Source organism: Macrobrachium nipponense, chromosome 31 (assembly GCF_015104395.2).
Source record: "Macrobrachium nipponense isolate FS-2020 chromosome 31, ASM1510439v2, whole genome shotgun sequence".
In the NCBI taxonomy this organism is placed as follows: domain Eukaryota; kingdom Metazoa; phylum Arthropoda; class Malacostraca; order Decapoda; family Palaemonidae; genus Macrobrachium; species Macrobrachium nipponense.
This window is the reverse complement of record NC_061093.1, coordinates 22,488,455-22,560,543: the sequence shown is the minus strand read 5'-3', so window position 1 is coordinate 22,560,543 and position 72,089 is coordinate 22,488,455. Positions and strand designations below refer to the sequence as shown.

The following is a 72,089-nucleotide window of genomic DNA, read 5'->3' as shown; positions in this document are numbered from 1 at the left end:
TCTCTCTCTCTCTCTCTCTCTCTATATCTCTCTCTCTCTCTATCCTCCTCTCTCTCTCTCTCTTCTCACATCCTCTTCTCCTCTCTCTCTCCTCTCTCGCTCTCTCTCTCTCTCTCCTCTATCCTTCATGAAAATATTTTTCCAGATTTGTTTTTTATGTAGGGGTAGTGAATATTCCTTGATATATTGCGTTATTGTTACTGTTAACAAATTGATGATGTTACTATTACAGTTAGAAGGAATCTGCACTGAAGAAACTTCAGAACCTGCGACAGATCCTGATTGGGGCCGGTGGGATCCAAGGTAAGATAATAATTTTCCGTACCTAACCAATTATAATGAATATTGTAAAGTAGTACTAAGTTGTAGTTTAAATTAGTTAGCTATTGAGCACATAACAAGTTAGTAGTAAAATATCATGATGTCTTGAGAAGAAATGTTGGTCTGGTCAGTAATTGAGAAGGATCTGCCAACAAAAGCCAGATGCCATTTACACTTGAACCCTTTGAAAAACCATGTCACAGGGTATGGGCTAGCAACTCCACCTGATGAATATTAACCGTAAATGGAATGGTAATATCTTGCAACACCCTTTCTAAGGGGACTACTATAGATATGTTAGCTTATATATATTGTATTGCATATCCTATCTATTCTGAATTATTTATGTAATGTTATAACAGTAGTGAACATAATGTTTGTTTGTGATGTCATTTTCAGGTTGATGAAAGGGGTTTATGTCAACCAAGACTATAAGCTTTACTTCAATAACCTCTGAGCCAGGTATGTTTAATTTCTGCTTCATTTTCTGCTAATTAACTTTAGGGGATATATGGACGTTCAGTATACTCTGTATATTTTTGTTTTGTGAAATAAATTGTAGAAAGAACAGATTTTTTAGAATTTTATATTTCAAGTTACTTCCTCAAGATCTCAAGAACTTCTTGTTGTTCTTACACAATATACAAACCAGAGGTCCTTTACACTAAAATTACTTAAAAGCGAAGCCTGGACACGGGCACTGAAATCTTAAAACAAGGCGGTTTGGTAGTTCACTTCCTGTCCAGTCATTGGTAGTCTCTCCCCATTAAACGTTAACATTTCAATTCTGCTTTCGGTCGTCGATGTGGATAGACGTGTACATCACCACTCTCTGCCTGACATTTCAGCTGATTTCTTGTTTTTTGCTGTGATATATGTGTATGTTGTGTTCTGTCTGTCTGTGTATTCAGCCTAACGGAAACCCAAGAATCACATTCACTAAAGATCCTGCCCCCAGTAGGTGGTGGGCCTGGAGTGCAGGGTAAGAAGAGTGGCAAAATCCATGTTGCCCTTGATGTTGATCCTCATGCCCTCTGTAGCATTCAGCATTTATTTAGTGAGGAATTGAAATATAATGGATTAGTGATAGTTTTTCTGATTTAGCATCTGATTTTGATATTTCTAGTGAGTTATGTCAGATGGTAGTTCTAGTATTCTTTGCTGCAATACTCGACTCACTAAAGATATTTATGATGTGAGGAATGTAAGGGGTGGGATGAAAAAACTTGGAAAACTTTAGCTTCTAACCTTTCAAAGTTAGAGAGAGACTGTAAAAGGAAAACAGCATCTAGAGCTGTAGTAAAATCATTAGCTAGTCAAGGCAGCATTCTTTTTACTAGCAAAATGAATTTTTCTATTGTCTCTTCTGTTAATTGCTTTCTCCCATTTCCAGCCTCCTCATAATCCACCTGCTTCCGTCTCCTAGCTCCCATGCTTCCGAGCCGGATCGCCTCCCCAGCTTTGAATCTAAGTTTGACCAAAAATTCAGTCTGCAAGCCCTTGTGTAATACCTGGGACAGTCCCAAGCGCTTTCTACAGTTAGATCCTTTTTCTGCTATGTCAGAAGTTGCTGTTAAACGTGCTTTGTCTTGGGAGCGCCCACTGCCTTTTGTCAGGAAGTCATACCAACAGTGATCCCATGGTAATAGAAGAGTGCCTTGTGGCTTACAAATGCTCTTTAGTGTATGAGCGCCCTCCAGTGTCGGATCACCCTATTGTGATGTTAACCCAGGAGTACAGCAGTGCTGGGGATTAGTGGAGTGCCTGTTGGTGCCCAGGTACCTGCCCAGTGGTGGGGAAGTGCCCAATAGTGTTGGAGCACCCAGTGGATGGTGAGCAGCCAGTTTTTTCTGGGTGCCAGGTAGTGTAGAGTCCCAGCATCCCCCAGGCATCCACCCCAGTCAGGACTTCCATTGGATTGTAGAGAGCAGGTTTCTGTCATACCAACTATGTCTGGTATGGCCAATCCTAACCCACCTTCAGATTCTTTTCTTTTGGCTGATAAGAATCAAGATCCGATGGTGGCACCGCATCAGAAACACTGGATAATATCGTAGGACCTCTCAAGAAGACTTTGTCTTCTTCAGCAGCTCCACCTGTGGATCCTTCTCTTTCCCCAGTTTCTTCAGATGAGGATTTTGATCATGAAGAAATCGACTGCTTATTCTTCTTTGCTTAGCTGTCTTTCATGTAGCTTCCCAGATTTCTTCGGTCCAACAACTCCTGCTTCTCCGGCTTCCTTGTTTATGATGAGTGACCAGCCAGTTTGGGTGAATATGCTTCTGAAGAGGGCGCTTTCATTGTCTTCTAGAAGGCTCTTGGTGAAGTGGACAACTGTCTCGAAGAAGAGAAGGCAAGGAAAGGCTTCCTTCAGTATTTCACCTTCTCACTTGTCTTCTAGAAGATGCAGATGATATGAGACAGGAGAACCTCCTCCCTTGGGAGTGGCTGCCTCCTCCCCAGGGACTTCTGTCTTATTGACCCTGCTCGAAGATTGGCTTTCTCTTCGGCAAAAACAATGTTTTCTGCTATGGAGATGGATCATTTGCTGTAAAGTCTTTTAAAAGTATTTGAAGTTTTAAGTTTTATGGATTGGTTCATAGGAACTTTAGCCAGGAAGATTCATGACTACTCCAGTTTATCAGAGGATATAGCAACAGATTGGCGCAATATTCTGTCTTGTTCAGACAAAGCCGTAAGAGACAGATTGCTCGAGATTGCCTCATTATGTGCTACGGGCGTTCTTAGGAAAGGGAATTGTGGGTTTCCTTTCACAAGTTGGCCCTTTTGTTTTCGCCTCTCACCTGCATAAGAAATCCATGTAGGATCTTTTGGCTCAATCGACCAGACGCCCCAAGGATTAGGCCCCTTCTTCCTCCAAGTCGTCTTCTCTCCCCGCAACCTCCATGTTTTTGGGATGTGAGACAGAGGTCCAAGTCGAGATCAAGAGGAACAGTTTGTTTCATATCAAGAGCAAATCAAGAAATCTTCAAGTAACCTGCAGCCAAAAAGTAACGTCCCAGTCCTTCATGTGCTCTTGGGGGCCGGATCCATCTTTTTTGGAAAAGATGGAGATGGGAGCAGAGCACCTGTAGGGAAAAGCTACCGTTAACGCAAACACTCCATTAGAATTAATGGGTTACTCCATAAGATCAGAGAAGTTTTCAGTCCTCTCGGAGGAGGTTGCTTCCTTGCTCAGTGAAAAAACCTCGAATCAGAAGGCTTCTACAATTGCCTGCTCACTACTCCAAAAGCTGCAGGGGGATGGAGACCAGCCTTGGATGTGAGTGCCCTAAATCAGTTTGTGAACAATTCAAAATTTCATATAGAAACGAATCAGTCAAGGGACTGGATGGTCTCTCCAACATGAGAGAGACATACTTCCACATTCTGATACATCAGGAGTTGAGGAAGTACCTCAGGTTTATGTTGAAGAAAGAGGTTTTTTCACTCCAGGGTTCTGTGCTTCGGATCACTACAGCCCCCCAAGTATTTACAAGAGTGCTGCCTCTTTGAAGGAGCTTCTCAATCTGAGTGGAGTATCCAAGACTCCTTTCCATGATTCCAAGTCTGCCTAGATAACCCCACCTTAGAGGTTCCATCAGGGGTTATTGGCTCTGGTCATGAGAGGCTTCAACTATCGTCAACTTGTCTGAGAGAACTTGTTTTTTTTTTTATAGAGAGAGAGAGAGAGAGAGAGAGAGAGAGAGAGAGCGAGAGAGAGAGAGGAGAGAGAAGGAGAGAGAGAGAGAGAGAGAGAGAGAATGCCATCGCTAGATGTAGACAGAAGTCTACAGACAGGGTCTACCAGGCAAAGTGGTCTGTATTTAGATTTTGGTGTAAAAGACGCAACATCTTGTCCTCTAAAACAACTTTAGCACAAGTGTGGATTTTTGCTATATTGAAGATAATCAAAAGGCCTTGAATCATCAATATTAAGGGTTATAGGGTGACGCTTGGGTCAGTGTTTAGACATAGAGGTGTAAAAACGTTTCTGAAGTTCGTGGTATCTCTGACTTGATCAAGTCATTCAACACTAGTAAAGTTATTAAGGAAGATTCATGCCCTTGGAACTTAGATGTAGTGGTTAAGTGGCTAGAAGTGTGGCTTTGAACCCATGCTCTCATCTTTGGTGAGCAACATTACTAGAAAAAAATTTTTTTTAGTGGCCATGGCTTTGGTTAAGAGAGTTAGTGAAATACACACAATGGATAAAACGATTGGGGGGTTTTTCTAAATTAGATGCAGTTTGCTTGTTTAGTCTTAACTCTCTCTAGCTAAAAATGAAAACCCGACCACACACCCCTGGTCTCATTCATTTTCCATTAAAAGTTTCAACAGAGATGCTTGGGCCAGAGGATGAGAGAGAGGTCTATGCCCAGTGAGAGCGTTCAGATCTTATCTTAAAGAACAGACCAGATAAGAGGCCTGACAAGTAACTTATGGTGCTTTGTAAAAATCCTTTGAGACCTTCATCCAAGAACCCACTTTTGTTCTTTGTGAGGGATTTAATAGTAGAGGCTCACTCTCAGATTTGGAAGGATGTCTTACCAATATTGAAAGTCTGAGCTCACAACATCATTATTTACATGATATAGAGACTGTTGTCTCTATATCATGTTGTCCATTGCTGGTGAGGTGTTTGGTAAGAAAGCGTTCCTTCCTAAATTTTTCTCTTTGCCTTGTTTAAGGGTGTTGAGTCATTGGGTATCCTAGAGGGTACAATGTAATAGGAATGCCACCAGTTCTCAGTGTTAGCGGGGGTGTTGATACATTTTTGTCTAATTTAATGTTAGCGTAGGTGAAAAGGTTTTATCTGGTTTTGTGTTTGTACTGCACCCAGGGCTGGGGCAATCGTGTATGTTTTGTTGACAATCGGTTTGTTCCATCGTCATAAGAATATTTTGTATCCTTCATTAGTGTTTGGAGTACTACTCCTTCGCTGCATTGTACCCACTACAGTAGAGGTGATCCTGGCTACACCACCATGCTGCTACTATGTTGAGATGGGTGCCAATTTTTATTTTCAGTTCTGTACACATTACATAAATTATTGTAATGGTTTGGGATACTTTTTGTCCATGAATCCCTCCTCTAGTCCATGTGGATTCAGTTAAGTAAATTACTAAGTGGGTAAAGTTACTTATGTAAAAATGAAATTTTTTATAATAAAATGAGATTTTATATCTACTTACTTATCCAGTAATTACGAACAAAGCCAGCCTGCCTCCCCTCACATGGACTAGGGCTTAGGGCATAAACAAAACATTGGTCTCTGGGCTGTAGTTGTTTCCTCTCTTACCCTGAAAGTGGGAGGGGTCTATTCACCTATGTAAACAAAAGACTATCGCTGCCGCTAGCTTTCAGAATTTAAGCTGCCATTGAGTAGACACTCTTAGCTACTTACTGGGTAAGTATATATAAAAAATCTCATTTTATTATAAAAATATCATGTTCATTCATTGGCAACATATGATATACTTAAAGTAACAGAAACACATGCTACTAGGACCAAGTCAAAGTGATGGTCAGTCTCTTATCCGGTACATCTGAGAGAATTGCATTCCTCCAGTTCTAGGGAGTCTGTTTTTATACATATTTTTTACCCTTTATGAACATGTTAATGTGATGGAGGTGCAGAAAAGACAACCATGATTTAAACATATAACCAATGGCCAAACCCAGAGTAAAGAACTGAACAAAAGCTCATGTTGGTGACTCAGCAATCATTTATTTACTAATTAGTATGATTATTGTTATCGAAACTTCAGAACTTTCGCAAGTCTAAGGAGTGCAGAACTTGTAAACCTAAAAGAAGGCTGAGGCATACTAGCTATATTTATTCTTTTGGAAATAAAATGAAAGGCATATTGCACTTACCAAATCCTTGGAAATGAGAGATAGAATACTAGTTTGAGGAAGGATAATTGGTAGTCATTTAAAAATCAGTATTCTTCTGTATCCAAACTGAAGGGAACATAGACTCTATTCATCACATATACAAAATAATCACAGTATATAGGATGTAGTCAAACTTAGAAAAAGATTACAAATTATTTGGTAGCACTGGCATAAGGACAGACTCACTTTCCTCCACTTCTAATTCCCAAATTTTGTCTGTAATGGCTCATAATTGCAAGAGGGACCACTTATTGAGTAGTAACTTGTACTTTTCATAGTATATTTCAGAGAGGCTGTAGGATGTGAATATCTTTGGAAAGCCAACAGTTACTGTTGAGCGTACAGCAACTGGTTTGTTTTAAAATGCATCAATGTATCTGTATACACATTTTTCTGGTCATAGAAGTTGGAAACTTTAATGTGTTATGGTTCTAGTCTGTCTAGAATGAATAATTTTATAGCTTAATTCTGATTTTTGTATGTGTAAAGATTTCATGTGCTAGCTTGACTCACTTTATGTTTAATATTAGTTCTGAATCGTTGATTATGAAATATATGGAACCATGACATAAAAAGTTTCCCCTTCTATTTCAGAATGCAGCCCACAACAACAACAGAGCAGAAATCCCCCATCAAAAAACAAGGAAGGAATGTCGTCATCACAGCCCTTAGTTGAAAAAACATTAGAAGTTCCTTGTGAAGATGGACCACTCACAATTAGTCTCACTACAGGGCAAGATCTAAATGGGTGGAGAAATGTAGTGAAAAGGAAACCTCTATTTTCCTTGCCTTTAAGAAGAGCAAGGAGAAAAGCCAAAATAAGGCGAAGTTCAGATGAAAACAGAAAAAAAATGGTTGGCTAAGAACGGAGGTCTCTTTTTGGGTCAGACTCAGGTGGCCGTCCAGTAACTAGAGCCTTAGAGCGGTTGAAGAGCAAGGCAGCATCTGCAGAAGCACAGTCTTTAGAAAAACTTCATGTCAATTGTGATCCCCCCTTCCCTACAGAGGAAGATGCTGCCAAGAGTAACAGGGACAAGGAAAATATTTTGTCCCCCAAACCTACACCAGATGAAAATAAAAAGTTACCTTCCAACCATAAAAGTACCACAGACAATGGTAAAGAGTCTCATACTTGGGAAGTGAATGATAAAAGGACTGATGATGATAAGTTTCAGGAATCATCTGAGGAATTGAAGTTCCCAGCCATTAATCCTTTGTCTCTTTTCACACTGCCTCCTGTAAAAGAGAGGGAGAAGCAAACGCGAACAACATTAACCCTTGAAGAAAAGGTAAAAGTTATTGATGCTTTCTTAGATGGAAAATCCCAGCGTCAGATTGCTCATTTATATGGAATTGGGAAAACTCAGGTAAGTGGTATAATTAAGAGAAGGGAAGAAATTCTTACAATTTATCGTGATAGCCTTTTAAGGGTGAAAAATTGACAATGAAGAGGCAACGCAAGAGCGAGTATGCTCTACTCAATCAACATTTAATCCAGTGGTATCGACACATGACTGTTGTTGCTGGGGTGAAAATCACTACTGGTATGCTTAGGGCTAAAGCTCTACAGATTGCTCCTGAATTAGGCTACCATGATTTTAAAGCTTCTAATGGTTGGCTGGCAACTTTCAAAGCAAAATAATATCTCAAGTTTTCCAAGCAGAGAAAAAATGAGTCCTATGATGAACAGGGTAATTATGAGCATGATTCCAATCATAGAGATGATGATGAGTCCTTTTTCGAGGATGCTGAAGCAGATAATTCTTCAAGTCATCTTCCCCTGATAAAACAGTACCAAGGAACTGGTAATATTACAGGTGTACCTACCAGTCATGATGGTACAGATTCAGATCTTACAGGTAACAAAAGCTCTCAGAATGAAGAATCTTCATCGGCTAACCAAACTGATCAGACAGGGTCTCTGATTCACCCCGGACTTTCTGGGGCTGGGGCATCCAAGGCACCACAGATGGTAAATACTTCTTTGGGGGCCAACTTAACTGCAGCTTATAACCTATCTCGTGATTTGACGAGAGATCTTTCTTTCGGGGAGATACTGCAAGTGTAGGAGACCTGTCATCAACAACTATGAATGCTAGTCCACCCTTAACCACCCTGTTTCAGCTTTAAATGTCAGTCGAGCTGTCATTGAAAATCCTTTAAGTAAGCCCTCAGATGCAGCTTTAGCAACATATAAGTCCGAAGAACCTCTAGGTTATGGTTACGATCACCAGAAATCGTATGAATGATGCAAGCACTCGAGGAGCAGAGTATAATTACACTCCTTATGGATTTCCTGGAAGTTACTATAGCTACCATTTCCTTGGGCAATATTGAGGTGTAATTTTGGTTTGGAAATGTTTAATATGTAATATGAGTGTTTTGTTTGAGTCAGTATTGAAATCTGTATGAAAATCAGGTTCTTATGGCAAGAAAGATATTCTGATTATATTGGATTTAGTATAGAATGTCTTATATAGTGTAGAATTTGCCTTTCTTTTATTAGAAATGTGTGATGTCAAGTTTGTTTATACCAGTCATTGTATAAATTGTTGCAATAATATTTACAACAGGATGAAGAAATCTAGTGTAATTTTTGTGATATACTGTATTTAGCCATTTTGTTTTGCAGAGCGCACACTTTCTTTAGATTTTTTGCATAAGTTGATGCGACTGGGATGATCAGGACTTTAATTATTTAGGTTTTTAAATTGTTTGAAATTGATAAGAAAAACGCCTGAATTCATCTTAATATTTCATCTTTTTTAATAGTTTCTTTGCAGAATTGTGCCATATTGTTCTAATTAGTATTATTAGGTATGCAATTAATTTTTATGGTGTATTATTGGTCTTTGGAGTGTATAGGAGTAGAATAGACGCTGGAAAAATTTAGGTACTGTATGGGAAGATGAGAATTGTTCATGATGCAGTACTATTGTATTTTTTGTAAATTCTTTTTTGCCCATTCAAAAATTGATTTTATCTGTGTAAAACTAGACATTTCATAGGCCTAAAGTCAAAAAGATTTATTAATATTTTCTTTTCATAAATTTCTAATTTGAACGTAAGGAAATATTGTAGTAGTGAGATGAAAACTTTTTATGACGGGTAATTCCTGCTGCTTCCAAAAGCCCTAAAAGTTTTTTTTTTTTTTTTTTTGATAGGTGAATAAATTTTGTTGAAAATTTCCTTGTGTTAATTTCATCTTTGCTAAGTTGCAAAGATGTCTTTCAAAATCTGATGACTGCTCTTTGTTGCTTCACTCTTGCAAAAATCTGTTTGCAAAATGGTTGTCACTCTTTAAGAATGTTTGTTGGAAAACCTTTTCAGGAAATGTTTATCATTATTTTCAACTTGTTGAAAAAAAATGCCGGAAGTGATTGTCATTATTATTCAACTTTTGATGATAATGTTTAATGTAATGAGTTAGTGATATGGATTTGATTTAAAATTCATATTAGGGCTGAGCTGTTATTCTCTTAGGAGTAAAGACTTGATATTTATATGGGTAATGAACACATTTAATTAAATGGGAGACTTCTTTTTTGTATACTGATTTGGTTATTACCATTTGGTGCACCAGATTAAAATTGGTCCCTTACATCCCTGTTTTAAATTTAAAATGATTTTTTTTTGTGAAGTAATTTGCCTTCATTTAAGAAATCTTAAGGTGAAATTTGTTATTTATTTGAATAGGTTAAATAGACTTTTTAAGTATTTTAAAAATGCTTAAATTATGGAAATTGCTAAGGGAACATATTTCCTAAAGAGGGTTTATGTTGATGACTGCTAGAATATTCTTTGAATCACAATTTTTGGGATAAAACATATTCTATATATAATAAAGGAAAGCTTACTCTGGTATTAATTTCATAATACTCAAAAGGTTTTTTGTACCTAATCTACTTGCTTTTAATTTATATATTCTCAAGACTTATTGTGTTCTTTATACTATTTGTGTCATTCAGTGTTTTGAGCAGCTTGCATATGTGTATATTCATTAAAGTTTAATTTTATTTGTCTGTGATAATGTTTAATATTAAGTTGATAACATGTTATGTTTTACCCCCAGTATTTAGAATGAGCAGTAGGCTTCTTAGAGTGGTGTGCTCTGTTATATAATATACATGTATATTTTGTAGATACAATTGAATGTGAACGTTGTTGTCAATAAATTATGTTTTTGAAGCACGAATATTGAACCTTTTCATTTTCTTCAAAGAGGGAATGCATAAAAATAGAAGATAGAGGAAAGTCTGGAAATGAAAATTCTGGAAATGAAAATTAAATAGTATAACCAAGGCATAAAATTGTGTTAGTTACATAAGCTAAAGAGCCTTTTGCTACCTGTGTAAGCATGTGTAGTAATCAGCAACATAGGAAGGATTAAAGTAATAAAAAAAAAACTGAATGGCTGCAGGTATTGGACTGAAAATCATTTCATGAGTACTCAACCTTTCCCAGCCCATGCAGTCATAGTGTAGTTTAGTTTAATTATAGGGCAATCAGTTTAGAAGGAGAATTGTTCAGGATAATTACGAATGTAATAGAAAAGAATAAGTTTAGTCACGGTGTGATAGTCAAGGGAAACAGATATAATTTAGTGTACAAGAGTATAGATACAAAGGAAAGAAATAAGCACTAAAATTGAAAGAAATAAGCACATGGATACCCTGTCTTACTTTTAACTTTTATTATAAAAAGTACTTACCAAGTAATTACTTAGCTAACAATTAGCCTCGACGACATCCTAGAATTAAAAAATTTGTGTGCAAGTGATTGTTGCAATCCATGGGTGACAGGTCCTGCCCAGGGGTCCAGAGGAGTGAAAAGCAAAGCCGCCTTCTGCGAGGCCGTAACTCCATTCGACACAAAAGAACACCAATGGTCCCTCTTCTTCAGCAGGCCGAAGGTGGAAAGAGATGCAAGCTCCACTGCGCTGTCACGGACAGCCTTATCCGTGTATGAAAGCACACTGAAAGTCTTTTGATAAAGAGTTAACTTCTCTGTGGAGTTCTCAATCTTCTTGGCGCGAGAGCCCACTGTCCAGTGTCGAGGAAGCTGAACACCTCAAACACCCTTGAACAGGCTCTTAACGAGGTGATTCAGCTCACCGATGAAAAGAATACGTTGGCTGAGGCGGAAGGCTGCACGGCGCGATGAATCAATGAGACTAGAGAAGTCCCCTTGAGAGAAGGCAGCAACTCCCAAGGAGGGTCTTTCTCCTGGGTGTTGTAAAGCCTATGGTACCTCTTGATAAGGTGAGAGGGAGGATGAGCGAATGTTGCCTTCCCTTGTTCCGTTTGACTTCCACGGCTGCAGATATTCAGTCCGTGTTGCCTTTTACATTCAAGGGTGAACAAGGAGTAGCAGCCATTTTTTGAGGAGGGAGGGAGGACAACTGATTGACCAGTATTTTGAGAAAAGAATGTGCATGAAATTGTATACAGTTCTATGTGGTAAAATTGATTTCATCAGGAATGATGAAGCAGTAAAAGCTGAAATAGGATATATCATAGCAAAATTGTTGTTTATCATAAGATATTGTTTTCTCATTACATGCGTGTAAACGTGATGAATTTTAGATATAGTACCCTCTTTTCACTCTCCTAAGCACTGAATGGCCAAAAGTGTCTTTAGCACTCACCTTTGTAGCCATAAATTTGCTGAAAGAATTAAAACTCTTTCCTTCTCTTCACCTTAGTATTAAATTTTAGGTAAGGCTAGGATTACTTTAAGATAGATGGTATTAACATTTTGATAGCAGAAGACGTCTCATGTGCCAACTGCATTCCTTTGATTGGACTTAACATGATTTTGTATTGCAGTAAGCTCTTTCTTAGCTGCATATTGTACACCAAGAAATGAAATACTGTGGTAACCGTATTTTATAAGTACAGTTTATTTTGTCACATAACCCAAACATTTTAGGAATATTGGCTGACCACAGTGGAGTGTTTCTTTCCAGTAGCTGTGGTAGCATCTGTATTAATCTTACTCCTTACTCATTTTTGCTAATCTGGTTATTGTAAAACAAGTGTATTTTGAAAATATTTTCATTGATTTTGATATTGTTTGATAAATAGTTTCTTAAGATTTCTTATGCAGAGATTGTATGCCATATAAGTTTAACAAGTATACATACTGGTACATTATCCTCAGGTCCTTCAACAGAAGGTTGTTCCAGTAAAGAAACTTCAGCAGTTGGTGTTGGAAGGTATGGTTGCCCACAAAGTATTTCAGCTCGTGAGGTGTCATCAGATTATGAAACATCATCTCCCTTCTGTATGCAGCAACTCAGTCTACCAGCATCAAAGAAACACAAAGAAACTGGGTTATCAAATGTTCAGTTTATGCTTAATAGATCTTATATCTGTTCTTGCAGAGGTCCTTGCTAAAGTAAATATAAGAAATCAGTCATGCACAGGAACTGACAAAAATATGTATCAGATCGAGAGAAATGTTTGTAAAGAGACGCTAAAATTAGAGCTGCCTCAAACTGGTAACCAATCCATAGAAAGTGATTGCCCTTCCAGTAATGCATTTATGAGTTCTTATAGTACAAATCTTGGTTCCAGTTTACATATACAAGAGTCATTTGGGATTGAAAGTCTTTGTACTTTAAAGGATCCTCATGATAATGATCAAGGTATTACATGTTACTTCTCTGTCACAAAGTTTTTGCAATGAAAGTTCCTTTGTGGGAGGTATGCAGGAAGCAGATATAGATAAGAGCCACTTGGAAAGATGTGATCTCTTACCAGAGACTAAGAAGTCTGTCGATAATTCACAGTCCTTGTGTCATTCAAAGATACCAGATTTTGGATTACGGTTAGAAGAGACATGTACTGATATTGATGTAAATGTCGATAGCTCCCATGATGGTTCCCATGTTTGCATTACTGAGGAACAGCAATCTTTTGGTACAGTTTCAAGGAAAGAAATTACATTTTCAGATGCAGAATTTGATCATAATGCCTCAATAAATGCCCCTTCTTCACTGGTGTCTTCTCAACATTTGGGAAAAGCTGGAGAATACTTAACTTTGAAACCTGTAGATGCCATTACAGAGATAGTAGACAGGGATCCTTTAGAAATTGCAGTGCCCTATGCAGAGAGCTCTGTTGCATCAAGTAGTGAAGGAGAGGATACAAAACTTACTTCATTGGTCAGTGTCACTCACAAAGAACGCTTGTTGGTGAAATATTCTGTTCCTGAGGAAGCAGCAGGATGTCCTCTGGAGAAGAGACTTGTCAAGCCAAAAAGTAATGTAAGTATCTTTTTGCCTGTTATATCATTTACATGTATTTAGCATATCTCTAAAATTACAAATATAACTATATAAATACCGGTAATTACAAGGAAGGTTATTTAAAGGCTAATTGATACTAGCTCCCTCAGTGTTTTTTTAAACTTTACATTCCTCGTAAAGTGTTTTTTCCCTCTCAAGAACCAAGCTTTGCTAATCTTAACTGCTGAATAATATTTGTCTTTTCCTAACTAGGACTTGATAACTCACTGTAATGTTAGATAGACCTTCCAATTTGAAGTACTGTACTTGTGAAATGGCTACTTTACCATAGCATTGTTTACAGGTAGCAGAATTGAGCTGCTCATGTAAGAGAGATACCGATTTTGTCAGCCATAATATTTTGAGTATATTTTTTCCTTCATAATGCAGTAATTGTTGGTATGTAGGGTTCTTTCACTCTCAAGTATCTTCATCTTTTGTTAGGCTCGTCAGTTGTTCATGATGTGGAATGAACATGTAAAATAGTGTAGAAACCATTGATATTTCAATGCCCTTTTCACCATTCTTGCTCCTTATTTGCCATCAAATCTTCATTGTTAGGCATCTCTTTACTTTTTGTTGAGTTCTTTCTTGTGCATTTTCTGTTAAATTTTCATTTTTGTTTGAGTTATACGAAATGTGATATCTTTTTATTATTCATACACTAACTACTTTTCTCCATTGAATTCACAGAATATGCAATTTTTTTTTACCTTTTCTTGAAATTTCCTGTATCTTATATGGATTTTTGATTGGAGAATTGACTTGTAAGTGTTTTTAAAAAGTTTTTCTCAAGTTGCTGTCCAAGTATTTTACAGTGAATTTGCTGTCTGTCTTTTTTTCGCTGTTTTCGTTTTTTAGGTGAAGCGCCCCTTGAATCCATATTTACTCTTTCAAAATGAGATGAAAAAGAAAGTTATTGATGATTATCCAGGAGAACATTATCAAGCAACATTGAAAAGACTTGGCATCATGTGGAAGACTTTGTCTCCGTCAGAAGTAAGTGTAGTTTTCCACTTTGGGTTCCAATTCTCTCTCTCTCTCTCTCTCTCTCTTTTTTTTTTTTTTTGCTTCAAGAGACATGTTTAAAAAAAGTCACATTATGCTAATTAATGAATGTCAGAGAAACTGCATTTGCTTTTAAGTATATATACTGTAATAGTATGTTGTTTATCCTATATTAGTTTCCTTATTTTGGTATTTTCTAACATTTCTTTAGGGGGTTTGACCAAAGCACAGTTGGGAGCATGGACCAGTTGCTATAATATGGTTAATGATAAGGTGATATTTGAGATGATTTTATAAAATGATTGGGAAGGGGAGATTAGTGTGTGACAAAATCACCCGCGTTCTGATGGTGCTCCCAAAATGGTGGGCCAGCCGGCGGCACCCACATATGTTTTTCTGAGGGGCTGAAGGCGACTATGGAAAACATCTTATTAGTATAAGTTACAAAAACGTAAATTGGAGTACTACTCAACTTGGGTGTAGTAGGAAGTTCTCCAGCCGACATCGCGAAGAAAGCGTAAAATTGCGAGAGCTGCGACAAACGCGTGGGTCACACAGAATCGCTATACAGGAATGAAGGACCGAGCGTGGGTATTAGTAGTAGTAGCGAGAGGAAGGTAAGGTGGGTGACGCTTGTAACGGCCTCCCACCGTGGAGGGATTTTGAAGAGGAAATCTTCTAATGGCAGAGAGACCTGTGAGTAGTGGCTTCCACTTCGCCCCAATACTTATACCGACACCCCTTGGGGTGCTCGCGCTGAGGTAGTAACTTCAGCATACCATGCTAGCTTTTCTCTAGTATATTTAGGATCTATTATACTTGGAAATATGAGCTACAGGGATTTTCACCAGGCGACACAGGTCCTCCCCCAGAAATAGATTTTTCCTTCGTCAAAATCCCTTTTAAAGGCATTTGCCTGTTGTATTTGTTGCTTTTCTAGAAAGTGGTTTGTAATATGTATTTTGTGGTCATTATTTTTAATTAGTACCCAAATGTATTATTTCAGATTTCATGTCTCAAAATCGTTCGTGTTCATTTGAGGTGACACTCACTCATACCTTATGAAGTTGTTTCACATTCTGGTATATCATCTTATTCCTTCTGGAACTGTTACCTTTTGTTGAATGAACACGTTTTATATTTGGATACATTAGCTTATTCATTAAAAAATTGTAGTGCACTCTGGTGCAAGGTTTTTTTCTCTTAAAGATATAATGTATTGATAGCCTTGCTTTGATCAAAGTACTTTTCAGGAACATCTATTGAAAAAATCTTGCTGGGACATTTAACTGTACATGTATCTCATTGATCAATTTACCATTTTGGAGATCTTTGTTAATTCCTTTATCTTCTTATTCTTAAGTTCTTCAAATCTGTGTTTGAATAAGGCCTTGTGTTTTAGTTTGTCATGTATCTCTTCCTACTTAGATGTCTAATAACTGTAATATTACTGGGCTTCAATTTTCACCTCATTTAAGAACACATACTTTGGCAATTCGTTTGAGAGCCCATGAATGTGACTTATTAAACTTATTAAAATTACTTTGTGAGATTTTCACTTTAAGTTTCTAATTATCATTAGAATATATTTTTTCAGATGTAATGTAGGGGATATTTATCATCAATTATAACAATAATTTTCATTCATATTTCATTACAATATTTGTATTGATATACCCTGCAATAAAAGGAAATATGTTTTACTTCCTATGGTGATGCCATCTTTGCTGCTCAAATTATTTTTACCTTAATTCTAACCTCTACCTGTGTTAACCTTGTTAAGGATCATGAATGAATTGCTTAACACATGAAGAGTTTTTACAGTCTTTCTGTTTTAAGCGGTCAGGTTAAACTACTTAATGACAATATGTATTGTAATGATGAAAGTTGCTATGCATAGATAATGACCAACCACATTATTGGTCTATGTAAGTCCAGCACATACAATGCATTTTTTTTCAAATTAGAGCTATCTGCTTTAGTGGTGTTCAGACTCAGTATTAAGGGAAAGAAAAAGGCTTGTTAGTACAGAATGTACTACTGTAATATATTTTTTCTGCCGACAATAGGGATTATGTTTTGTTTTTTATCATACTTTAGTATCCATTCTTGTTTACTTGCAGAAACTAAAATGGCAAACGAAGGCAGAAAACTTGAAGAAAGAACACCAACGCCAGAATCCTAATTACCATTACAACCCTTTTGAAGCATTTAAGAAACGCCAACAGTACCTGAAAGCTCGAATGGAACGTAGCCGCATGTATCGTGTTTCGTCTGAGAGCAGTGTTGAAGATAATCCTGCTATGATGTTGTCTCCAAAATTTTATGGAGCTGTGAAAAAAGATGCGTAAACGGTGACATTTTGTTAGTGCAATACTTTATACAAATTGGGTACCACTTGCATTTGTTTAACCTGCATGTGTCTCTCAAATTGTTTTAAAATAAAAATGTAACTAACCACAGAATAGATACTACTATGGAATTCAGAAAATTTGATGTATTATTTTATACAGCTGATATTTTCATAGTCAAAGTAACTATAGAATTAAGATATAATTATTGTAAATTCAGTATCATTTTTCATATTTTGTTTGATTTTTCAATTATTGATAAACCTTGTATTTCAAATGTTTATCTCTTGATTATATGTTCATCTTATATATTTACTTTCCAGTTTTTATCATTTTCATAAGTTTCCTTCTTACTTGTTATCAAAGAGGAAAATATTTTTTCATATTCAATCTCAAATGACTAAGGGATATAACAAAAAATGTAAATGGAACCAAGTTAGTCAGAAAAAGAACATTACATAATACTGTTTAAAATCTCTATAGTACTTAACTAATGCTGCCTTTCGTCTGTGGAATGAGAATTCTTTAATATCTAAAGATCAACTGGGGAAGAGAGTGAGGAGGAGTAGTGTGTTGTAGTGGAACAGTAATTCTTTGAAGTAGAGCATTCTGTTTCCTGAGGGCCACAATCATGTTTAAGAATATCCATACCATTGTATGGTTCATATTTAGTTTTATCATCAGCATTTTTACGTCCTTCTTTTAGGTAATATAATAGCAGATATAGTGTGTTTCCACACACACACACACAAATATACTTTATTATATATTACAGAAGGAATGCATTATGAAGCACGGTTGTAATAGCAGTCCTTTAATTAGTCTAATAAAATTTATTGAGAAGCCAGTAAGACACAAGAGTAGTAATATCCTAAATAGAGTGGAAAGACAGGGTTGATCCCTAGTGAGATAGTGCTGTCAGTGTACCTTGTGCAATGCACTGCAGTCATTGCTTATGGTTCTTTGTAGCATCCCTTTGGCACCTAGTTGCAGCCCTTTCATTCCTTTCACTGTACATCCATTCATATTCTCTTTTCTTCCATCTTGCTTTCCACCCTGTAATAAAACAATTGTATCAGTGTAAACTGCAAGGTTTTTCTTCTCTTGCACCTTTGAAACCATTTTACTCTCAATATCCCTTTCAGCACTGCATGACTTGGGCCGGCCTAAATTGATATAGGTTTCAAAGAGATGGTTGAACTACTGGTCTAATGTAAATTCCTGTGATTGCATGGCTACATAAAAATTTATTTAGTAAATACACATTTTATCATGAGAACGACGTTTCCTATGTGAGTATGTTCTTTTTTTCTACTTCATTTAGTATCAGATCTACCGTTGTTAAGGGTCATAGCATAAATACCCATAGTCTTACTACAATATATGTACAGTATCTTTACTGTTACTAGTTAGCTATTATGTATTCTGTTTCCTTTATCACCAATGCCTTTTATTTATCCAGCTGTTTGTGTTTCTGTAGTGTAGAGTTTATAGTTGTCAATAGTTCTTGGAAATATGGTAAAAAAGAAAATTTATCATTTTTTGTACATTCTTTGTGGTCAGCCTTGTGCTGGCACGGGCTCTTGCTTTTCACAGCCCGTAAATTCCTCGTTGCCGCTGCTTATATATGAGTTTTGAATTGAAAATACGGGTTTTGTGGCGAAAAAGATGGACTTATAGTGGACTGTATATGCTTAACGTTGTTACTTGGTCAAAAACCGCTAAAAGCCTTACCTGCGTAACAAACTCACAGAACTCCCTTTGCGGTTTCTAAATTACTGGGGAGATATCTCTCAACCCAATTCACTATTAACAAGGATAACACACTAATATCATTAATGAGTAGTAACACAATTAAGTATTTTCACTTACTGAAGCAGTCCTTGTAGACATGAACTCAGATCATAAATAGCTATACGAGATACGACGAGAGTACGCGCCTCCTCCTTCTCCTCTCTCTTCCTCTCTCTCCTCTCTCTCTCTCTCTCTCTCTCTCTTCTCTCTCATCTTCTCTCTCTATCTCTCTCTCTCTACTCTCTCTCTCTCTCTCTCTCTCAAAATGTTGCGAGAGTGCATCAGGGTTGAGTTTCAGAAAATAGAGGACCGCTGTGTTTATCGCTACTAAAAGTATTTGTATAACCTTAAAGTATGAACACAATAAAGGTTTATCAGATCAATTAATATTCACCATCCACAAAACTGAAACACAGGAAGAATGAAATAAAATCGAGGGATATTGAAACGCATTTGATATTTTACATTTAAAATTAATTTAATAGCTAACTAAAAGTTAAACAATATCAAAGAGTAATAACATAAGTGACACATGAAATTAATCACTCAATGGGAATTATAAACTTAAATGGCACTCAAATGAAACAAATTACGACAAAATTAAAAAGAATCGCGGCAATCGCCTTTTTCTAAATACACACAACATTCTCTACACAACACTAGATAACAGGTCACCTCAAATGTTGAGCCAAGAAGCTGTTCGTTCTGTCCTGCTCCTGCATTCGGGTTTTGTTGAAAAAGAGGACAAGTTACACAATTACCACGAATGCAGAACTGACTTACAAGGTTTTCATGAACATAAAAAACTTTACAATAATGATCAAGTTCGTTGTCAAAAATAAATTCCAAATATAATAATGTGCAACTTCAACATATTATTAAATGTAGTGAGCTAATTGGCAGTGTGTGTCAATACAACTTTTGGGCGATATCACGTCCATACAGTGTTACTACGCACATATGCATAAGGAGCGATCAGAGGGACCAAACTACTACCCTTCCTTTCCCTTCCCGATATCTTGACCTCTCCTAATGGCTTCTCTGGCGAGGAGGGGACATACAAGATCCAATAACACCTTCAACTCTTACCATATGTAATATGCGCAATACACTCACCCAAGGTATATAGAATGGCCAGGTAGAGTAATTTGTGGGGGGGTTGCGGCTTATCCCCCCAAAGAGCCGCGCCACCTGGAGGCCAGGTCACGGCGAGAAAGTCACTCAGCTATCGTTTCATTTAAATGTATATCACAGGTCACTTCAATCATCTCTGTATCGATTTATTTTACATTCTTCGAATACAACCATAGTTTTGATTTTTTATTATATCTAAATTATCATTTAAATAATGCCAAACAACTGCGCCGTGTTTGGCTGTTATTCAAATAGTAGAAAAAAGGAGGTATCCTTTTACCGATTCCCTCGTGATGAGGAAACAAGACGGAAATGGATTCATCGTTGTAAGAGAAAGGACAACTTTAACCCTACTACTCATCGCATATGCAGTAAACTTTTTGAAGAAAATGCATAATAAAAGAGACCTGCAGCAGGAACTTCTTGGATCGCGAGCCCCAGCAATGAAAGTCAGACGTATGAATGTGAGGAAAGCAGTGCAGCTTCTTTCGGAAACAACATCTAAAGCTTTAGATTTTATGAAGTCAGGGACTTTTGAAGAGCATGTCCTGGGAAAATACAAGGGACTTTATAAAACCTTGCCGAGTCCTGGTTTGATGTGTTCAATTCAAGGGTACCTTATGACAGAAAAAAATCTAGACATGCTTATGGGATGCAACTGACGGAACAGAATAAAATCCTTGACAATATGAAGTGTACTGCTGAGACAATGCGAGTTTGCAAAAGTAGTAAGATCTATCATGACACTTATTGTGTCATGATATGTTGAAAAGTAAATATGATGTATCATACATAATTACCTCCAAACTTAACCAAGATGGACTGGAAAACATGTTTGGCTGTCTTAGACAAATGGGTGCAACTTATGATCATCCTACGCCAGCTGAAGTCAAACACAGAATAAGGTCATATTTACTTGGCAAAATAAACTCTATAACTGGAAAAAATTGTAACTTGATGAAGGAGTGCGATTCTTCAAATATGTCGGAAGGAATGTTCAGTCAAGAGAAAAGTGAAAATAATGATTCAAATGAAACGGATCTTGAAAGAGACCTTATGATTTCTGCAATGGTGTTTGCCTCTACTGAAAATGAGAAGATGCCAGAAGAAGACTCAGAAAACTTTGAAAATGAATTTCATGAAAGAACTTTAGAGAATGTTGCAGACGAAGAGGGCCTTCGATATGTTGGAGGTTATGTGACATCTAAATTTCCAGATTATCAGTTCTTAGGATGAAAACTGAAAATAGTGAAAGGTACCTGGATTAGTGCAGTTAGAGCGGCATGATGATAAATTAACGGAACCAAGTGCTGAGTTTTTTGAAAAAATAAAGGTAATGGAAAAGATGTGTCAAACATACAATGGAGAAAATACACTGAGACCAGGCAATGCGACTTGGCACGCCATATTGAAAATTGTGTATCCTTGCCTTTTAAAGTAATATTGTTTTTTGTCAGATGTCGGATGTTTTTTTAGGATGAGAGCTCTGAATGCCCAAATTTTATCAAAGAATGCCCAAATTTATCAAGTAGGCAAAAAAGGAAAAAAAAAGATGCATAAAATTAAAAGTAAATCATGCCATGAAAATGTAATAATTGCTGTTTTTTACTTTATTACTAAGTATTTTTCATTTCCAATTACGAAGCCAGATACAATATGTGTTATCTATGTCTATCTATGTTAGTTTATTAAATAATATATTGTAAAATTGTAAATAAGCCTTTGTAAATAAATGTCAGGTCAAATGCTAATTGAATATTTTTCTAAGTCCTGTAAAGCATATTAATTTAAGGTTTCTATTATATATTAGAGAGCCATACATTATCAATCCACGATTTTGTATGTGTAGTACAGTGACCTATATGAATTCAAAAGAACATCAAACGTATACAAGATAACAGAGTGAAAAGGACATCTGACACTTACAGGCCTGATCCCTTCGACCAAGGTATTTAAGTTTCCAAAGGTTGTACTTGCCTTGACCGCTCCCACCCTGGCCTCCAGGCCTGTCACGGAAATACCCCACAACTACCCCCGCGACCAAAGTGACTGTACCTCTCTCCCTTATTCTATATACCTTGCACTCACCAAGAGCAATTTTATATATATAAAGACAATTTAATTATCATAACTAAAACAGTAATTATACTTCGTTACTAAAACGTCTACTGACGTTTATGTAAAAAAAAAAAAAAAAAAAAAAAAAAAAAAAAAAAAAAAAAAAAAAAAAAAAAAAAAAAACTTCGTCTTGTGTAAATTAATAATCTTTTCGGTGCTAACCGCACCACAGATACTACGTACTAGAACACAGCAAAATCAGATAAAATAATGTTAAGAGTAAGATTGTGGTTTTTCACCCTTATTAGTCATGCAATATAGACCTACATATCTTTACAAAATATGGGCATGCGAATCCATTTGGTTTTCACATGCATACAAATACAGTGACAGTTCCTGTCTGTCGATTACCTGACAGACGGCAATACACAGTGAAAAGCAGTCAATAATTTCTTATGAGACACTTATAACTATAATAAGAGACAGATAACACGGAAACAAGTGAATACACAAAAACATTAGAAAATAAAATCGTTGTGAGAGGAATTCCTCACAGATTGTAATGGAGAAGGCCGTGCAAAGATATCCTAATGAATTGATAATGTTTTGGCTAAACTATATAGAAAGTGGTGTATATAATGCAGCATAGGTGAGCTGATCTGAGAAAATTACCGAGATAACGAGAAATTTGCCGTATGTTGCGTATGCAATCACTTTATCCTCCGAGTATCTGATACAATATTACTAAAGACGCGTGGTTTCGTGTTTAAAGCAGGGCGTTTAGTACTGTACCAGCCCCTTTTGGATTAAAGTAAGAATATAGACAAAAGATGGTGAATTTGCCATTTATCTCGGTAGATTTCTCAAATTATCTCGCCTGTATTGCAATTATATACTCAATTTTCTACATTGTATAGCCGAAACATTATAATAAAAACGATACGAGCGGCCGCCTCCTTTACATTTACTACTAAAATTCCGGTTACTTTGACACTATCATAATAAATATTTTAAAGGAAGGGGAAACCAACTGGGAAATTTTACTGGTTAAAGAAAATGGATGTTAACTTTAGTCACTGCTAAAATTATTTCTCGTTTTCTAAAAGAAAAAAATGTTTAATAGAAAGAGGGGGTTGTGGGCCGTGGCGAGTGACGAGTCAGACTCCTACGGAGTAGGGACACTCCAAGACGCAAGACCTGTGCAGTGCGAGACTCCGAGGAGTGCTGAGGTCTGAGTGTGGTCAGAGTCAGACTCAGACTCAGTCCAGTTGGTGATGGACCGTCACCGCTACCGAATTTGACGTGTTGTTAAACCGTGTGAGGCAGTGCTGTTGCATGCTGTCGCCTTGACGTGGATTCTTTCTTGTTCCTACTATTCAACAGATAGATTAGCCTTCTGTTGAAGTCAATAGCACAGCTGTCGAACATAAGGAAATGCTGAGATAAAGGGTAAGAATGGTGTAATGTTGTTTTAGCTTGAATAGATTAACTGGAAGACTGTTCAAGATTTTAGGAAGTGGCCCATGGTTACGTCTAAGTTGCGAATATCCTAATTATAGTGTATGCCAAGTTGTAACCTAATGAGTTGCAGACATACAAAGACGTGATGATGTAAAAAAGATAAAAAAAAATTAAGGAAATTTCTGGAATCCCTCCATCCGTAAGCAGACACATGCATGGGATCTTGGCTGTTCACAAGTCAATTAAATAACGCAAGTTATTAGACTAACAAAAATCCCCCCCCCCCCCCCCCCCCACCACGTTCTCCTCCAAAAAAATGTGATGTGACCCATTTCATTGGGGAGACGTTGAAACTGTGTGATGATACTTGTAGTTATTTAGTAAAAAAAGACGAAAAATTTTGTAAATCAACTTAATAATAAAATTGGATAAAACACTTGATACATTAAGAAAGTGCAAAATCTCACCCGAAATTCAATCAGATTTGGAAAAAAAAAAAAAAAAAAAAAAAAAAAAAAACGGTTTAGTATGAGATAAGTCGGCAGTTCATTGCGAAAGGCTGACAAGGGAAAATGCCATTCGTCGAATGCGCAACGTTCAACTTCGCTCCCTCCTGGAAGTGGGCATGACGCATGACTGTTTTTAAAACGATCATCCACGGGCCTCGATTCGTACTGGGGGTTAGCCTTGGGAGGTGAGTAGTGGTTCTCAGTGGGATGGTGTTTCTCGACAGAAAGCGGATCGTCCTTTTTTTGTCGGAAAAAAGCAACATTGTGGAATGGAAGATATAGAGATTAGGTCAAATCCAGACTCTCCTATCATTCAGACTGGATGATATTGTATACTACATATACACATTCTAACACCATAATCATAGCAAAGAACATTTAAGGCTCGCAAGGGGTAGTGCCGTCAGGGTAATTCACGTTGTGCACTGTAGGCATCACTTCAGGTTCTTTGCAGCGTCTTCTCGTCCCGTAGCTGCAACCCCCTTTTTATTCCTTTTACTATAACCTCCATCATATTCTCTTTCTTCCATCTTGCTTTCCATCCTCTTCTAACGGTTGTTTCATTATTGTTTTCAGCGCTGAAGACCTCATAGGTCCAAGCGCCTGTCATTGGTCCAAATTTAATATTCCTCTTTCATTTTCAGAAGCGTTAAGTAAGTGAAGTATTGCAGGGTGGTAGATATACAAATTTCAGGCAAAACTGCAAAACTTAATGTAAGATGGTTAACATAAGGTGACGTAAGGGCCCTTTCACACTATGCGATTCTAGTCGCACCAAGATGCGATTGCAGTACCGGATCTTTATAAATGGGACACAAAATTTCGCAAATCGTAAATTTGTCCGACTGCCGCGCAAAGTACCCAATTTTATGGTGACTAGATGGACAGGAAGAGAAAATTATTGTCTTATTTATACCATTTGAGAAAAAAAAAGAGAGAAAATCTAGAATTCACTGGGTACATCCTTTGAATACACAAAGGCACTTGTATGGTGTAGTTGGCACACTTTTCGAGGAGCTAAAGAGAGATGATGATAAATTTTTCAATTACTTCAGAATGTCTAAAACAACCTATGAGGAACTCTTGTCACGTCTACATGACAGTTGCTAAAAGAAAGTACGACATCAGAGATGCTATTTCGCCAGCACAACAACTAGCAGTTACCATCAGGTCGAGGAAATACGTAATATGCACCTTTCCTTGTAAATTTGCTTCCATAGAGAAATTAAAAATAATAAATAAATAAAAACCAATAAGTGTTAGCTGAAACATCTCTATTTATCAAAAGTATAAAGTGATATATCTATATCAATAACAAAAGTCTTTTACTTTGATATAAAAATGGTTATCTCTCTGTTTCATTAATTAATGTAAATAAAACGTAAGTGTTAACTATAAAAACTTCTTTAAAAATCATATTTACCGAAATCAAAAGCTTTTAGCCCTCTTTTATATAAATAATTTGCGATAACCTTCTAATAATTTCATTATCAAAATGTATATGTAACCTAAATGAAAAAAAAAAACAGCAAATCATTAGTAAATAATTTTTTAGTAGTTATACTTAAGCTATTCATACCTCTAGTTCTTCTTATTTACCAGTAACACTATTTATTATTATTATTATGATTTTTTTTTTTGCTCTATCACAGTACCCCAATTCGACTGGGTGGTATTTATAGTGTGGTTCCGGGTTGCATCTGGCTCCTTAGGAGTCCATCACTTTTCTTACTATGTGGGCCGTTTCTAGGATCACACTCTTCTGCATGAGTCCTGGAGCTACTTCAGCGTCTAGTTTTTCTAGATTCCTTTTCAGGGATCTTGGGATCGTGCCTAGTGCTCCTATGATTATGGGTACGATTTCCACTGTCATATCCCGTATCCTTCTTATTTCTATTTTCAGATCTTGATACTTATCATTTTTTCCCTCCCTCTTTCTCTTCAACTCTGGTGCCCATGGTATTGCGACATCAATGAGGGATACTTTCTTCTTGACTTTGCAATCAACGTCACGTACTGGTCTATTTGCACGTATCACCCTATCCGTTCTGATACCATAGTCCCAGAGGATCTTTGCCTGATTGTTTTCTATGACTCCCTCAGGTTGGTGCTCGTACCACTTATTACTGCAAGGTAGCTGATGTTCTTGCACAGGCTCCAGTGGAGGGCTTTTGCCACTGAATCATGCCTCTTTTTATACTGGTTTTGTGCAAGTGCCGGGCATTCCCTTGCTATGTGGTTATGGTTTCATTTTTCGTATTGCACTTCCTACATATGGGAGAGATGTTATTTCCGTCTATCGTTCTTTGAACATATCTGGTTCTTAGGGCCTGATCTTGTGCCGCTGTATCATTCCTTCAGTTTCCTTCTTTAGCTCTCATTTGTAGCCATTGCCATGTGTCATCGCTGGCTAGTTCTTTAGTCTGTCTAATGTATTGTCCGTGCATGGTTTTTGTGCCAGTCTCTGTTCTGTCTGTCATTCTCCTGTCTCTGTATATTTGTGGGTCTTCGTCTACTTTATTAGTCCTTCTCCCAGCACTCTTTAGCCAACTCGTCTTCTCTGGTTTTCAGATATTGCCCCAGTGCTCTGTTCTCGATGTTGACGCAGTCCTATACTTAGTAGTCCTCTCCCTCCTTCCTTTCGTGTATGATAGCCTGTCCGTATTTGCTCTCGGGTGTAGTGCTTGTGTATTGTCATCTGTTTCCTGGTTTTCTGATCTATGCTGCGGAGTTCTGCCTTCGTCCATTCCAATATTCCTGCGCTGTATCTGATTACTGGCACTGCCCACGTGTTTATGGCTTTTATCATATTTCGGCGTTTGAGTTTTGACTTGAGTATCGCCTTGAGTCCTCTGCATATATTCTTTCCTGGTCGGTCCTTCATCTTGGTGTTTATATCCCCTCCTTCCATTATTCCAGGTATTTGTATCCTGTCTCATCTATGTGTTTGATGTGCTCCCACTGGTAGCTTTATCCCAATTTCAGTCGTTACTTTGCCTTTTTTTATGTTGACTAAGGCGCATTTTTCTATTCCAAACTCCATCCTGATGTCCCCAGATACAATCCTTACAGTCTGGATTAGGGTGTCTATTTCCTTGATGCTCTTACCATACAGCTTGATGTCGTCCATGAACATCAGATGGTTGATTCTGTGCCTCTTTTCTTGAGTTGGTACCCGGCATCCATCTTCTGTAGTACTTTTGTCATGGGAATCACGGCTATACGAAGAATAGTGGGGACAGTGAGTCGCCCTGGAAGATCCCTCTCCTGATATTACCTCTGCTAGTCTTATTCCAAAGCTTGAAAGTATTGTATTCCAGTTGCGCAGTTGTATTTTGAGGAAGCTTATGGTGTTTTCCTCTGCCCCATATATTTTCAGGCATTCTATTAGCCATGTGTGTAGTATCATGTTATTATGATGATGATTATTATTATTGTTATTGTATAATGTTTTTTCGTTGCATGGAACCAGTGGTTATTCAGCAATGGGAATACACTATTTATATCCCTCAAATGATTTCAATACCCAATCCACCCGATCACCAGGAACAGTGGAAGTCTGCTGCTGCCGCACGTATATGCAGGAAAAAATCGCAAAGTGCGAAGACACCGTATTGAACTCAATGGCCAACTGCAATCGCGTCTGGGTGCAGCACCGGACATGTCCAGTGGGGGCCTGTCGGCTTTAATGCGATGCCGGACCGACAAATTTGCGGGATCGACATAGTGTGAAAAGGTACATTAGATATAATAGTCGACTGCTAGCCGCATGTAGGTGCGACATCGTGTCACATTTACGTGCGACGTAGTGTGAAAGGGCTCTAATAAACTGATCAAGGATAGGAAACAAGAGTTATTAAGGGGAAGGGTAAAAAATATAACTGTAATTGCTATTTGACAAAGTACTCCAAATATTTTTGTTACAGATATAGGCCTAGTGGAAGAACATTAATAGATGAAAATGTTCATATCTAACTATGCATTCAGAAGAATAAGCAAGGGCAATTATCCGTTGTAATGGTTCGCCAAATGAGGCAGTAAGGCAGCTAAACCACTTGTAAATTGCAAATGGAGGTTCAACGGCTACCTTTTAAAACTACAGTTGAGTATGAAAAATGAGCTTTTTGCGTTAAAGAATACAAAACGGAAACGTCTGGGACTCCCGTATTATGAAAATCTGGTAAACCCAGCCGCCCCGCCCCCACCCCGTATCTCTCTCTCCGCTGGGTGTCGGTAAGTAAGGCCTCAGTAGTATATCCTTAGATAAAAAATGTTTGGTGTGGTTGCACCGGGCTAGAGTGCCAGCTTATCATTATGTTCAGTAGGCGGTGTACACTGGATCCTTTTGTTCTAGTTTGGCCCTCTTTAGTTAACGAGGTCCAGATGGGATTGCAAGATTACTTAATGGAATTGTTTGAGGGAAGGGGGTCGATTTGCTGGTGGCGCTATTCTTGAGGTAGAGAAATTGCCAACCTCATCGCAGTACGTGTTTGCTTTATGTAGATTTAACTCTCTCTCTCTCTTCTCTCTCTCTCATGTATCCCAGAGTATCTTTAGGAAACTAAAAAATAACAAAAACAGTGATATATGAACAACTTGTCTTGCCAAGGAGTGTCAAACAAATAAGCAACACTTCCTTTAATATTGTTGTTTATTTGTGTAGGTATCATTAATGGTATTTAAAATTTGCCGTGATGCTTTCTAGTATTTTTAGCAACTATGATTAGATAAATAAATAAATGACTATTGTGAATACCATAAAGTAATTAAGTGAGTAGGGTGTATGTGGAAACTCACACGCGCTTGCGCGTGTCAGTGGTATGCATGGCCAAAAGGCTCAGTATTAATAGATAGATAGATAGATATTTTTATTGGCCACAATACAAAATAATATGAATTTTACAAAAGAGTATTTGGTCCAAATGACAAAATTAAGTACAGTAGATTTTGTACAATCTCTTATAACATACGTACAGGTATGCTCAGAACTCATGCCACATGACTGCATAGGATTTCGTTCACAATTCACTAACTGACAACTAACATGCTCCATATGGTATCTGTTATTTCAGTGTAAAAAAACACTATTATGGCATACGATAAGGCCATAATAAGAGTGAAATCTGTTATATTATATCAAAAACTGAAAGAAAAAGTCATGTGTAGCCAATTTCAGAAAAAAAAAAAACTTACGGAACAGTTTTTTGTTTTTTAACTTTCGTTCACACATCGTTAATGCATTTGACCAAGTCGTCATCAAACCTGAGTTCAAATGTTAAATAGAAAACGAAAAAATTGTCATAACATAATATTGCTTCTAAAGCAAGCATAAAATTTGAAATAGTCCTATTTGACTGCTTTTTACACCTCAACGCTGAAAAAATGTAAATATGTATATACAAAGGTAGAAAGCGTTCCACTGATATCAACGTGTGAGGGAGCGTGTGACGCAACCATCAGTATCGTGTAACACCAAACACCACCTGGTATACAGGTCTACAAAGAATAACGACAATGAAATTATCTTGAAAACATTAATTTGATATTTGTTAGAGGAATATTTGGAGTTTCATACATAATTATTTGTTGTTAAATACTATAAGAATTATGGCATACTAGCAAATATTCGCCTATGCGATTATTCATTTGTCAAAGCCTAGATTTTGTTCCTAGGCCTAGGTGTGGTAGATTACTTTACATTAGCATTCACATCGCTCTTAACAATTTCTGGCCAGAAAGCATATAAGGTTATCTGCACATTCTTGCACTTCAAGTTACCTTATGAAAGTATAAATTATACAACAAAAGCGAACAGAAGGACTTTTAAGAAAATAATATTTTAAGCCAGTGAAAAACAAGTGTTCCATACGCCTTGATATTAATACTTATGATATTTCGATTAATAGCCATCCTCTCCATATAATCAAAGTCATCATAAGCCTCTATTCCTCAAGAACAGGTAATCTCTACAAATAGATTCATTAGTAAACAGAGATTACATAATCAGAAGGCTTAGATTATTTTTCATTGGCTATAAGTCATTTTGCAACATCTAGGCAGAACACAGCCTAAAACTTCAGCATTCGAAGAAAACTTGTTGTAATTCATATTCTATTTTGAAAATGTTGTTATGATGACTGTTGAAACTTATTAAGTCTACTATAATGCTGCAGAGGTAGTTACGTTGACCGCTAACCTTATCATGCCGTACTTTAAAATAAGCAGTGCGGGAAAAAAATCAGTTCAAATCACACGGATTACGAATTATACTAATGTATAAAGGGGATCATAGTATATAAATATAAGGAAAATAGTGCTAGCTGTGAATTCGCCAACTTTTCGACATGTATGACATTAGGAAAAAAGTTTAATACTATGTGGCAACGTCACGTTGAGCCTGAGAATCTGGACGATACAAAAAGAATTATGTCGCATGAGATTTGAGCATCAGTGTACATATATTAAGAACCTTGCTTACCTACAACCATACATGTTTTAGTCTCCCAGTACCCCAAAACTTTCCCGACATTACATGCCGCAGATACTATAGTAGATCACATCAACCGTGCATCTATGTCAAGGCCCGTGCCTTAAGACGTCCTGATTGGCCGTTGATAAGCCAATCGCAGGCTGGAAACCCCCAGTCTCTCTCGAGAGATCACGTAGGCAGGATGTATGTTCACGTCTCCTGAGGGATACGTCTTTCAAAAGTATCCCTCACGAGAGTGGAACATACATCCGGCCTTTGTGAACTCGAGAGAGAGACTGAGAGTTTTTCCAGCCCTGTGATTGGCATATCAACAGCTAATCAGGATCGTCTTTGTAAGGTTGATGTGAATCTACTATAACACAAAAGAGTCAAATGCAAGGGGCTTGCTTACTCCCAATCGTTCTCCATTTTTACCAACACTCTTTTACCGCTCCACCTTTTCTGACATTTTTTATTCTTTCAGTTCTTCTCTCACGAAGTAAATTTTGCATATAATTCAGTTTGATAGTTAATCCTTCCCTCTTTCACTTTGTTTGGTGACCTCCCTGAGTCCATTGTATGGTTTCAAAATAAAGTGCTTTTTATATTTTATAATGGCCTGTTAGTGTTTTCTCGTCTTCTTGCTTTCATGATCAAAATGATACCATACACCTCCCTTGGCTTGATAAGAAATGTTGGTTCCTTTGTACATAATACAATTGCCTTCACCCTAACAATCGAGCAGTTGTTTCCCACTACTGGATTTCCTTAACCCTGGCTTAATTATCTTACACACCCTGGTCAAAGGCTCAATCACACTTGACTAATCATCCTACAGCACCGTGCTTGTAGAGACTTTAGGCCTATGACCAAGCGCTGATACCTATGAGGTCATTCAGCACTGAAAGGGAAATTAAGAGTAAAAAGGCTATAAAGGTTAACAGGATGAAAACCTCGCAGTTGTGCAATGAAACAATTCTGAGGAGAGGGTGGAAAGAAAGATGGAAGAAAAAGAACATGAAGAGAGTAACTGTATGTGTGTGTGTGTGTTTTTTTTTTTTTAAAGAGGATTTTTGAGCATGATTTTTGCACATGAATATTTATGTGCTTCATCTAGTGGAATAATAATAATAATGATGATAAAAATAGTTTTTGCAATTTCCCTGCAAGATCAAAGATCTCATTACACATCACTTTCATATCTCAAATCACAGGCACTTAATACCCGACACAGATTTTGAGCGGAACAAGGAACAATAAAGAAAACTTCTACAGTATTTTTTTTCCTTTTGTATTGTGCCCCCTTATTCATCATGCAAATAATGCTGTATCTGATTACAACAGACGTGGAGTATAAACAGTAGCTGAACAATTGCAAATCTGGACATTTAGTATGCAAAATACTGATAACAAAACAATGAAGACACATCACATAAATCAGAAGACGACGGCGATTATTATGCCTAGTAAAATAATCTATCATTATGTTCACAACTATCCTAACATCATTATGAATGTCCATATAAGAAGTGCCAACTCCTCCAAACCGCTCCTCCTCACTCATTGTAAATCTTATGCCCGTTTTCATTCTCCTTAGTGTTGAAAATGAGCGCTCTACACAGCTGGTCGGTGAGAGACTTGTATTTCTGGTGATAGAAGTTCACTCATGAGTCCTTGACGTGGTTCGGAAGTCACGTAAAGCCGTTGGTCCCGTTGCTGAATATCCACTGGTTCCATGCAACGTAAAAACACCATACAAACAAACAAACAAACACAGCTAGCTGGTCGTCTCGGGTACAGTAGCTAAACAACTGCAGAAGCTGCCCTAACATTAGACACTTGTGTATACATGCCTTAAAAGCAGCAATGGCAGTGGATGGTCTCTTTCGTGGGCCAAGCAGCTTCTCCACCTCGTTCCCCACATTTTTAATTCACCGAGAAAACAGCAGTCCATATTTAGATTTTTATTCAGATGGAGTTAACTGGTGAAGTTGGAGAACAGTGAGTGGAAAATGCCCATACAATTAACGTGGTACAGAAAATTAGAATTTGACTTACATTTTGGCTGCTGGTAAAAAAAAAAAGGAGTTAATTTTCTTTTGCTTTGCAATCTTCTTCATTGTTTTATGTTCTTTGCTCTTCACCAATTGAAGAATCGTTTGTCTTTTATGATCCGAGGACAACAGCAAACACTGTCGGGAAAGAAAATCAGTAGCCCACATGTATTTACTATTGACTGTCACGGTCGTTCGGTAATACAAAACTTCCAAAAGCGTCAATGATGACTTAACCTCACGAGTGACAAACGAACTGACTATTGAATTACCAATTAAGGGCAAGTATCAGCGAGAGTAGACGGATAAACACGTAATGAGATAGCTTGCTGTTTCACAGCAGGTCCTGGTTTCACGATCACGTTATGCGACTCTCCAATTTGTAATTTAATAGGTATCTATTTTCCCCTAAGTCGGTTTGCCATCTCTCTCTCTCATTTAATGGTTTCTCTAAGGTTAATCTTTTGTGACTGGGATGGATTATCTGTTTGGTGTATCCTGTTAATCTTTTGCCCTTTTTCCTATGATCTCTCTCTCTCTCTCGTTTTGCTAGTTTTTCTTAGATCTGTCATTTAGTAACTGAGACCATAACGGGGGCTACTCTACTGCTCCATAACTGTCTTCATACCCCACCTTTAATGTTTTCTTATGCTTTTTACCCTATTTTCTTCATTACCTCGCAATTATCATCATCCCTGCTCCTGGCTTCTCTGTAGCTACCCTCTTACTACATCAGCAAGCACTTCCTGCTTGTCTTTGACCACATTCTTGAAGTTTTCCTCGTCCTCATGTTTTCCTCGTGTACTACCCCTTTAGTTTTCGTTCCTTGCATCCTAGCGCATCTTCACCTAAATTCTCTTTATATATTTCATTATCACTCATACTTTTTTATCCCTCTCCCTTTAGTTTTTTTTTATCACTTTCACATTTTTTCTTTCTTCCATCATTTCTTTATACGCTCTTGAGATCCTTCATCACATGGTTATACCGATGTATAAACATTGGGGTAAAGGAAAAATTTTGGTACCTTATATTTTGCAAGTATGTGATGCTTTGCTTTGTCAGGAAATCAAGATATTAAATATTTAATTAAAAGTACAGCATTAGCCATGATCAAGCGCTCAGCAGTCAGTACCTGATCATTGTGTTAGAAATATTTGTGTAAATGAAATTTGCAATGCTATTTTTGTACGATTGATGGCAGTATTGCAATAATATATCCAAAGTGTAGATTTTTTTATTCTGAAAATATGGTGCCACGAAATGCTCACATTAGAATAGGCTACAAAATAACAGTTAATAAGAACCTAGATAAATTAAAGCTTACAGTGCTAATTTGAAATGTAAGAAAATCAGGAAGTACTCTGGAAAACGAAGTGGATTAAGCTGTTTTTGCACCACACCCGTCACTTGCATTGTGGAAGCGACGAGAACCTAACATTCTCCTACTGTGTTTGTTTTCCACAATGAGGTCCCGCTTGGTTTTAGGGAATACGAAAGAAGAACGTAAACCGGGACCTTTGACTTCTAGGTACTCATCGTTGCGGTTGTGTATGAACGGCATAAGTTATTACGGCAGTTTTTTTTTATGATGTCCGTTATTTGTTACGGAACTTTGGTAACGGTTGACAGAGGACATGATTCCATGGAACTGTTTCGCGAGCTGAGACAAGTAGTCTCTTCACATACCCGTGTGCTAAGTGCATTGTAAAAGACATTTGTTGGTACATAGCAGAGAGAGAGAGAGAGAGAGAGAGAGAGAGAGAGAGAGAGAGAGAGAGAGAGAGAGAAGCTTGCGTGTTTAGTGGGAAACAATGAGAAGTAGCACCGGAAAACCAGGCTAGTCTGCTACCCAGGGGAATGCTGTTTCATTCAGTGTGCATTTCATATTTGTTTCATGCGCTAAATAAAATCCTGTTGGTTTATTTGAATCGTCCGTCAATGAAGGATAATTCCTCCTTCTTGAACCACAGTTGTGGCCCAAGATTGTTATATATTTTCAAATGTTGGGCCTAATAAACTCGGTAACGTGAAACTTCTTATCCCGAAGTGTCCACGGCGCAATTGTTAAAAACTCGAATAGCTCATCTTCATTTTATTGTGTATTTTACAATAATCAAAGTCTTCCTTGCCTTCGCTTTATTAATTGTCTTGAATATCTTTGATTTTTCCACGCATCAAAATAGTCATGAAAGTATAAATTTTGACATTCAACATTACTCAGTTTTAGGTCTGACCAGGTACTTTGGGTCTGACGCTATTTTATTCACATTGTTTCAAACAAAGCAGAAATGTGGGCATATGTCTTCATTAGTATATGCAAATGGTTTGTTTAAAATAAATTATGGTTTGTTCATAGACTTATCTCATTGTTTTCAGATATTAATAGATGTAAGAGCGGATAGCTGTATCCTGTTGATCAGATACATTAGTACTATTACATTTATGACGGTAGTAAGCGAGTTACGTCAACCATACCAATCTTTCAGCAGATTGCACGATCATCATCACAGCAGCAAAAGAGTCATTCGAGTGTGTCGTGCAATTTCAGTCATTTTCTTCAGCGCTAATTCACGGAAACCCCAATTGTCCTCTTCCTCTTGCAATACTCGCTTGGGCAAGGAGACGTCAACTCGACGACATCACAATTCCCAGAACCTTTTGATCTCCGAGCGTGTTCATTTGGTTTGGTTTGGTTTCTAACCAGGTCTGTTGCATATGTGGCAAATGCTAACATTGGCACTTGTTTTGTAACTACACGGAAGAGAGAGGGAAAGCTGTACGAAAAGAACGAAAATATCGTATTATAGACAGATCTACCTTATACAACCATTGCTTTATCACAACCCTTATCTGCCTAATCTTGAGAGGCTTTGCAAAAGCTCGTCATCTGTAATTCGGTAATAAAGTGATGTCAGTGTTAAAAAAATCCGTTAAACAAATCATACATATATGACAATAAAGCCTGAACTGTTTAGTAATCAATCCGCAGCGTCATTTCCAAAGACTTTGGTCATTTCAGAGTTTTTTGGGGCGGGGCCCCAAAAGGATTAGAACTTCAGGGTATGAGTGGGGTATCGAGCGAAGCGAGCCGTATCACTAGTGAAGGGTGGGGGGTGCGGTGTAAGCACCCCGAGAAATTCTGAAATGACGCTACTGATTGATTACTAAACGGTTCAGGCCTTTTTGCCATATATGTATGATTTGTTTAGCCGTATTTTTTAACACTTGACATCACTTTATTACCGAATTACAGATGACGCTTTTGCAAAGCCTCTCAAGATTAGGCAGATAAGGGTTGTGATAAAGCAATGGTTGTATAGAGGTAGGTCTGTCTTATAATACGACATTTTCGTTCTTTTCGTACAACTATATATATATATATATATTATATATATATATATATATATATATATATATATATGTGTGTGTGTGTGTGTGTGTGTGTGTGTGTGTGTGTGTGTGTGTGTGTGTCACATAAACCTAAAAAATAGGAATGGCAATATATACAGGAGTAAAAAGGCAAAAGGAAGTCTGGTCTAGTGATGGGGGGATAGAGAGTGTTAAGGTCACTTTATTTTATTAGAATATAAAACATAAATAATGAAATAACAAAGTCTTCATGCCACCCCGCCCCCCCCCCCCCCCCACCCCCCTACCACACACACACACGAGTGAATTTTACTATTATTATTATTATTATTATTATTATTATTATTATTATTATTATTATTATTATTTACTTGTTTACGGCTTATCCAGGTCCCGCACCACTTCCATGACGCTCGCAGACCCCCATTATCAAATCATATTAATTTATCAGATTTATTTGATCACACTGCAAATTCCACATTCACTGTTTGATCTTCCTCACAAAGGCTAAATTCTTAAGATTATATCCAGCAACGTTCACTACGTTATTAATTTGTAGGCTTGAGTGCAAGCAACAATCCAAGTGCAACCCGAGATCCCGGACCCTATCAGGAGTGAACGAAGAATGAACGTTCGCATTCGACGAATGGCATTTCCCTTGTCAGACTTTCGCAACGAACTGCCGTGTTGGAATGTATCTTCGTTCGTTTCGAGTTCCCACCCCGCACTTTTCCTTGTTGGTGATGTGTTATGAATGTTGTCGTTGGTGATGTTTAGACATTTCGAAGGATTGAAACACATCTGTTTTTACATACATCCCAAGCTTTATCGTAGAAAGATGGGGAAATTAATGAGATGATAGAAGTATAAGAAAATGCAATAGAAAATGAGATACTTCTCCCCGAGCGTTATCGTAGAAAATGTGGATATGAATGAGAGAAGGTAAACATTAGTTGAACTCTCCCTCTCTTTCTCTCTTATAAATACTATAAATACCGTATTTTATTCTAAATTTCAGTTTGATGAAGTTTTTTTCTCATGATAAACGCTTGAATGTCCAGTTTTGTTTATATAGTTTAACAGGAAACACGCAACATTAAAGAAATTAATAATTTGGCTATAGGTAACATACCCAGGCTTGTACTTTAACAATCTTCTATTCATTTAAACCTTACATGAACAAGGCAAAGCTTTATGTGAACGCGTTAAATAAGAAAATTGGCGCTGAACGACCTCATAGATCCCAGCGCTTGGGCTTTGGCTTAAACTATATTCCGTCCCAATAAGAAAATTAAGTAGTTGCAAAATATTATTGTTCTAAGTATTCCCGTCTCTGTTATGGTTTATTTTATAAAAAGTTTATATATTTGATCAAAGTGTTTTGTTTTAGTTTCATTTAGGGTCTTACTGTGAACACCAATTAAACTGCAGGTATGCTTCATGGTAATCGTGCAAAATGTATTAGTTAATTACATAGACGTGCTGTATTTTATGTTAAATTCATTTCAATAGTAGCTCAGATCTCTTTTACTGGTAATTTATACGTCCAAGAAAAAATTATACATTAATAATACATGTGATTACAATTACAAACTTAATTTAATTACCACTTTTGTTAATGCGGAACAGGAATAATATAACGAATTCATTATTCCAATACTGAAGGAAGGAGGACGATGCATCACATAAGTATGTCTAAGCTTATCCAGGGTTGGATCAAATACTGACTTTTTACAATTGAAATACAAATACAAATACTTTCGTTTGGGATTCCAAAAATACAAAATACAAATACTTTTATTCCTAAATCTAGAAATACAAATACAAAAACAAATACTTTTCTTCCTAAATCTAAAAATACAAATAAAAATAAATCACTGGTTCAGAAAATACAAATGAAAATACAAGTACTCTTATTTCAGATTTCAAAGCTACTAATAAAAAATCATCCTGAAAATTTGCAAACTAAATAACATTTTTTCACATAAGTTTATATCTGCATTCTATATATCATAATTGCATTTAATTATCATTAATGCCCGGAAGGTTTCCGGGCCAAGTTTTGCTCGCTCAGGAGTGTAAAAATTACCGGCCTTACTAAAGACTCTTTCAGATGGTGCCGACGTGGCACAGCACCCAAGAATATTTCTTGCAAAAGGCTTCAGAATGCTGAAGCTCTTGTTTTCACGCCAGTACCTCAGTGGGTTCACGTCAAAAGCCAGAACACCTTCTTCTAGATACCACTGTAGTGTCGCTTGTTGATGCACTTACATTTATTTTCCCAGCTGGTGGCATGTAGGCAAAAAGACGAGGGCGTTTTGCACCCATGTCAGCCTTGTCTTGATTAGTGCTTATGGTGATGAAAGGCTCCCTCTCTAGAATTGTGTTCTTCAAAGATGACTGAGTTGACTCTGAAATAATTAGGTCCACAATCTTCGAAATCTTTTCCTTTTTTATTTCCTCACATGGCAGCCATGCCAGCTTAAACCTGGGGTCCATGACAGCTGCGGCAATGACGTCAGTCTTCTCAAGAAACGGATGCAACCTCTTTTTGATAGAAGACTGTAGTGCATTAGCCAAGTTTAAGCAGTAGATTGGTTTACTTTCCGTGTACGCGACGTGTAAATGACCCGTCATAGTTTCGTAAACCATGGTTGTTGACTTCTCTTCTCTCTCTCTCTCTCTCTCTCTCTCTCTCTCTCTCTCTCTCTCTCGTCTCTCTCTCTCTCTCTCTCTGTCCTCAAATGATTTGACTCGAAATATCAAATATCAAATACAATACAAAAATACTTTTTTTCTGGTGCTATGATACAAATACAATACAAAATACTTTTTTTCTTTTTCTCTGGATGCTAAAATACAAATAAAATACATTAAAATTGTATTTAAATACAATTCAAATACAAATACAATTGTATTTGATCCACCCCTGCTTATGACTCCACCACACACTTTTCCGTAGGGGGATAGTGCCGTCAGTGGACATCATGCAATGCACTGTAGGCATTACTTAAGGTTCTATGCAGTGTACCTTCGGCCCTAGATGCGACCACTTTCGTTCCCTTTACTATACCTCCTTTCATGTTCCCTTCATCTACCTTTCCACCCTCTCCTAACACTTGATTCATAGTGCAACTGCTTTGAGGTTTTCCTCCTGTTACACCTTTCAGACTTTTTACTGTCAATTTCCATTTCAGCGCTGAATGATCTCTTTGTCCTAAATTCTATATTCAACTCTATTCCACCACACTTGTGCTATTATGAAATGAGCGAAATGAGCATTGCTTTGTCATCGTGAACTCACCAAACCAATAGCTCTTGTCTTCAACGTGGCCCCAACATTTCACCATTTTATAAGGACGCAAAGGTTTGGGCTGTTGATGATTCACGAGGTGGGGCGTCGAATCTGGTCTCATACAGGCCACCCAAGGCAAAATTCATGGGTCATGTACCCTCGTGATGTGGAGACATTTGAATAATCTTAAAGCGTAATATTGTGATTGTATTATGCACTTTTATGTCTAAATTCTTACTGTCTACGGTCATTTCTCGCCGTGATCAATACCTGTTATAACGGGGTCATGGGTGTTATACTATCACTGTCAGCCACGCCCATGCCCTTTGGGAGAGAGTGGGATATTTAACTTTTGGAGCGACCTGCCTCTAATTTAAATAATAAAATAATGATTGATTGATTGTGAGTTATCTGGCGTAACAACTACCAGGGTCACCGACGACGATAAAAATAAGCGAGGAAAATTAATAATGATTATATGCAAAACTGTGAGGAATACTAAAGGCCACGGAAGACTATAGGTAGCTACCAATACGTTTTTGAAAAGAAGATGGCTAGTATATACCGGGGGATTTCTAATTTATAATGATTGAAGTATTGTTTTAAAATATTGAGGATGGTCGGTTGGTTTTGATTTTAACCGAAATGGTCCAGAAAGAAAATAGCTTTCCACCTCCCGCTGTGTTGCCTGATGTTATATCTACAGTACGCGAACACTGATTTTTATTTTACTTCTCATAACCAGTAACGTAATAAACTTGTTTCTCTTAATTATAGCCATATTTTTCTGAACAACAATAATGGTAAACATGTTTAAATGAAAAGTCACCAATCCCTTTATTTTTGTAGGCACAGTACACTCTTAAATTTAATGAAATTCTTCTCAGTATATCAAGAATCGTGAAATGAATGACGTCGCCTTATGACTTGCCGTGCCATTTGAAATAAACTTTTGGCAGTACGCTGTGCCTTTCCTTTGAAGATGGCGGATTGCAGTCCGTACAGGGACGTCAGTTGCAGGAGAATCTACTCTGTTATATGTAGCTCAGTGCTTATTTAGTCAAGGCTGACCTAGAGAGTGGAGTGGAGTTTGCTGCGGCTGCGAACAAGACTCGGGCCACAGTGTTTACCTTGTGCCAGGTGAAGGAGGACGTACCCCTTTCGATCGTGTCTGGAACCTCGATCGCTTTAAAGGCTGCTGCTGCTGTGTTCGTGATAAATTGCAGATGTGAGGCTGCAGTACGCCCTTCTTCGTGGCACAAAGTTATTGTTGGTACCTTGTTGGTTAATTTTACTTTCTTTTTTTATCAGGCTCTTGGCAGATGAATTTATGGCCGTTCTGTATCAGTGAGTCACATTTTTCCTGGTAGTGCTGACCCAACCTTTGATACCAGATAATTAGCGATTGTATTTAGGCTTTGTTGTTCACGAATACATTCTATTGCAAAGTATATCCCGTATCAAGGTGGTATGAATGACCAGGCTGTATTTGGAAACGGTGGAAACCAAAATCATTTTTCTTAAACCGGAAATAGGGTAACCTATTGCCATTGGGCAAATGATTATTAAATGGTTATCAGTTAACCTAGGATACGTTCAACCCAGGGAAGAGCTTATTTTGGGTACTTGGAGGATAGGCCAGGTCCATTTCGTGATTGAAATTCTTCACGGGGTCTTTATTAGGTCATGGGGTGATACATTTTTTCGTCTGGTTGGGAAACCCAGCTGGTGGAATTTTCACAAAGTTTAGTGAAAAAAAAAATGATGCATCCTTAACCATACCTAACTAGGTAGTAAACCATGGGTCCTCCCTCTTAATGTCAGCAAAAAAAGGGATGATGTCTAACCTAACCTAACCCTAGGGTGCATGGCACCTTGTTGTTTTTTCAAAGTAATGGTATACCAGGAATCCTTTAATTACTATCCACCAAAATGATTTGCCAACTTGTCCTAATACCTAGGTAGTACTATCTGGATATAGAGAAAACATTAGGCCTGTGCAGTGTTCAGTTCAGTTAAATTTGTATGCAAAATGGCAAATTAATGATGTTGTGAAAGTTAATTAAAGTCGAATGTAAACATTTAATTTGAAGATAAGCCATTAATAAATACTTCAGTAGCAATTTTAGCACTAGGCTAGGTATATATTACACCCTGAAAACACTATTAAACCCAATAGGGAAATTATCATAATAAGGGGTCTGCACATGAGTAATTTTAATAAAATGGGTCTGCTGCACAAGATACCTAGTAAGGTTTTTGCAAAGAACACAAAGATAGAGAATGGGGAAGGAAAATAGACCAGATTTAAAAATTTTCAATGGCATTAATGAGCAAATTGTTATCTATTGGGGCTGTCTTAAAACTGTATTGTATGTACTATTTTAGGAATTTTCCTCAAATATTACCACATTGCTGGTGGCTTAAAAATCTCATAATTCCAAGAAATGGAAAGATGGTAGATATTGTAGAATGGATTGCAATCTTATATATTTTTAAATTGTTATTATGTAAATGGGTAAGTGTCAGATGCAATAGGTTCTTTCATCCCTGAAGATCATTTACTCGTAAGTGGGGATAGGAAAACACGCATCCCAGTATTTGATGAGTTTTCTGTAAAAAAATGAATTATAAATTACCATAAAATTAAAACTGAACTTGATCACAGTACAGAGTAATGTGAATTGTAGGAATTTTGAGAAAATGGTGCTATTAATAGTATATAATGGCCCATCTCCCTGACCTGCTGCTGTGACACACTTGAGCTGCTTGGTTTTTATCAGATAGACCTTAATTATTGGTAGTCTTTTGGGCACTGAGGTATTCCCATACCATTTGGGTAAAAACTTGACAGTTCCCAGGTAAAACCTAGAAAATGTTCTCACAGATATTCTAGTCAAGTAGTTAGCGTAGTACACTGTATCGATGCTAAATGTGGCGTTATATGGATGGTCCTCATCAATTTTATGGGTATTAGGCTGTACAGTTATACAAATAAGTGCATAAATGTAATTAAATTTCTTGATTTGTTGTACAGCGTAATTCTGCTTATGAGAATTTGAGTTGATAATTTATTCACTTTACTTGAAAGGGAACTGCAGAAAACTGAATTGGTTGAAGTGGCTGTACTACTTATTATCTTTGACTGTTCACTGGTAAAACAGAGGTTTCCAATTAGTTAGACGATAATTACATTTCACAGGATTGTCTGGGTGAAGAATATATAGGATTTTAAAACAGATTATTGCATAAAGGAGGATCTTATGCTGGGTTTTGGTTACATACAGGCTAACTCTTGATTGCCCTTTTGTTGTTCTTCAATTTATTTGTTTAGATTCATTATGTTGTCTGTGGTCTTGGAAAATACAGAGTCCAGCTTATCTAACAAGTTTGAATTTCCAATCCCCCCCCCTCCTTACCCCATTTGTTTGCGCTATGGTGGCATCACAGTGATAACCAGTTCCTTCAGTGTAAGGCATTATTTCATATAAATTTATTACTTAATGTTCAATATTTGGTTATTTTAATTAACCATACTGTACCTAGTTTTAGTTGTGAAGGTAATCAAGTTATATTTTGTTAAAGGTAAGATTTGATGCAAATCTAGCCTGTGGTCATTGAATTCCATGGCTTACAGCAAAGTGTTTTTTCTAGTATAGAAAAACCCTTTATTTTACCAAGAAATTGTATATATATATATATATATATATATATATATATATATATATATATATATATATATATATATATATATATATATATATATATATATATATATATATATATATATATATATATATATATATATATATATATATATATATATATATATTTTTTTTTTAATTGTTGAAATTAGTTAAGAATAAAGGAATGGATACATAAAAAGACCAAGGAAATTACTATTTTGAAGAAACAAGAATATTTTCCTGGGAAGGTAAAAATTGGCAATTAGCTTTATTGTTTATTTTGTATGTAAATTTTGATCTTTGTGCTTTATATACACCTCTCCCAGCCAGTGAGTGCCCTTAGTGGGTATCCAGCTGGCCAAGGTTTTGTTTTATTTTGTATGTAGAACATATTGCAATAATTATGTCGATGATTAATAGAGATTGGGCCTAGTGTTGTGTGTATTATTTTCTAGCTATCCTTCAGAGAAAGTGACTCAACGCTGAATTTTTTTCCTTACAGTTTCCTGTACAAATATTCATGCATGAAAGGGTACCAGCATGCAGACTGGTAGGAGAGTAGCAGAGACTGATATGCAGTGGAACTACAGTTGAACTGGTAAGAGCAATTATGAAACTATTAAATTAGCATTCTGTGGTTTTGTATTTGGCTTTATTGTGATGTGTGTTAAGATAAATTTTGTATGAAATTTATTTTTTTTAGACTCATAATGTCTGTATACCTACTTAACTAGGAATAATGTGTTAGGTAGTTTAAAGATTGTATGGTCCTGTATTTTCCATAGTTAGTCCATTTCTCTAAGATGTTTATTACTCTAGATTACATTGAACCATTGTCACTGAATCCTTAAGGGTGAATGTTGGAACCTCAAAGATTGTTGAGTTGCAGTAGTGCATAATTCCTACTTTATTGACAATAATATGAATAATTCCCACCTTTTTGGCAGTGTATGCGTGTGCAGAAGAAACTTTTTTGTGCAATGTATTGCTCTTCCATATCCTGAGGGTAGGATCTTCTAAGTTTACGCCCTCCTCTTAACTCCTGTGACAATGGCTGAAGCATTTTTCACTGCAAATCTCCCAAATCCTGATGAAGCAATGGATGTTGGGAAAGATTCTCCTTCTCCAAGTCCTGAAGAGAACATTGCTGTTAAGGTTGAGAACATTGCTGTTAAGGTGGTAAGTACTGTAAAGTGGGCCCCCATATTCGCGTTCTTCTCCCGATTCGGGACTCACGGATTCACAGATTTCTCTCTGGACCATATCTACCCATTATTCACAGAAAATTTGCCTATTTGCGGTATTTTTCTATGTGAAATATCCAGAAATTCCTGATTTTTTAAAAATCAATTTCATCATAAAATGCACTTTTTGCAATAAAACTAATAAAAAAACCAGGTATAAACATTTTTAGTGGGTTTTTCTTGAGTTATACCTACCAAAATAGGCTGTTTTCAGCTTTTTAATATGGGTTCCAACTATTCGTTGATTCTAAAAATTTGCCAGGGGGCGGGATCTGATACATATCCCTGTGAATATGGGGGGACCACTGTATACTAGAATCTTTTAAGTATTGCTTTTAGATAGTATACTGATGGAGTTCTGTATCTTTCATTGACATTTACTATACCTGTACTATTTAGTTTGATTGCCATTATTGAAGCATTAGTGGACCCCGTTATATTGCAGTTCAGCACTCACAGCTTCAGTTAGTCATGGATTTTTCTGTGGAATGCATCCCCAAGTATATCATGGGAAATTCACTAATTCGCTGATTTTTTTTTTTTTTGTAGAGGAATATTCGCCTATTACTGTACAGTCGTCCCCTGCTATTCGCAGTCACACGATTCGTGGACTCTCCTATTCTTGGATTTTTCTGTGGACCATATTAGCTATTCGCAGAGGTTGGGGGGGTTCTGGTACCTATTCCCCGCGATTTCAGGGGTCTACTGTATTTCCATGTTAATTTCATGACTAAATAAAATTTTTATGATAAAATAAATATTATTTTCAGCTATTAGTACTATATTAATGTACACACAGCAAAATATCAAACGTATTTTTTCCAATGTATATTTAAATATTTAGGTACTGTTTCCCGGTTGTACTGTAAATAGGAAACTGGACGACTCTCTCTCTCTCTCTCTCTCTCTCTCTCTCTCTCTCTCTCTCTCTCTCTCTCTCTCTCTCTCTCTCTCTCTCTCTCTCTCTCTCTCTCTCTCTCTCTCAGTACTGTACACATCCTTTAATATGAATTACTGACATAAACAAAAATATGAAACTAAAACTCCAATAAATTCATGATGCTATGGGAATGCGTGAGTGAGTGTGTATGTACATGTTACAATGATTGACTACTTTTCAAATAATATTAAAGTAAACAGCAAAATATTGATAAAATGTTATTTCACTTACAGAATCCATTAATACTATATTATGCTATTGATGTGTTATCATCATAATATGTGTACAAAAGCAATTGTCCACCCATTTGTAATCTGCTGATTTAGCCTACTACTGAAAGAATGAGGAAATTAATGTCTGAGTTGCAAAAAGTAACACATGTTACTATTAATGAAATTATTACTTTTGATTTTGTACATGGAAATAGTAAAAATGGGTATACAAAGGGTAAACTAACAACTTTGTTAGGCTAAAATTCCTCGAAATCACAAAAACGGCTGTTTCCCGGTTTGTTTACCGATGTAAACTCTCTCTCTCTCTCTCCTCTCTCTCTCTCCTCTCGTCTCTCTCTCTCTCTCTCTCTCTCTCTCTCTCTCTCAGTAATGTACATATCCATCAATGAAATATGAATAACTGTATCACAAACATAAAAATATGAAACTAGAACTCCAAGAAGTTCACAATGTCATGAAATGAGTGCGTGCATACACATGTACTACATGGGAAATTTTTTTGCTTTGCCTAATTTACTATTTTATTATAATTTTTAATTTTTAGTTAATTCTAAATTTGATTAACACAACAGTACCGATATTTGGGCACAGTACTTAACTCTACTTGTGAATTCCCGATGTTTCCCCTATGTACAGTGGTCCCCCCATATTCGTGGGGATGTGTACCAGACCCCCCCACCCCCCGTGAATAGTTAGAACACCCGCAGAATAGTTGGAAACTCCCTGTAAAATCTGAACTTAAAACTTTTTATTTTGTTAGTGAAAGCTCAAGAAAAAATCCACAAAATTTGTATACCTGGTTTTTTTAATAGTTTTATCACGAAAAGTGCATTTTGTTCATGAAACTTACCTGTCAGATATATATATAGCTGTATTCTCCGACGTCCGACAGAATTTCAAACTCCCGGCACACGCAGTGGGCGGCCAGGTGGTTAGTACCCATTCCTGCCGCTGGGAGGCGGATATCAGGAATCATTCCCATTTTCTATTCAGATTTTTCTCTGTCGCCGTCGGTAAACAACTGTTTACAGACCTCCGCCTAGGATTTTGAAACTTCTTGTGCTAACTTGAGTATTCTGATTGACTTTTGGTTTTGATTTGGCTTGTTGGCTGGCATACGTGATAGTGGATTTGATTTGGATTTGGCTTTGACTTTTCTTTGATTACGATGTCTGGATCTAGCTCTGCTAGCTTCAGGTGTGTAAGGTGCATGAATGTAAGGTGAGGTTGCTGAAAGCTTCGGTAGACCCTCATTCAGTGTGCTCAAAATGTTGTGGTCATGTATGTGTTGAATGATAGATGCATCGAGTGTGAGCAATTGACTGAAATTGAATGGAAAGCATATGATTCTTACATGAAAAAGCTTGAGCGTGATAGAATCAGGAGGTCTTCCTCTAGGAGTGCTTCTGTGAGTAGAAGTCAAGGTAGAATTGTATCTCCATTAAATCCTCCTGTAGATGTAATTCAACCGGATCCGGTTGTATTGCCTCCGAACAATCAGGAAGTGTCTGCAGAAGGAAGCGTATTATTTTACTATCATGGAGTCGATTCGCGCCTTGGAATCTAAAAGTGATTGCTCTACAGTCAAATGTGAATTGTGATAAAAGTTGTTAGTGCATCTAGTGTAGTGGAAGGGGTGTCAGATCGGTCCCATAATGCCTCTAGGCCTAGGCCCCTGCCGGACTCCCAGGCCTTAGGGAGAGGGCAAGCCGAAAGCCGAAGGAGGGTTACGGGATCTAATGACCGGTCTGACGTCCCTTCGGCAGAACTGAGGACGAAATCTCAGGCTGCCCGGTGTTCGTGCACGGGCACGAATACTTAAACAAGAGTGCTTCTCTTCTTCCGAGACTTCCTCTCCTCGCCGAGGTTGGGATGCTCGGAAGACCTCTCAAGGGGAGAGCGGCAGGGGGCGCAAGTTGTCGCACAAGCGGCCATCGCCCTTGTCGCCCTCTTAAGAGAGGTTTCAGAGAAGAGGACGCTTCACGTCCTTCTGATCGTTATGTAGATTCGTCACCTGAAGATTTTGAAGCTTTTCCGCCACAGAAAAGGAACAAGACTTCATCAGGGGAGGACTCTTCGAGCGTCCAAGTGCGCTCTAGGAGCTTGTTCTGAGTTGAAGGAAAAGGGCATCCCCTCGCCCATCTTCCTCGCACAGGATGAGTCCTTCTCCTGATCGAGAACTTTCCCCTTCAAGGAAAATGCTTTGGGAAATGCAGAGACAGTAGCCTCCTTTTTGAGAGAAAGGAGGCAGAAACTAGTCAATAGAAGGAAGGATAGGTGGCTGCCTGTTAAGAGAACTAGGCAGTCCCCGGCTCCTACTCCGCGTTTTTCGGCCTTTGAGTCTCCTCCTAGTAGCCGACGCATTAGAGAACGTGATTACGTTCCTCATGAAAGGGCGTCTAGGAGAGACGAATTTGACAGAGACGTGAGTTGTCGCACAAGCGGCCAGCGTCTTTGTCAAAAGGCCGAGAACGCTCAAGAATCAATATCGGAACGTCAAGCTTTGCATGTTAATGATCACGCTCGGCGTCTTAAGCAACGAAGCGCTTACCAGACTCGAGAAGACGCTTTTTTTCAAGACGCGCGGATCGCTCGCCAAGACGCTCCAACTGACGCTGTTCAGGACAGCACGGCGTCCTACACATCATGACGCTCAGCAAGACGCTCAAGCTGACGCTGTTCAGGACGCACGGCGTCCTACACATCATGACGCTCAGCAAGACGCTCGAGCTGACGCTCTTCAGGACGCACGGCGTCCTTCACATCAGGACGCTCTGCAGGACGCTTCTCAGGACGCACGGCGCCTTGCATATCGGGACGCTTTCCAGGACGATCAACAGTTGAGTTCGAAACTTCAGGATGTTTCTCAGGTTAAAGTGTCGAAGTCATCGCGATCTTTGAAAAGGCGCTGATGACCGAGAGAAGGATTCGTCTAGTGATCGCTGCCCTACTGATGATGACGAACCAAAATTTGCTTAGTCAGCGTCGTCAGACTATAAGACGGTTGACGGATTTACTTAAGAAATTATTCCCAGATAATTTTCAAGCGCCAATTCCTTGCTCTCCACCTTCACAATTTGCTTCATCGAAGGCCAGGAAGGCCCCTGGCTTCGTTAAGATGGCCACTTCGCTCTCTGCGAAGAGAGCGTTTAAGAGAGTCCAGGATTGGATGGATTCAAGGAAGGTTAAAGGGAAGACTTTCTTTTGCAACTTCCTCCATCTAGACTGAAAGGGAGAAGCCGGGATCTGGTAACGAAACAGGAGAAAGAAGCAGGATTGAAAAGCACCGTCTTCTTCTCAAGGAGATTTCGCCAATTGGTGGACGCTCCAAGGAGGTCTTATTTGTCAATCGGCTAAGGTTTCCTGGACAATGACGGAGACGGATCATCACCTCAAGGGGTTATATAAGACGCTAGAGGTGTTTAACTTTTTAGATTGGTGCCTCGGGGCTCTGGATGTACAATCGAGGAGTCAAGACTCAATTTCGCTGGAAGAGCTTTCGAGTGTACTAGCTTGTATGGATAGAGCAGTAAGGGATGGCTCTGATGAGTTAGCATCTCATTTTGCTACAGGTCTGCTTAAAAAGAGAGCTCTCTATTGTAGCTTTACGGCGAAAGCAGTTTCTCCCGCTCAGAAAGCGGAGTTATTATTCGCCCCCTTCTCTACGCATCTATTTCCGCAGTCCATGATTAAGGATCTGTCGGTAAATTTGCAAGAAAAAAGCAACAAGGGACCTCTGACTCAATCTTCAAGACGACCTACTCCTCAAGCTTCTACTTCAACAGCTCCAGCACCCAAGAAGAAATTTAAGCCCTTTCGTGGAGCACCTTCCTCTAGAGGTTCCTCAGAGAGAAGGGGGGTCCTTCAGAGGTAAGATCTCTTCTACCAAGAAGGGAAAAAATTGAACGTTTCTGCCCTTCAGGCACCTGTAGGTGCGAGGACTCACCTTATTTGCTCAGGCATGGAGGACGATAGGGGCTGGGGCGGACACCTGGACCCTAGATGTGATCAAGAGAGGATACAAGATCCCTTTCCTCTCTACGCCTCCTTTGAGCACGAAGCCGATAGACCTGTCGCCCGCATACCAGTCAGAGAAGCAACGATCTTACTCGAACCTTCTAGATCAAATGTTGGAAAAGAAGGCCGTAGAGGAAGTTCTGATGCTGGATTCCCCCAGGCTTCTTTACAACAGGTTATTCCTGGTTCCGAAGCAGTCTGGGGGATGGAGACCTGTCCTAGACGTCAGCAGACTGAAACATTTTTGTAAAGAAAGAAAAAATTCAGGATGGAAACTTCTCAGTCTGTGCTAGGAGCCTTGAGACCAGGGGATTGGATGGTGTCATTAATTGGACCTTCAAGACGCTTATTTCCACGTCCCGATCCATCCCCAATCAAGGAAGTTCCTGAGGTTTCGTCTTAAAAGGGCAAGGTCTTCCAGTTTCAGGGGCTCTGTGCTTCGGTCTGAGTACGGCGCCGATGGTTTTTACTTTCCTCATGCGGGAATGTGGCGAAATGGCTTCACCTATCGAAAATAAGAGTCTCGCTCTACCTGGACGACTGGCTAATCAAGTCGCCTTCGAAGTCAAGGTGCTGGAGGACCTTCAGACGACATTACAGCTGACGAAGGCCCTGGGCCTTATAGTAAATTACGAAAAGTCCCATCTGATCCCCACGCAGTCCATCGTGTATCTGGGGATTCAGATGGATTCAGCGGCTTTTCAAGCTTTTCCATCAAAGGAACGTCAGCAGAGATGCTTAGAGAAAGTGTTAGCCTTCTAGGGAAAGAAACATGCTCGGCGAAGGAATGGATGAGTCTGCTGGGAACCATTTCCTTCGCTGGAGAAGTTTGTTCCCTGGGGAGGTTGCAACCTCAGGCCACTCCAGTTTTTTATGGCAGAAAACTGGAAAGACAAGAATCTAGACTCGACTTTGATTATCTCACAAAAAAAACGGTCAAGGATCATCTGAAGTGGTGGCAAAGATCCGACCAAACTCTCGGAAGGGATGTCCCTCAAGCTTTTGAGCCCCGACCTAGTGTTGTTCTCCAGGACGCCCTCCATGGTGGGCTGGGGAGCAACACTAGGAAAAGGAGGAAGTGTCAGGCCTCTGGAGAGGGGAACAGAGGTCCTGGCACATAAACTTAAAAGATTGGAGGCTATTCGGTTGGCTCTTCAGTTCTTCGAAGAAAACGATTGGTGGGCCCGAGTTGTCCAGATCAACTCGGACAACACTACGGCTCTCGCTTACATAAAAAAAAAAGCAGGGGGGGACACACTCTCGATCACTGTTCGTGATAGCGAGAGACATCCTTCTATGGGCGAAAGCTCGAAACATAGTGATCCTGACAAGGTTCATTTCGGAGTTCAAAATGTTCGAGCGGATCTTTTTTTAATTTTGAAGCCGTCGACATCAGATGCTTCCACAGAATGGACCCTACATCTAGAAGTTTGTCAAGAGCTATGGAAGTTGTGGGGACGGCGCTAGTCGACCTCTTCGCAACCTCGAAAACGAAGAGGCTTCCGATTTATTGCTCTCCAGTTCTCGACCCCGGAAGCAATAGCGGTAGATGCCATCCTATGGGACTGGACGGGGATGGATGTGTACGCCTTTCCCCCATTCAAACTCTTAGGAGAGGTAACAAGGAAGTTTGCTGCGTCGCCAGGAGCGAGAATGACTCTGATCGCCCCCTTTGGCCCTCAAGCGATTGGTTCACGGAGGTCATGTCTTCTGGTAGACTTCCCGAGAACCTGCCAGAGAGAGTCGATCTTCTCAAACCAGCCCCACTTCGAGAGGTACCACGGAAACCTCTCCGCTCTGAGTCTGACTGCGTTCAGACTATCAAGAAGTTGGCCAGAGCGAGAGGTTTTTCAAGATCAGTGGCAGAGGCTATTGCCAATGCGAGAAGAGCTTCCTCTCGAGCAGTTTATCAGTCGAAGTGGACTGTCTTCAGGAGATGGTGTAGGAAGAAAGGATTTCCTCCTCCACGACCTCTGTGAACCAAATCGCTGAGTTCTCCTGCATTTGAGAAATGTGGACAAATTAGCAGTGCCCACAATAAAAGGATATAAGAGTATGCTGTCAGCTGTCTTCCGCCACAGAGGATTAGGATCTGACAAATGATAAAGATCTTCACGATCTTTTGAGATCGTTTGAAGACAACCAAAGTACTACAACCAAAGGTTCCATCATGGAACCTTGATGTAGTTCTAAGATTCTTGATGTCGGCTCCCTTTGAACCTATGCATGCTGCCTCATTGAGAGACACTAATAGAAAGGCGATTTTTCTAACTGCTCTTGCCACGGCAAAGAGAGTTAGTGAAATTCAGGCAATTAGTAAAGATGTGGGTTTCAGAGGACACAGTGCAGTGTGCTCTTGGGATCCTAATTTCTTAGCGAAGAATGAAGAACCCATCTAACCCCTGGCCAAAAAACCTTGAAATCAAGGGGTTAACAGAGTTCATCGGACAAGAGCCAGAGAGTCCTGTGCCCTGTCAGGGCTCTCAAATTTTAACATGCAAAAGACCAAAGATTGTCGGGGTCCTTCTGAGAACTTATGGTGTTCTGTTAAGAGACCCGACTTTCCTATGTCGGAAGAATGCACTGGCATTCTTTTTTACGAAGCACCATCAGGGAGGCCCATGCGTCCTGCTCGGATGGTGATATGAAGCTTTTGAAAATAAAAACCGCCCATGAAGTGAGAGCGTGGTTGCGACTTCAATGGCATTTTGAAAGAATATGGCACTTAATGATATCAATTAGCGCTACTTTTTGGCGAAGCAACTCTGTGTTTGCTTCACATTACCTGCGGATGTGAAGACGGCTATGAGAACTGCGAGTCGCTTGGACCATACATATCTGCAGAAATGGTGTTGGGGGCAGGGAGCAGCACAAATACTACCCTATAAGAAAAGGGGTAGGTGTGCTTTTTAATTTTGGTTTGGTGTTTGGTTTATGGTTGAAGGGTTGGTTGCGTGAGGGTTGAGGCGCCTTCCCTTTCTTTAGCCTAGAAGTTATGGGACTAACTCGATAGGTTAGGTCAGGTGGTGGTTTTTTAGCTTCGTTGCCCTCACAGTATGGTCAATATGGTCTAGTCACATTGTGGTATGTGGTCACGCCCCCGTTGACAGATCATCTAGAGCGCACCAACTACACAGGTCACTACCTTGTTTTGGCAACTCTAGTAAAAGCAAAAGCAGACTTCGGTGGGGACAGTAATCAAGAAGTCAGCTATGCTAACAGGTAAGGAATCAAGATGTCAATCATCTGCACTTGAGGCGTTTCCTAAATCCTATTCTGTCCCTTCCCAACCTCCAATGGTGGGATTCAGCTATATATATATCTGACAGTAAGTTTCATGAACAAAATGTTATTTGTTATGATACAATAAAGTTTGTTCATACTTACCTGGCAGATATATATAATTAAAGTACCCACCCACCTCCCCCTCAGGGGACAGTGGTATGAAAAATCTGAATAGAAAATGGGAATGATTCCTGATATCCGCCTCCCAGCGGCGGGAATGGGTACTAACCACCTGGCCCGCCCACTGCGTGTGCCGGGAGTTTTTGAAATTCTGTCGGACGTCGGAGAATACAGTATATATATATCTGCCAGGTAAGTATGAACAACTTTATTGTATCATAACAATAACATTTTATGATGAAATAGATAAAAAAAAAACTAGGAATTGGGGATATTTCTCAGAAAAATACAGCGAATATGCGAATTTTCCGCAAATAATGCAGGGAAATGTTCCAGAGAGAAATCCGTGAATGTGTGGGTCCACGAATCCAGAGAATGTGAATACGGGGTGTCCACTGCTCTGTAAAAAAGCAAAATAGGAGGGGTTGAATACTGTATGAGGGAAGATGGATGTGGCTGAAATATAGGGGGGGGGGGGGGGGGGGGGACCTTGATTAGTTTTTTACAATTTAGTTGAAAACGATATATTTTTAATACTATGTAATGTTGTAAGATGACTGAATGATAGTGTAGTAAGTAGATTTTAGCTGTTCGCAGGTAGTCATGGTCCCTAACCCCCACCCCGCGAAATACCACGAATTGACTGTTAGGGAAAACCTAAATATTAATGAAAATCAACCTAAATATTAGTGAAAATCTTGTTGCTTTCAAGATGGGCAGCTAAGTAATCTTACCTGGATTAACGGAAAAAGAGAAGGAAATTGCAAACGGAAGAGTAAGTGGGAACATGAAGTCAAATGACTTGCACAAAATTAAAAGATCATGTACCATAGAAGGGACTCATCAGTTATTGAAATCAGGCTTTTTAACTTTTAAAGGCTGACATCACAAATGGAAGATATTTCTGGTGATGTAAACTATTTATGTGAATATGTAGCACAAGTATGTGAAGCTGATTTATGACATAAATGATGAGTATTCAAGGTTGAAGTAAGGGCAGTGTTATGGTAAAATTTAGTTATTTTATTTTGAAAGAAAAAGATTGGTCAAGGTTGACGAATGGAGACTATAAGTACTAGCGTCATTTTAGTCAATATGTACCTAAGTAATACTCTGATATTCAGTATGAATATTCGTCTCATTTTTTTTCATTGTAAACATACTGGAAGGTATTACATAAGTGGGTTATATTTTTAAGTCACTACGTATACACTTGTATTCAAGGTTTTTATAAACTGCTGACATGAATGAAACATGTTTAGGCAGAATTTTTGGAATAGCAAACTTTTACCCTGTTGATAGAAAAACTTCTGTTGATAGAGATGTTGATAGAAAAACTTCTGTTGATACAGATGTTGATAGAAAAACTTCTGGTATTAGAAGGAATGTAGCTTTTCTGTGAAGCTGTAGAAAGAAAGAAAGAAAGACAGCTAATTTAGTATAGTATTATTTTCATTCATATGGTTTGGTATCTACAGATAGGAATTCATGCAGATGGTTATGTCCAAGAAATTATATGTGCTATGCTTATGCTTAGTATTTTCTTGTTCTCTTTCCTTTTCCAATTAGGAGGATGAAGGGGAATCAGGTTCTGATATCAATAATTGAAGATGAAAAGTTTGCATCAAGGTCGTCCTCACCTGACATTGAAGTCGTGAAAGTGCTGAAGTGCTGCCACCACGCATCACAGTTGATCTCACAGGGGATGATGATGATGACACTGCAGTGATTTGTGATGTAGGTGCTAATTTTTTTGTCCTTATTAAAGGATTTTTTTATGAAATTACTTTAGTATAATAAGGAAATAGACTTAGAATGTTTTTGTTTATTACCAAGTACAGTTTGCAACAAAATCATTTTATTTGGGATGAATCTTACATACTACTGTTAAAGATAGCTTATATCTCACTGCCAATAGGCGAGTTGGCATTCAAACAAAAGATTGAATGGCAGCCCGGATGACTGTTTTGTACATCTGTTCTCCACCAGATGTGTTTTGAAAGGTTTAGCTCTTGACATAATCTCCTTGCACCTCTGTATATTGAAGCTTGTTGGTGTTTCATGGCTGTTTGCTGTTATCATGATAGGTACATTTATTTTTCCGTTTTCCGGGGATAACCTCCACTGGGAATGAAGGTTAAGAACATCAGGTTAATGTAGGAATGATTACTTTGTTAGAGCAAGATATTGATTTTTTTTAAGAGATAACAAACTGTTTATGCTTTATGCAAAGGTATAAAAGTTTGATCTTGAGAATACACGTATGTGAGGAAGTAGGGATTTTCGAAGGACTTTCTGCTTATGTTTGTTAGTATAGGAAGTGAAGGGAAGCAGATAGGTTTCAAAAGCAGTTAGTTAGGTCAGGTAATCACGTGTCATTTCTCCTTGTTCTCCAGTTCCTTCATCTGTAGTTATTCCATACTCCATTGCTAATGCTTTGGTTAGTACCGAGACTTAATCTTTAGCTCCACCTTTTAGTTCAAGAAAAGCATATACGTACAGTGTACTTCGAGATAGGAAATTACATAATCCGTTCCAAGGCGGCCTTCGTATCATGAGTTTTTCGTATCTTGATGAACCACATTTTACGTGTAAAATGCTTAATCCGTTCCAAGCCCTACAAAAACACCCCGGTAAATTATATTTCCAGGCTTACAACACATGTTCTAGGGTTACAACGCCGATCTGACGAAGAAATGACTCCAAAAGGCAAAAATACTGTAACATACTCCAGTAATATTCAAAAACTGCAGGTAACTGCATATATTAGGACTTTAGCATATATCCCTTAGCATAAGCCTAGCCTATGTTAAGCAGTTGCTACTGTAGCCTAGTCTATGATTCTGAACATCTAAATTTATTGATTAATCATTAACTATAATACACAAACAAACAAAAAACACTTTCCCAACCGTTTGTTTACATTCAGCTCTTACGAGTACTGAACGATCGCCAATCAATCACTTTTCCTAGCACACAGTAAGCCATAAATTTTCATTAGTATCTCTCTTCAACTAATGAAACTACCAAACAGTATAATAACCATTCATTTCTATTCTTTATTCTATCTTTACCTAATGGAGATACCGAGTTACTGACAGCTATAATGAAACATATACGTAATATTAAAACAGAAGAAGAATTCTAGAAAATATGTATTTGTTGGCTTCGATGATAGCAGTCTGATTTATTTTATATTTTATGATATCTAATTCACAATTTTTTTTCATTAAATGTATTGCATGTACTCATTTCAAATAATTATTAAGTAACCATTAACTATAATAAACAATAAAAAAAAAAAAAAAAAAAAAAAAAAAAAAAAGAGCTTCCAAACTTCTGTTTACATTTAGCACTTACGAGTACCGAACGATCGCCAAGCAATCACTTTTCCTAGCACACAGTAAGCCATAAATTTTCATTCTCTCTCTTCAACTACTGAAATTACCAAACAGTATAATAACCATTCATTTCTATTCTTTATTCTATCTTTACCTAATGTTTTTTTTTTATTAAATGTATTGCATGAATAAGTTTTTCAATTTACAGCATCCTTTTACCAATAAAATACATAGAGCAAAAGGGGTAGATGCTGACCAATGGGAGAGCAGGATCTTATGGGGTGACTAGCATCAGGAACCAATGGGAGAGTGGGAGGATGCTGGCGAGTTTTAAAATTGTTCTTGGTGGTCCGGGCGAATCTCGGGACTTTACAGCGACAACCTTTCGTAACTTGAACTATTTTCGTATGTAGACCAAAAAATTCTTCGTATTTGCTTCCGTATCTCGAGTTTTTCGTAAGTTGAGCCTTTTGTATGTCGAGGTACCATTGTATAGGATTTAGAACAGATTGTAAACCTTATTTTAGTTGGTGCATGTACTTCGTCTGTGGTTACACGGAACCAGTGTACGATCATTTTTGCATTCACTATAAGAGGTAAAGTATCGGTGCCCCTCACCTGTCAGTAGTCTGAGCCTAGAACTGTCCTGCGACAATTGGAAGAGTCCGCTACCAGTACTAGGGAACAGGGATAGTTCCCAAGGCGATGCGGTTTTGTGCCCTCCGTCACCCGCTTCTCCATTCTTCATGCTCTGAGTCTCATATAATGCATTAGCTAAAAGATCTTCACTACGGATGTGACTTTTTTACCATCATCAGCACGTGGTATGGGGTGGATAGCCACTGATAGGACTAGTAATATATAGGTTTACATAGGAATTTTGTTTTAATAATATGTTCTGTATTGTGTTGTACTTACGTATTCTGATGTTATGTCAACTCAATTGACTGTTTAACCAATCTCTTCATCTTTTGCTCATTTAATTCCTTGTCTGCTAGCCTATTCCTCTCTCTCTCTGTCTTAATGCACTTGTTTGTTCTTTCCATGATTTTCTTTGATTGGAAAATCTCTAATTTCTGCCTTGAATAATTTTTCTCTCTCCAAACCTACCATGGTTACACTTTACTGTTGCTTCCAAGCTAGTTATTCTAGATACTTAGCTCTCTAAGGATGTGTCATATCGGAATGCCTTCAGGTTTGTTAAGTCGGGTATTGGTGGCGATTTATACCTAACAGAGGCACCATTTTCGGTTATCAGCGCTTTGCAGTTGGTGTCAGGCTGTTGGAACGGAACCCCCACCAGTAACCAAGGGCACCCTGTATTGCGCAAATTTCAAGTTCAAGAAATGCTCTGTGACTCATGGAGAGCCCTAGTAGGCTCAGAGTGGATGATTTTCAAACTTTCTACCGCTTTCAGTAGAATGCTCTCTTAGTCTTCGTTAATGGGAAATTGACTCAATTACAGAATTCCATGTCCTTCCACTGACTCCTGCATCTCACACTTAAACAGTAGGAGATGCTAGACTGTCTCATATCAGTAAGGGGATTTTCAAAGGTATCATGGGTTCTATCCTTTAGTGAAAAACAATTGTGGCCTTGTGTCAGAAGCAAGTAGTTTGTGTATTGCTCAGGGCACCAATCTAGAGGAATTTTCAGCATCTTTAACCTTGTAGACATCAAAGTTTCTTGGGCTTTCTTAGATATAGTAAGAGATTTTTTTTTTGCTTTCCTTGTTATGGTGTTGTGTGCTATCAGATCTAATTGACAATTAGCACATAAAGATTTTGAGATCAGTTGAGAGTGAAGCCCCTACAATTCAGTGTCAGTTCCTGTCTAGAATTTAGACAGGCCTATTTCTCGATATAACGTAGTTTGGTTCCCATAATAAGCTGTAGGTCCCAGTGCTATAGATAACCAGTTGATTCCTGGCCACATAAAATATCTAATCCTTCGGTCCAGCTTTAGGGGAGCTGTTAATCAGCTCAGTGGTCTGGTTAAACTAAGATATACTTTTAGACAAAGGTCTAAATTTTATCCACATTCTTTTGAGCCCTGGAATGAGTTCCACTGGGTTACGTATTTACTGTGAAACACTTTTATTTTTTACTATTGGCAGTTAAAAGAGTAATTTATTCCAAGCATTCTCCTTAAGGCTGTGGTAAAGGGAATGCTATTTTATCTTTTTGCCCAGAGTTAAAAATGATGTAAATGCCAAGTTTTTCTGAGAACTGTAAGAATTGCAATTTAACCTCTTTGGTCGGGAAGAAGGAGAAACTCATTTCTGTCCAGTTGGGGCAATTAAAACTTACTTAGATAGGTTAAGCCTGGAAGAGGCAGTTAACATTTTGTTTGTGAATTTAGAAACCTAGGACATCTTGGTCAAAGGTTAAGCCTAGAGGAGGCAAAGTTAACCTTTTGTTTTGTGGGTTTAGAAAATGTAGATGTTTGCCAAAGCTTAAGCCTGGGAGAGGCAAAGTTAATATATTTTGTTTTGTGGTTTAGAAAACCTAGAATTTCTGTCAAAGGTTTAAGCCTGGAGGAGGCAAAGTTAAACCTTTTGTTTTTTTTGGTTTTAAGAACTTGAAATGTCTGTCAGGTCAAGCCTGGAGATTGGCAAAGTGAATCTTTTGTTTTGGTGGTTTTAGAAAACCTAGAAATGTCTTTGTCAAAGGTTAAGCCTGGAAGAGGCAAAGTTAACATTTTTTTGTTTTTCAAAGGTTTTTTAGGGAAAAAAACCTAGAAAAAAGTTCAATTTGTTTTGGTTTCAGGTTTTAAGAAACCTAGAAACAATCTTTGTCAAAGAACGCCAGGCCTCCGTACGGGGGACTTATTTGATTAATGCATAGAACTAGTTCCGTACCTTTTTTACCTTTATTTAAGGTAAGCATTCTTAATGTGACAAATAATGTCAAGTAATGTTGACAGGAGGGAGACGGTTGCGATTAGTGATCAGTGTTTTTATTTTTTTTCTCTTCTTCTCTCCTCTCTTCTCTTTCTTTCTCTTCTCTCTCGATATCTCCTCTCTCTCTATCTCTCTCCTCTCTCTCTCTCTCCTATGTAATCTTCACATACTCCTATATTTTTACCAACCATCTATTTCTTTTTTTAAGGCTAACTTTTAAATGAAATTACAGTAAATTTGATTTCATTTAAAAGTTAGCATAATACTTATGTAAAGACAGATTTCATTTAAAAGTTAAGCTCTCTCTCTCTCTCTCTCTCTCTCTCTCTCTCTCTCTCTCTCTTCTTCTCTCTCTCTCTCTCTCTCTCTCATCCCAAGGTATGTCACAATTATGAGATTTATGGTAAAATGTGCGTACCTAGATGGCTATGAAGATGAATGCAGAGATCTACATCCAAAAAATATTTGCAAAAATTTAAAAGAAGGAAAATGGTGTAAGTTCAACAAAAAATGTAAATATATGCACCCGGTGTAGCCATGAATCAAATTCAATTAAATATTAAAATCCAAAATAACAAAAGAAACAAATAAAGACGGAACAAACACCATGAAGTGAAGGAAAAAACAAGCCATCACCGCGATAGGTAAAGTCAGCATCGAGAAGGCAAGCATCAGCTCCAAGATACAGTGCAAGAAACAAGCACTGTATATACAATGCCAGGAGATGGTGCAGATTCAGAGAAAATTGCAGAGTTTCATGCTCAAAATGAATAATTATGGATGAATGGAAGATTGAATATATTGGAAACAAAAGTGGGATTTTTAAATGTCAGAATTTCTGGAAATAAAGAAAAGAACAACATACCAGAACAGGAAAGAGACATGGGAAAATCCTTATTATTACCCATATTAAATGAAGGGGATAACATGCAAAACCATCATAGTGATGAATGCGCAGGGTTTAGTTATGAGTAACCTCAATAAGAAAAGTATAGTTCTTAGAAGAACTGACCCAAACTGAAAAAAAATAGATATTAATGATAATAAATGAAACCTAGTGTTCCCAAGAGACTGGTATGATGTTCTGATAAAGGGGTTCCAAACTTATAGATCAGATAGAAAAAATTGGAATCAAGGGAACTGCAATATATGAGAGACCTAAAACAAGGAAAAATATATGAGAAATATAGTAACTCAGAATGTGAATTAATAGCGATAGAATTTGAATCTGAAAAATTCATGAATATAGTAATACATAGACCCCCTAATACTAAAGAGTTTGACACAATAATAGAAAAATTGGATGATATATGTAGAAATCACAAAGACTGGACTATTCTTCTATCCGTAGACTTTAAGTTTCCTTTCATTGATTGTTGAAAGAACGAATAGGAGATTGTGCTTGTATTTATACATATAAAAAAAAAGAGAGTAAATAGTAGTGCAGAAGATAAGAGGCAATTCGAAAAGCTATTAGATGCTACTAGAATACAACATTCAACAAATAAAATCACCTGCCAACAGAAAGGAAAATACTTTTAGACCTAGTATTTGTGAACGAGTTGAATTATGTTAAAGAAATTATAGTTTATAATGCGAGTATTTCAGACCATAATGTCGTAGAATTAACAGTCCATTCCAAAGCAAGTGAAAACAGAGATAAAGCAAGAGATGAAAAAGTGGGAAGGATATGGACAATACAGTTTCTACAGTAAGAATATAAAATGGTCAGAAATAAATGAAGAATTAAACAAAGATTGGGATAACATATTCCTTAAGTGATGATTACAAGTAAATTACGGATACTATATTATATCAAATATTAGAGAAAATAGTGGATACATATATACCGAAGAAGAAAAATAAACATCAGTCATGCATACCAAGAGACAGGAGGATCTTGTTCCAGAAAATCAGAAAGTGGAAAAAAGGTCTTGCAAAAGAAAAGTGTGTATGAAAAGGGATGGAACTAAAAAGTAAAATAGAAAATCCAAAACAAAAGATTGTACAATCAAAAGAAAAATGTAAAATGGGACTTGGAAGAAAAAAAAAAACCCAAGTAAATATCAAGCAAAACCCCAAACTACTGTACTCATATGCAAAAAAGAAGAATAGAAATAGGCCCTCTAAGAAATGAAGGGAGATTAACAAATGAAAAAAAGGAAATATGCAAAAAACATACTAGCAGAAAGATATAAGAGAAAATTTACCCCTTAGAATTGATGATAAAGATAATGATACAGAAATAAGGGATGAAAATAGTGAATATTAATCAGATATAGATATTAATGAATGCTGATATTATGCAGGCTATAAATGAATTAAAATGGATCAGCAGCTGGGGCCAGATGGTGTCCCTGTTATTTTGTTAAAGAAAGTAGTTCATTGCTATCACAAAGCCGCTTGCGATATTATTAAGGCAAAGTGTAGATACAGGCAAGATTTATGATGAGCATAAATTTAACATATATTTATCCCTACTATCAAAAGTGGATCAAGATTAGAGGCCAAGTAATATAGGCCTGTGAGTCTGACATAACATATTATGAAAGGCTAATGAAGAAAAATATTATGAAACATTTAATGAAAAATCATTTGTTTAATATTGGACAACATTGTTTTGTACCCAGAAAAAGTACACAAACCCAACTGTTAGTCCACTGTGAGAACATAATATAAAAATATGACACGGAAAGAAACAGATGTGGGTTATTTAGACTTTGCAAAAGCTTTTGATAAGGTAGACCATAATATATTAGTGAAGAAAATTAGAAAACATAATATAGTGGACAAAGTAGGAAGATGGATAAAAGAAAGTTTACACAACAGAAAACAGATAGTAGTTATTGCAAACGATGAGAAATCGGATGAAGCTATAAGGTAATATCTGGTATGCCACAAGGTACGGTGTTAGCTGCATTGCTGTTTGTTATTATGATTGCAGACATGGCAGTAATGTTGAGGACTCGGTAGTGACAAGTTTCGCCGATGACCTAAGAATAAGTAGAGAAATTACTTGTGATGAAGATAAGAACTCGCTACAGAGAGACCTTAACTAAGTATATTATGAATGGAATATGTAAATAGGACGGTATTTAACTCCGGTAAATTTGAATCAATAATTTATGGAGATAAAGAAGGAAAGCCATAGGCATATAGGGGGACCCAATAACGAGACAATCACTAAAAAGGAAGCAGTTAAAGACCTTGGTGTGTGTTGAACATGTTATGTAATAGCAAATAGCAATTCTAATGGCAAAATGCAAAGCAAAAATGGGAATGTTGTTACGGCACTTCAAAACAAAGAAAGGCTGAACACCTGATTATGCTTTATAAAACGTATGTTTGTAGTCCCACTTGAATATTGCCACATAGGTGTACAAAGTCCTTTACAGCTAGAATAGAAGAAGTTAAGGATCTTGACTATGGGAAAGACTGCAATTTTTGAGAATTATGTAGTCTAGAAAGGAGAAGAGAAACGCTACATGATAATAGAGGCATGGAAACAGATAGAAGGAATTGCCGAAAACATCATGGAACTAAAAAATATCAGAAAGAGCAAGCAAAGGTAGATTAATAGTGCCCAAAACTATACCAGGAAAACTAAGGAAAGCACACAGACATTAATCCTCTACGCACCAGCATCGACAATGCAGTGTCTATTCAATGCATTGCCAGCTCATCTGAGAATATATCAGGAGTGAGCGTAGATGTGTAAGAATAAGCTTGACAGATATCTAAGCTGCATCCCAGACCATCCAAGATTGGAAGATGCAAAATATACTGGAAGATGCATTAGCAATTCTCTGGTAGACATTAGAGGTGCCTCACACTAAGGGACCTGGGACAACCCGAACAAGATGTAAGGTCTGTAAGGTAAGGTCTCTCATACTTAAGTAAAGACAACTCTCTCTCTCTCTCTCTCTCTCTCTCTCTCTCTCTCTCTCTCTTCTCTCTCTCTCTATGCGTTGTTGTTAGTCCAAATGAAAAGCCCTGTTTGTTCATGTAAAGAAATTTCAAACAGAAGACTTCTAAAAATAGATCAGTTGGTCGGAAGGGGGAAAGAAGAGAGAAATACTGTACGTATGTAATCTTCACACACCTATATTTTTACCAGTTATTTATTTCTTTTTTGGAGGGTAGTGTATTAAGCTAACTTTCAGATGAAATTACAGTAACTTTAATTTCATGTAAAAGTTAGCTTAATACATATTTGGGGAGCATTATTAAGGTCATATTAGTGGTCAGAGACCGTGCCAGACTTACAACTTACACGAAAATTCCTTTTGCGCAAGGGGTGCTACTAGTAGCAGCTCAAGTCTTTCCTCAACCAAAGAAAGAGCAATCTTTTTATGCTTTTTTGTTTTAAATTGGTTGTTTTAATAATTTGGGGATTATAAAGATACATAACTTTTTTTGTTTTGAGGAGCATACCTTTATATCATCATAAAGATGCACTTTGCTCCCTGAGTGGAATCCAACTTCAGGTGGCAGTAAGATCCAGAAAGGATTCCAGATTAGGTAAGAATGTTTTGGGTTTCATGCAAGAAACTTTTGGCTCGATTGGCTGAGTGGATTTTGTCTAACTGCACTACCCACCATCCTCTTCTCAATGTGGGAATCTCCCATCTTTAATAGGGCTGTTAAGGATAATTCGAACGAGAACTAAAGAAACGTTCAAAAGACACCCTGTTTTTGGTAGAACAGATGTACTAGAACAGACAATCATCCTGGCAGCCATTGACCTTTCGTTTGGATGCCGACTTGCCTATAAGGGGGCAACGGAGGTATAAGCTATCTTTAACAGTAGGTAAGTTATCCAACAATAAGTTTTATTATGGAAATTTATATAATCTAGCTTGTATACAGGCATGTTTTTTTTTTTTTTTTTTTATTAATTTAACATTTACAGTCTTAATTATATTGCTATTTACCATGATTTTATTTTATTAGCCATTCTCCATGAGTTTTTCTGTTGTCTATCATTTTCTGTTATATTGGAGAAGGTTTTTCATCAATTTGTTTTCAGATAATTTCTTGGCTATAGTGTCATATTTGTCTAAATTTGGTTGTTGGAATCTGTATTACAAAAGGGTTTTAGTGAATGTTTTTAATTTTTGATGCTGCCAGCTTCATGCTTAAAATTATCATTGATGGCAAGAGTTTCTTGCTGGTAGCTGCCATGATTTATATGTACGGTCCTTAACCCTCTTACGCCGGAGGCGGTAAATAAAAATTGTCTCCCGTATGCCGGAGGGGTTTTGGAGTGAGCGCGGAAGCGGAAAAAATATTTTTTTCAAAAAAATCACAGCGCGCTTAGTTTTCAAGATTAACCCTCTTACGCCGATTGGACGTATTAAACGTCGAGTCAAAAATGTCTCCCGTATGCCGATTGGGACGTTATCATACGTCTTCGGGCTCAAAAAAAAAGTTTTTTTTGTTTTTTTAAAAATTCGCGGAGGGGAAAAAACTACTTATAGGCCTACCAGCCGAAAACTTTTGTATCACGCGCCTTGGGGGATGCTGGGAGTTCACGGATCAAGGCGTTGTTTTGTTTACAATCGCTACGCAGGCGCGCAGCAAGCGCGAATTTCTTTCTTATCGCACTAAAAAAGTATCAGTGACACATCTCGGAAATTATTTCGTCACTTTGACATAATTTTTGCACCATTTTAAATTATCCTTTACATGAAGTATTATATATGAAGAAAATGTGCGCAATTTCATGTAAAATACACAAAAAAAAAACTCATGATTGTAGCTTTTGTCAATTTTGAAATATTTTCATATAAATACAATAAGTGCAAAAATTTCAACCTTCGGTCAACTTTGACTCTACAGAATGGTCGAGAAACGCAATTGTAAGCTAAAATTCTTATATATAGTAATATTCAATCATTTGCCTTCATTTTGCAACCAAATTGGGACGTCTCTAGCACAAAATATTTCGATTTATGGTGAATTTATGAAAAAATTTTTCCTTACGTTCGTGCGATAACTCTTCCGATAAATTTTTTCGTGCGATTGTCCTCATGTTTGCACCCTTTTAAATTTGCCGTTACATAAAGTTTTATATATGGAAATGTGCGCAATTTCATGCACAATACAACAAAAAACACCCATGGTTGTAGCTTTTATCAGTTTTGAAATATTTTCATATAAATAATCGTTAAGTGCAAAAAATTTCAACTTTCGGTCAACTTTGACTCTACCGAAATGGTCGAAAAACGCAATTGTAAGCTAAAACTCTTATATTCTAGTAATATTCAATCATTTACCTTCATTTTGCAATGACTTGGAAGTCTCTAGCACAATATTTTCGATTTATGGTGAATTTATGAAAAAAAAAAAACATTACGTTCGCGCGGTAACTCTTTCCGAAAAAATCAGAAATTTTTTTGTGCGATTGTTCGAAATGTTTGCACCATTTAAAATTAGCTGTTACATAAAGTTTTATATATGAAAATGTGCGCAATTTCATTTAGAATACAACTAAAAATGATTGAAGGTTGTAGCTTCTCTCTTTTTTTCGAAATATTTGCATATCAAATCACGATAAATAGAAAAAAAAAAAAACCACGTTCGGTCAAATTTGACTCGACCGAAGTAGTTGAAAAAAACGCAATTGTAAGCTAAAACTCTTACGGCCTAGTAATATTCCGTCATTTTTTTCTTCATTTTGAAACAAATTTGAAGTCTCTAAACAATATTGTGATTTATGGTGAATTTTTGAAAAATATATTTACCTTCACTCCGCGCGCCGATTCGCGGCCGCAGTCTCCGAAATACGTACATCGCATTATCCTAATATTTGCTCCTTTTCATATTAGCCTTTTTATAGAGTTTCATATATCAAAATGTGCGCAATTTCATGAAGAATACAATACAAAAAATAATTTAAGGTTTGAGCTTTTTTCTTTTTCCATCTTTGAAATATGTGCATATAAAAAAATATATATATTAAAATTTCGACATTCGGCTCAATTTAACTCGTCCGCAAATGGTCGAAATCTGCAATTCCTAATCTAAAACTCTTACAGTATCGTAATATTCAATCATTTGTCTTAATTTTGAAAACAAAATTGGAAGTCTCTAGAACATTATTTAGAATTACGGTAAATTTTTTGAAAATAACATTTTTTTCTTTTTTTTTACGTCCGTGCGTTACGAATTCGTACATCATTTTGTGATAATATTTTTCCGGTGTTGCTTTTATTGTTTTACTATGTATTATATATCAAAAGGATTGAAATTTAGTGTACAATACAACGAAAAAAAAAGTAACTCGTTAGCTTTGACCGTTTTTTTGCACAGCGTGATTTGAATACAATTATCTATGAATTTTTTTTTTTTTCGTTACCATATATCGCATTATTTACATATGATAATGATATTATTTTTCATTTCTGATGATTGCATACTAAACTTCAGGCAATGAAAAAAAAATGAGCCAAAAATGAACTTTTAATCTTCAAAAGTAAGCGCGCTGTGATTTTTTTGAAAAAATTATTTTTTCCGGTTCCGCGCTCACTCCAAACCGGCGCCGGCATACAGGAGAGGTTTTGATTTTTAGGGCTTCGGCGTAAGAGGGTTAAGAGTTCATTTTTGGCTCCTTTTTTGTCATTGCCTGAAGTTGTTTAGTTGCAACCATCAGAAAATGAAAAAAATTATCATTATCTTATATAAATAATGCGATATATGATAGCGCAAAAACGAAATTTCATATATAATTGTATTCAAATCGCGCTGTGCGCAAAACGGTTTTAAAGGTAACAAGTTACTTTTTTTTGTTGTTGTAATGTACACTAAATTGCAATCATTTTGGTATATAACACATTGTAAAACGATAAAAGCAACACGAGAAAATATTATCACAAAATAATGCATGAATTTGTAATGCGCGGACGTAAACAAATATTTTTTTCAAAAATTCACCATAAATCTAAATAGTCTGTCCCAGAGACTTCCCAATTTCTTTCAAAATGAAGACAAATGATTGAATATTACTATACTGTAAGAGTATTAGCTTACAATTGCAGTTTTCGACCATATCTGACGAGTTAAAGTTGACCGATGTCGAATTTTTTTATATATATATTTTTTATATGCAATTATTTCGGAATTAAGAAAAGCTACAACCTTCAAATATTTTTCGTTATATTCTACATGAAATTGCGCACATTTTCATATATAAATTTCTATGAAATGCCTAATATGAATGGAGCAAATATTTCGGAGATTTGTGGCGAGAAATCCGCGCGCGGAGGGAAGGAAAGATTTTTTTTAAATTCACCATAAATCTAAATATTTTGCTAGAGACTTCAAATTTGTTTTCAAGATGAAGATAAATGACTGAATATTACTAACCTGTAAGAGTTTTAGCTTATTGCAATTTGCATTTTTCGACCATTTTGTTAGAGTCAAAGTTGACCGACGTGGTTTTTTTTTTCTATTTATCGTGATTTATATGCAAATATTTCAAAAATGAGAAAGCTACGACCTTCATTATTTTTTGTTGTATTCTACATAAATTGCGCACATTTTCATGTATAAAACTTTATGTACGGCTAATTTAAAATGGTGCAAACAGTAACCACAATTGCAACTATGATTTTTTCGGGAAGAGTTACCGCGAGGACGTAAAGAAAAACGTTTTATTTTTTCATAAATTCACATTAAATCGAAATATTGTGCTAGAGACTTCCAATTTGTTGCAAAATGAAGGTAAATGCTTGAATATTACTAGAATATAAGCGTTTTAGCTTACAATTGCGTTTTTCGACCATTTCGGTAGTCAAAGTTGACCGAAAAGGTTGACATTTTGGCATTTATCGTTATTTATATGAAAATATCTCAAAACTGATATAAGCTACAACCATGGGTTGTTTTTTAGTTGTATTGTGCATGAAATTGCGCACATTTCCATATATAAAAACTTTATATTAATGGCTAATTTTAAAAATGGTGCAAACATTACCACAATCGCATGTATGATTTTTTTTGGAAGAGTTACTGCGCGGACGTAAGGAAAAAGTTTTTCATAAATTCACCATAAATCGAAATATTGTGCTAGAGACTTCCAATTAGTTGCAAAATTAAGGTAAATGATTGAATGATATTACTAAAATAATAGAGTTTTAGCTACAATTGCGTTTTTCGACCATTTCGGTAGAGTCAAAGTTGACCGAAGGTTAAAATTTTGGCAATTATCGTTATTTATATGAAAATATCTCAAAACTGATAAAGGTACAATCATGAGTATTTTTATTGTTGTATTTTACATAAAAATGCGCACATTTTCTATATAATACTTTCATGTAACGGCTAATTTACAATGGTACAAAAATTATGTCAAAATGACGAAATAATTTCCGAGATGTGTCACAGATACTTTTTTAGTGCGGCAAAGAAGAAAGAAATTCGTGCTTGCGTCCTCGTAACGATTGTAAACAAAACAACACCTTGATCCGTGAACTCTCAGCATCCCCCAAGGTGCGTGATTCAAGAGTTTTACTTGGCTGGTAGGCCTTTAAGTATTTTTCTGCGAAGTTTAAAAAAAAAAAACTTTTGTAAGTCGACGTAAAATACGTCCAGTCGGCACACGAGAGACAAAAAATGTCGACGTAAAATACGTCCAGTCGGCGTAAGAGGGTTAATCTTTGTAGCCTTATTTTGCATCTTATGTAAGCCTACATTTTATTTTTTGTAAGGAAATTACCTTGGTGCTGTATATGAATTCTTGTTTAGCAGAAGTTTTCCCTGGTGTGGAAAGGAGAGCAAGTGAGACTTGGAACAATTTAATTTTGTGGACAAGGTAGCCGTTAAATTTAACACCCTCTTGATTTTTCATTTCTGGTCAGTAATTGCCTTGGAAAACATTCAGAGGTTCCTCTAAGAATTTGCATTTCAGGAGGTTTGGAGTGGATATTAACTGAAAAATATTAGATTATTATTGCCATTTTTGGTGCCCAAATATTACTCGGTACAGAATCACATTTGTTATTATGTTGTATTTATGAATGATTAAAATATTTGATTATTATTGCCAGGTCTTTAGTTTCCTTTTAAGCCAAATTATTCTTGAAAAAATTGGTAGTTCGGAAAAATCTACCTTTGCCTTTTATGGTACGAAATTGTAACGAGTTTACTTGTTGTCTTTACCCTGCCACTTAAGTTTTGCAATAATTTTTTGTTCATTTGTCATTTGTCCTTTTGCTATTTCTAATATTAATAATTTTCCAGAGCCTTGAACAGTCTGAAGCTTCTGCTGCACCAGTTGTAGACTTAAGCAATGAGGAAAATGGTTACTGTGAGCCTTCGAGGGTGCATCTGCATCTGGAGCGGGAGTACGTAGACAATTCATCCTTCACATTTTTTTGCCACCAAATACGATAACACAAGTTATACACATTCCCAGCTTCAGCATCAGTCTGCTGCAGATTTTGGTAATGGCTCTGAGTGTTTGTTTGTAATTTTCTCTCATTTGCAATTTAGTTTTTTAATATCATGGACTTAATTTTTCTCTCCTTGTCCTATTATGAATGATTTAAAGATGCCAAACCCACCGTGGCATGCATATCTACTTGTACAAATCAAGTAACTGATATGGTATTGAGGTAAAAGACTTTGTCTGTATGTCAAGTGTTTAAGTTGACAGCAAAATTCAGGACTGTAGTCAAGTTTAAAGCCTATATCTGACAGCTGAGGAGTTGGACTAAATAAGGGAGATTGTTTTCCCCATCTGGCAATTATACAATCTTTTTTGTTGTTACTTTACTTTACTCCCAAAACTAATATTCTTCCCTAGCCTAGACATCTTTCATATCCTCACAAATATAAATATGGAATGTTGTCCAGTTTTGTCTTAGCAGCTTTATTTCATATTAATAATAAACTGATCTTGGCTTAGTTTTGATATTTACCACAAGTTGTGGTAATAGATATTGGTAAGATAAAGGGGGCCGGCCGGAACCCATTATATATGGGGTTTATAGGGCAAAAAATGCAGTCATGAAAAAATTCTTGGAGCTTTGTAGGCAATGGAGAATATGTATATGAAATATTATGTCAAAATTCCTCTTACTTTCATAGTTACAGGGTAATTAGTAAACGTAACTCAATAAGCCAAAATCATTGATCCATACAAGAAAATGCAATATTTCTTCTGTTATCGTAAATTTTGATAATTATTGTCTAAGAAATTGTGAGCAATGGCATCTGTAGAAATTCCATGAGGTGGCAGGAGGCAACTTAGTCAGTTTACCACCTTTCAGTGCGAGGAGAAACCTCTTGTAGTGTACACGTTTGAGTTTCACCCCTGATATTCGCTTGCTTTTACGTATGTTTATCTTTGTTTCAGCAAGAATTTCATCATGCCAATAAGGAAAAGACTAGCAAAACATCTCGGTAACATACAGACGAAGAAAATTCGCTCTAATATGATCACAGAGTATCATAATATACGCGATATTAGCGTAGTTAGTGAAGAGAGAGAGGGAGGGTTGCATAGTAAGGAACACCCCCGTCTTGCCTAATGCACATGTCGTGCAGTGCCCCAGGCTATGGTCTTTGAGCAAAGGGATCTTCATTTATGATAAATAACATTGTTTTGGTTTATTAGTACCCAGAAAGGAATATGAAATTCATAATAATCGGGATTTATTACGATTGTCTTTGTAAAAATAGAGTACACGTTCAAGTTTCACCTCTGACATTCTCTTGATTTTATGTCTGTTTATCTTTGTTTCTGGCCGGAAGGCAAGAATTTCATCATGCCAAAAAAGGAAAAGACAAGGAGAACATCTCGCTCTAACATACAGAAGAAGAAAATTTTGCTGTAATAAGCCGAGTTAGTGAAGGAGAGAGAGAGAGAGTTGCATAGGAAGGAGTGCCATGTCTTGCCTGACTCAGTAGTACCCCAGGCTACGATATATGAGCAAAGGGATTATCCTTTCTGATTAAATTATGATAAATAACACAGTTTTGGTTTATTAATACCCAAAAAAGAAATATACATTCATAATAATAATTAATTATTAACATTTTTATTGTCTGTAAAAATACAAAGGAAAACTTTGAATGCCTGTATCTCAAAACCATACTTATTGACCTTCAAAATCTATCTTCTCACTTAGTTTTAAACCTATAGCATTGAAATTTGGTATATAACTTAGAAAGACAGTATAGAACAATCAAATAAACCCCTTTTTCACATAAGTGACTTACCAAATAATTACATTAGCTGTACGCTTTCTTACCTGGCAGTCGAAAATTCAAATTCCTGGCGGCGGTAGCGGCGCTGCCATTGTTTGTGTAGGTTATACAGATCCCGCCCACTTTCGGGAATACTTGGTACTGCTGAGCTTGACTCTTCAGTTCGTTTTCTGCTGGCCACGGGGTAACACCAGTGGTTTGTTGTTGCAGTCGACTTTCGTCGCCATTGTCGATTTTTTCTTTTTGGTGATGTACAAGTTCTTGGTTGGCGTTTTTGCTTAATCAGTTAGCTGCCTAGTTATTAACAAGTTATTACGAAGATGTCTGATGCTAGTTCTTCTTCAGTTAGGTTTTGCAGCAGTGGCTGCAAAACTAGATTAGCTAAACTATGTTACGATCCGCACTCCAAATGTGTTAAATGTAGGGGTCAGTGCTGTAGCAAGGAATTAACTTGTGATGAGTGCTGTAGTTTAGTTGAACAAGGTTAGAAGACTTTTCAAGCTCATTTGGATAAGATGGACAAAGATAGGAAAAGGAAAGCAGCTCTTAGAGCGGGTAGTAAAACTAGAGTAGAGACAACTCCCGTGCCTTTAGAGGCAAACAAACCATCACTATCTTCTCCACTTTTATCGAATATTTCACCTATTGATAGGCCTCCAACTTCAGTACCAATTACTCCAGACCAGGTATCCCATGTTTCCCGATCCCAACACCATTTCCTTGTTAGAGTCCAAGATGGACAAGAAATTTGAGTTCTTGGCAAAATCCGTTATGGATTTGGGTATGTCGTTTCGTGCGTTCATAGAGAAGTCAAGTGAAAAGGCCAGTGTTAGGCCAAGTGTCAAGTGTCATGTCCGAGGAGGCGGCTGTCTGTTCCCCCTGTTCTCCTAGACGAAGGTCCCTGTCCCGCTCCCCAGCTCCCGTTAGAAGACATACCGGAGGTCGAAGGGAGACTGGGGAAGTTTGCCCACTGTCAGTCGCCAACTCCGTTGATGTAGTCGACTCGTGAGTGCCCAGGAAACGCCGCTGGAAAGGCGTAGATATCAGTGACGCGCAGTTGTCGTCCGACTTGGAAGTGCAGTCGCCTGTG

At 37.4% G+C, this 72,089-nt stretch overlaps 1 protein-coding gene, 1 long non-coding RNA gene and 1 pseudogene across 2 annotated transcripts; all 3 read left to right on the top strand.

The window, feature by feature from the left end:
* The window catches only part of LOC135206785 (uncharacterized), a 60,686-nt pseudogene extending 52,058 nt beyond the window's left edge, over positions 1 to 8,628 (top strand).
* A 3,772-nt stretch (positions 8,629 to 12,400) lies between these two features.
* LOC135206482 (uncharacterized) lies at positions 12,401 to 16,961 on the top strand. Its single transcript, XM_064237858.1, has 3 exons — positions 12,401 to 13,492; positions 14,375 to 14,512; positions 16,645 to 16,961. Exons 1-3 carry the CDS (start codon positions 12,857 to 12,859, stop codon positions 16,870 to 16,872), a joined length of 1,002 nt encoding a protein of 333 aa, XP_064093928.1. The 5' UTR covers positions 12,401 to 12,856; the 3' UTR covers positions 16,873 to 16,961.
* A 23,018-nt stretch (positions 16,962 to 39,979) lies between these two features.
* LOC135206481 (uncharacterized) lies at positions 39,980 to 69,162 on the top strand. Its single transcript, XR_010312750.1, has 5 exons — positions 39,980 to 40,287; positions 43,207 to 43,302; positions 43,652 to 43,883; positions 54,113 to 54,280; positions 69,029 to 69,162. It is a non-coding gene; the product is annotated as an uncharacterized LOC135206481 (long non-coding RNA).
* The last annotated feature ends 2,927 nt before the right edge of the window (positions 69,163 to 72,089 follow it).

Excerpts from the sequence above, each read along its gene's own strand:
- LOC135206482 (XM_064237858.1), top strand. The coding sequence starts at position 12,857 with ATGATAATGATCAAGGTATTACATGTTACTTCTCTGTCACAAAGTTTT. Across the intron at positions 13,493-14,374 it reads TTGTCAAGCCAAAAAGTAAT|GTGAAGCGCCCCTTGAATCC; the intron begins GTAAGTATCTTT and ends TTCGTTTTTTAG. Across the intron at positions 14,513-16,644 it reads AGACTTTGTCTCCGTCAGAA|AAACTAAAATGGCAAACGAA; the intron begins GTAAGTGTAGTT and ends GTTTACTTGCAG.